Source organism: Anastrepha obliqua, chromosome 6 (assembly GCF_027943255.1).
Source record: "Anastrepha obliqua isolate idAnaObli1 chromosome 6, idAnaObli1_1.0, whole genome shotgun sequence".
Taxonomy (NCBI): domain Eukaryota; kingdom Metazoa; phylum Arthropoda; class Insecta; order Diptera; family Tephritidae; genus Anastrepha; species Anastrepha obliqua.
The window spans coordinates 56,165,141-56,237,229 of NC_072897.1; the positions used below are offsets into that span (position 1 = coordinate 56,165,141).

The 72,089-nt window shown below is 37.3% G+C and overlaps 1 protein-coding gene and 2 pseudogenes across 1 annotated transcript; 1 reads left to right on the forward strand and 2 right to left on the reverse strand.

Moving 5' to 3' along the window:
• The first annotated feature begins 30,341 nt into the window (after positions 1–30,341).
• Positions 30,342–34,245, forward strand: LOC129250553 (uncharacterized; annotated as a pseudogene).
• A 773-nt stretch (positions 34,246–35,018) lies between these two features.
• Positions 35,019–45,652, reverse strand: LOC129250554 (uncharacterized; annotated as a pseudogene).
• A 2,005-nt stretch (positions 45,653–47,657) lies between these two features.
• On the reverse strand, positions 47,658–50,290 carry LOC129249885 (uncharacterized). The gene is made up of 4 exons (XM_054889558.1): positions 50,042–50,290; positions 49,804–49,920; positions 49,449–49,732; positions 47,658–49,389 (listed from the first exon to the last, which is right to left on the reverse strand). Coding segments are annotated over exons 1-4 (546 nt in total). The 5' UTR covers positions 50,186–50,290; the 3' UTR covers positions 47,658–49,388.
• Positions 50,291–72,089: the final 21,799 nt, after the last annotated feature.

Genomic DNA, 72,089 nt, shown 5'->3' on the forward strand with positions numbered 1-72,089 from the left:
AAGATAAATCAGCACTTATTTTATATTGTATGTCAATTTATAGTTTATGTATACGACAGCATTTACATATGTATGTATGTATATACCTACATTTGTATTTGAAAAACAATAATGCACAAGCGCAAGAACATCATATCACATATGCAAGTATGCCCAAATAACCTTGACTTATGTATGTATGTACACATGTCACAGCACATCACATTCTTACAAGAAATCAAATACACATACGCACTAGTGAACGAGTTTCTTCCTAACAAGTGCAAAAACAGTTCTGCTCTATGTATGTATATATACCCACTTTATGTCCTAGCATATATACATACATATACGAGTATACCTACTTGCCTTCTAAACTTCCTACAAAATAATTGTATTCATATGTTACTACATCCATGCACGTTCATACATTCATGCATATATGCGCGAGCACAGCGCTCCCTTCACACATTCTAAAATGTTCTAGAACACAACAAAAACACATACCTCACATGCGCATGTCGCCCGAAGCTAAAATCTAAGCCTAGCGACTACAAAAACAAAATACATTCGTAGACGCAGTCGCAGCGGCCATGATTCTATCAGCGACGGCGCTGAACAATTTAGAACAAAAACAAAAAGTTCATTCATAAGTTCGAGCTCATATTTCAATTTCATTCATAAAACGAGCCGCCCATATGCCAATTTTCGCGACCATTCGAAAATAGTCAATATTGGAATATTTCGCGTGGAATTATTTGCCAATATTTGATAAATCTTAATTTTTTGTCATGTCGAGTGGCCGCGGCTCCGTATGTATGTATGCACTCTTATATGTATGTAAATATGTCTTCTAACTGTGCGACAGTCGCGAGTTAATGCGACTTCCAGCGAATCACACATTGCTGTCCGCAAAGCCGCATATATGTATTTTATGATCAGAAAGTACCGGAAATGTGTAAATTAAACAAAACAGAGATAAATTTAAGGCAAATTTATATTATCTCCTTCAAAGTATGACCCGTCTGAAGCAACACACATGTGCCAACGTTTAACCCAGTCCTCCAAACACCCCCGGCAGGCCGATTTGTATTCTCTTTGATCAGTGCGATGGCGCGTTATCATCATACAAAATCTGAGAATTGTTTGCTCACATTTCCGGCGGTTTGCAACACACAGCATCTCTCTAAGGTTTCAAAACGGATAAATAATATTCTCTATTGACTGTCTGGCCCGATGGAAGGTACTCATGGTGGACTATGCCTTGGCAATCGAAGAAAACAGTCAACATCACCTTACCGTTTCTTTTTGCTCACAGGGTATACATATCCCATCTTTTCACTGACGGACAAGAAGACGGTCGCAGTTGTTGTTTTTTATATGCATACATTTTGCGTTCGTTGAAGGTTTGTATATATTTGTATACATATGCGTGTATGCGCGTTTGACTTTCTGGATGCATTCATGGATATTACAATATTTTCTCATCAATATGTGTATGTAAATAGTTCAGATTTGACTGAAGAGATTAAATATAGGAATGCATATTCATATGATTGCCTTTATGGCTGTTTTACATATAAATTAATTCAAAAGAAGTATGAATAATGTTATAAAGAAAATAAATTTCTAAATAACAGGTATTAGAAAAACCTGAATACACTATTTTAAATCAATTCTAATTAAACCAAATATAAAAATGAAATAAAAATATCGAACAAAAAACTGTGTACAGGAATTGAACCTGAGTCAAATATGGGACGATGTACTGCACACATGACACGTCTTTCACGATTGCGCTAAACTACAATTAATAATGAAATTTTCTAAATCACTCATTTATTCGATTCGCAGTTTTATATGCACATATTCTGCGTTAGTTGAAAGTTTGTATGCGTAATTATATGCATATGTATGTGTGTTTGCGCGTTTGGCTTTCTGGACGGATATTAGAATGATATTTTCTCATCAATATAATTTGGATTTGATGAAATAGATTATAGACATATGTACATATTTTCTGTTTTGATTGATTTATATAAAAATCAGGTCATATCCAGTATGAACTATTTTATACCGAAAAGAAATTTCCATTTATAAAATACAAAAAAAACAGTATTTTAAAGAAATTTTAATTAAAATAAACTCAAAAATTTTACCAAACTTTCCTGGTTTGAATTGTAAAAAAAAATGTGCGAGAAAAAAAATATAACTCAGGATTTGAACCTGAATTAAATACGTGCCAAAAAACGAAACGAATAATTCCGCCGACTTTTCCTTCTGCACCACAAATTAACTGCCACGCGGCCTTCTTAATCGCAAATTTATTCGCTTCGCTGTGGGCATGAAATAAGTCGATTTCCTTAGTAGTGTGCCGAAAAATCTTATGAAATTCCTCAGTAGTTTGGTAAACGCAGAAAAAATCTGAATTGCTGTCCTAGCGTGGTAAGTAAATATAGAAACCCTCCACTCGCGTGGTAAATATCTGCAATTCCGCACTCGTGAGGAAAGTTGAATTTGAAATTACCTTATTAAGAATCTACAAATTAGAACTCGAAAAAAGCTCATTTAACATTTGCTCCTTCTCATTGCATTAACATTCTCTGGTGCTACATCGTTCCGAATTTCACTCAGGTTCAAGTCATGTACACACTTTTATTTGTTCGATATATTTATTTAATTTTTTGTATTTGCTTTAATTACAATTGATTCAAAATAGTGTATTAAGGTTTTTCTAATACCTGTCTTTTAAAAATTTATTTTCTATATTATATAAAATTATTCATACTGCTTTTGAGCTGATTTATATGTAAAACATCCATAAAGGCAATGTATTTTGTTTTTGTAGTCGCTAGGCTTAAATTTTAGCTTTGGGCGACATGCGCATGTGAGGTATGTGTTTTTTTTTTTTGTGTTCTAGAACATTTTAGAATGTGTGGTGGCAAAGCGGCCATCGCGTTGCGCTTGCTGTTGCTTTTGCGTCTATCAAAGTATTGTGTTTTTGTAAGTACAAAATTAGGAATATCGACTGGTGAAAGACAAAAGTACACGGAAGCAAGAAGGGAGCGCTGTGCTCACGCATATATGTATGCATGAATGTATGAACGTGCATGGATGTAGTAACATATGAATACAATTATTTTGTAGGAAGTTTAGAAAGCAAGTAGGTATATATGAATGTATATATGCTAGGACATAAAGTGCAGAATTGTTTTGTGTACATACATAAGTCAAGGTTATCTGGGCATACATGCATATGTACATATGTATGAAAGGAAGATGATGTTCTTGCGCTTGTGCATTATTGTTTTTCATTGTACATACATATGTATGTAAATGCTGTCGAATACATAAACTATAAATTGACATACAATATAAAATAAGTCTTGATTTATCTTAAACCGTTTTTTTTCTGAATGCAAATACCTCCTATTGACATGTACATACATATTATGTATATTGTCATATACCATCATATATAATATGTACATATAAAGTATACGTTCATTTATGCATGTATGTAATGAAGAACTTCATGAATTACTTTCAGAACTTTATTAAAATTAATTCGCGTCGTGACGCCCATGTGACTCGGCATCAATTCTCGGCGGCAAAATTATTTTTTTCTTTTCTAAGTGTGTTTTTTTAATGTAATCGTAAAAAAATTAATAATTAGTAGTAAATTTTATGTATCCGCTTATCATTTCAAAAGTAACAAAATGCTACAATAAAAAAATAAGCAGTCGAAGAAATAAACGCACCGCCTATTTTTCCTCGCCACATGTTAGACGCGATGTCAATTCCCGGCGCCAACTTTTTTTTTATTAATTTTTTTTTTTGAAGTGAAAACTTCTTTAGAATCGTTGGGAGTGATTTGAGAAAAAGTGAAACGAAAAAAGCGGCACTCTTGGCTACGAATATTACATATAAACGTAGCGACGAACTAAATAACTTTTAGGCCAGTACCGACAGCATGGCGCGATAGCCGAGCGGCTAGCAATGTGAGCTTCCGATCCAAAATTCTTGGTTCGAATCACAAGAAAAAAAAATTTTTTAGACAGTTATTTTATTTTATTTTATGATATGTTTATGAGGAGCTTTTTTTCATGGCAGAAATACACTCGGTGTTTTGCCATTGCCTGCTGAGGGGTGAGCGCTATTAGAAAAATAGTTTTCCTTAATTTTGGTGTTCTCTCTGTGAATTCTGAATAGTAGTCACGCACCAACTTATTCGGCTACGGCGTTTGTTTAATTTTACTGATGCAAAAATGAGGAAAAATATATGAATAAAGTTTGCTTACTGTTTACACATTTTCCAAAGGTGACGGAGAACCAAAAAAAAAGTCGATTTTCAAACAAATACGAGTGCATATGTGTAATTGTGTTAGAGTTTCGGTCACGCCCCAGCAAAACCTGCGTGCATATGTGTTTGTAACATTCAAAAAAATGTAATTGTGTTAGAGTTTCGGTCACGCAGGTTTTGCTGGGGACACTCATAATAGCAACCGCGTGTGTATTTTTATATTCGTAAATATTTTCATTTTTAAATATTTACCGCAATTATGCCGAAAAATAATACAGAAAAGTGTCGTGAGTATCGACAGAAAAAAAAATCAATAAATAGCATCACGGAATTCATTCACGAAAATTTAATAAAGTATACACCAGAAGTATCGCGGATACTTAGAAAAGATTACAATAAAGTTCCAATGATTTTAAGTGGCGATTTCAACGTAAATTTTGCATTGGACACAGCGGTTCCTTTAATTGACGTTCTCAATACAACATTCAATTTAAAAATGTGTCACAATCGCACTGAATCGACAACACGATCAAAAACAACCATTGACGCGGTATTTCAAAGATATGTTGACAACATCGAAACCAAAGCATTTGTATCATATTTTATCTATCATAAGCCACTCGTATCATTTGTTGAAATTGAAAACATTGAGGATGAATAATAATAAAATGAAGAAAATAAAATATGAACTTTATAGCAATATTATAATGAACCTATAATTATCCCGCTCCTAATGCTGCTTTCGTCTTATTCTCTCTCAGTTTGTTTTACGGAAGGTTTCACTTCTATCGCGTCTAACCGTTAGACTGGTATTTTTTAATAGGTTTTTTTTAATGTAATTAAAAAAAAATTATGTAATAAATTTTACCTTTTCGCTTATAATTCCAAAAATTCGGAAATAGTAAACATTTAATTGGTTTAATGTCGAGGTGAGAAATGTGTTGTGTGTTGAGGTGAAAGGTGTGTGGTGTTTTCAATTTTTGTGTGGGCGAAACTCAGTGTGATGTCTATAAAGTCGATGTTCTAAAATCCCTTACTACAAATCTTTCAAATATCAATTGTACTAAAAAAGTTAACAGTAACATTTGCTCCTTCTCATTCCATTAACCTTCTCTGATCAAGGTGTTTTAAGATGCTGGGGAAATGTTAGTTGGCAACACTGAGTAAATTTAATTTATGCAGAGGCACAAAAAGCTTGCACATTTTTAGGTCGAGCTTATTGCAGCTGACTGCGTTCGATTTTTGTTTTATTGTTTTGACGCCTTTGTTTGGTGTTTTTGTTATTGTTTTATTTTTCACTTTGCTCAAGCTCTGAGCGCCAAGTTTTTAATAAGCAAAATTTACGTTTATTGTACACTATTTGTATGATATTTTATACACCACCGATTAAGAAAATCGGGTTTGCACAAATTTATATTTTTTTCGACTTTATACTCAGGTAATTTTTCACATAAAAAAATTCACTGATGGATTCACTTTCGGATGGGTTAAGGGTTGCCAACCATCAGAGTTTTAAGCAATAACGAAATAAAAATACAAGCAAAAGAACCGACTAACTACTCTTCAATCATAAAGTTACTAAAGGAGAAAAATACGCAACACTATACCTTCAAACCAAAGAAACAAAGAAGTTTCAAAGTTATTTTACGAAACATGCATCATTCAATTGAGCTAAAACTAAACAAAAATAATAAAGATATATATTCCGTAACATCTTTGCTTCATTGTAAAATATATTTTAAACTCCACATCAAAAAACGACGCTACCACAATGCACAAATTGTCAAAATTATGGCCATATAAAACAATTATGGACTAAGATGCCAGTTTGGATATGATGGAACAACCAATAGCACAAATGTCCAACATGATGTCCATAATCCTACTCCTTGCTACAAAATAAAATGAACAGACAAAATAAATTAAAAATCGCACTATGGAACGCAAACGGCCGATGCGACCATATTCACTCCAATCTTTCCTACTTGGCTACAAAATAGATATCCTACTAGTGGCCGAAACTCACTTGACAAGTAAGAGCTACGTTAAAATTCCTGACTATAAATTATTTCACACCAATCATCCAAGCAACAAGGCGCATGGTGGCACAGCCATAATTATACGACAAACCATCAAATGCATCGAAAAGGACGCCCGCAAAAGAGACAACATTCAAGCTACGACGATTCAAATTGCCGGAGGTTGTAAGGCTGACAAATAAAAAAGGCAACGAATTACTCGACGCGATTAAATGAAACAAAAGCGACCATATAAGCACTGGTGAGCCCACCTACTGGCCCACTGACATGAAAAAGAAGCCAGACCTGGTTGAATACTATTATCTATCATCCGACCATTCGCCAATATTCCTGACATTTCTCCCTACACCTGACAACGAAATGAACCACGGAAAACTATATAAGAAAGTCACCGACTGGAATGCTTTCCGCGAAATACTCCGACATGCTCTTAACCACAATGTTCCACTTAAAACTGAAAAGAAGATTGATTCCGGACTTAATTATGGATGCGGTGTCTAAGTCGACGACATTAATCAAGACTAAAAATAAGAAAAATAACAGCACAAACTCCATAAAACAGGCAATACAATCGAAAAGGAGACTAAGGAAAGACCATTCATGTTGGTCTCCTCGCCGCGAGAATGGAGCTTAAATGGAGGTTAAATTCTATTTAGGAATTTAACCCACCATGAACTAAGAGGGAAGCTCCGTATAGGGATTGGCGAACAACTCATTCGCGAAGCGACTCGTGGGCTGTTCGTCCAATCATCTATACGGAGAGTACCGTACCAACACATTACCAAGTCAAGGTGTTCTTGGAATCGTGCCGAGGGCTGAATGGTGCAGGGAATTGAAGCATGTGCACCGCGAACGGAGTTTCGCTCTCGAATACCTAGCCGCCTTCGAGAGTAACTGTGACCTTACCGCGGTAAGGGCGCTGCCGCGGGGGACCCCATTACTTCCCCTCGAAACTCGTAGGTTGTGGAGTCAGGTGAAGCAATCGTAAGAAACAGATGATGACTACAAATATAAAAAACAAAAGCAAAAAATTCGTGCCGCGCTGCGACACCATACCCTATTCCGAGGAGGACAACCTGCTGGCTTCCAGCCAAGATACGACGGAGTTACCAAAGAGTAAGGGAAGGGCCAGCCACAACACTCCTTTACCAAGCAAGCAACAACAACAAACAGACCTACCAACAACATCGCAAAAGGCGGTAGGCGGCACTCAGAGAGAAAGTTAGGCCGTAAGAAAACCTAATTCGGAGGGTGCCCTCATGAAGTCTCGCTATACGAAGGCGAGGTTCATTCTCAGCAAGACTGCTAAGAATGAGCTCGCTGGAGGGACTGACGAGCGTGACGTGGCCGATAAAGTAAAATACCAACAGGTGGTCAAGGAGTATGAGGACTTCTTATCCAGGAAACCTAAAACAGACAACAACAGAAAAGGCGATGCTACGAAGAGGAACAGGTCGCAGGACGTGATCGATCAGACACCGAACATACCTAAGGTGTCCAACAGCATCGAAGATACGACAAAACAAAAACCATTCAATGAGGTGGTTAAGGATAACCTCCTCTATGCACTGATCGACGAAACCACTAACGGCGGCAAAGTAGTCCTGCAAAAGCTTGGGCAGGTAGAAGCGAAACTGTCCACGCCCGTGCTCCACAAGCATGTGGTTGGAGCACAGGGCAGAACTCTCCCTTCCTTCGATTCTGCAGGAGTACTTAGATGCTGTAGGGTAATCAAGTGCGGCGACGACTAGTCAAGAGTTGTCCTAGAGAGGTGCGATGCTGAGATCAGCAGCTCACTGGAAGGCTTAAGGTTCAAGCTTTTCCTGCCAGGGACATACCTTACCCTCCACGCGCCCGCATCTGGCTGCCAGTGGTGGACTTAAGCGGAGCAGGTGTACCAAAGGACCGAAAGTCACACAACCCTGCGGTGCCGATGGACGACTGGCCAATCGTGGAGGCAGAAAAGCCGCAAAAGAGTAGCATGTCATTCGTTCTACAGATTAACGATGAGTGCCTACCAGTACCCAGAAAATCTGACAATAAAATACAAGCAGACAGCAATGAAAATGAGGACGACCCAGATGAGATCGACAGCAGCATACAGCTAGAAAAGCTCTACCTAGCTGAAGACGACAATCAACCCGATGCCTAAAGCCATACAGGTGAATCTGCAGCTCTCGAAATGTGCCACAGAGAACTGGGAAGTTTTCCTCAGGGAGGGGGACATCGAGATCGGATTCATGCGAGAACCTTGGGCCAGGGACAATCAGATAAAAGGGATTAAAGACAACAACAACATCAAAATATTCTACACTAAATCAGACGGTATGCCCCGATCATGCATACTCATTAAAAAACCCTTAACAGCTTTTCTGTGTTCTAATTTTAGTATATGCCACATGATAAACCGGCGCCGCCCCAACCATTACTTTCCCGAGCTCGAAAAACTTTCCAGGCTGGGAATAGGTCTTAGACATTACTTTATGCACAAACAATAACTCTCAAATAGTCACAAATTGGAGGGTATCCGACAAGAAATCCTTTTCGGTCCATAGTTGGATTCTCTTCGATATCAATCTCAAGCTTGAGAAACGGATCCCATATAGAAACCCTAGAAGAACAAACTGGCACACTTTCCGTGGAGTAACCTAGTCTAAACTTCAACATATAAATAAAACCATAACGTCAAGTAAAGACTTAGATGAGAAAGTAAGAGCTTTCGAAGATTCGTTGACGAAAGGGCTTACAGTTTCATGTCCTACCACATATGGCAAAACAACTTATCCCACCTGGTGGAATGAATATTTAAGTCAACTCAGAGAGAAATCTTCAACATCTGCTACAAACACAAGTACTTCAAACCATACAAAGATTACCTTAGGGAATACATAATACACATAATAAGAGATTTTCTAGCTCTATCGAAAGAAGACGGAGAATGGACAAAATCCTCGGCCGATACTCTAGAGTATCTTATAAACACACACTTTCCAGGTAACACAGAATATATTGAGAACAATAGTAACAGTGTTCAAACGACCAACCTCTCATCCAATACAATCAATCACATCATATCCCAAGATAGAATTCTATGGAATATTCCCTGCCATGCTGTGGAACACTCGAGAAACGACGATTCCGTGGATGGAGGTCTTTTTCAAAAAAAGCTTTATGCTAGGGCATATTCCAAAACGCTGGAGGAGGGTTAAGGTGATTTTTATCCCCAAAGCTGCTAGATGCGGTCAAGATAAAGCGAAAGACTTTAGACCCATCAGCTTATCCTCCTTTATTCTTGTCCCCCCTGATGTGGTTATTAGTTGTCAATAATATCCTTACCAAATTCAACCGAAAGGGAATTAAAGTAGAACTGATGCTATTCACTAAGAAAACCAACATACCAATCTTTAATCCCCCAAAACTAAACGGCATCAGTCTTAAGTTAACCCAACAGGCCAAATACCTAGGTGCTATCTTAAATCCCAAACTCAGCTGCAGGTCCAACGTAGAGTACAGGGTAAAGAAAATATAGCACTTTACACGTGTAAGAGAATGTTGGGTAAAAAATGGGGCCTCTAACCAAAACTTTCCAATTGGTCTTACACAGCCATTGTTAGGCCAATACTAACATATGCGGCACTAGTATGGTGGCCCGCAACAGAAAAGAAATACAACCAAATCAAGCTGAACAAGATACAAAGAACAGCGTGTATCTTAACTAAAGGAGCGCTTAGCACCAGTCCAACTGAAGCGCTCAATGTACTAACTCATCTGCTAACATTAGATTTACATATAAAAACAATCGTCGTCTGGCAAACAATTACTCACTCTGGCATACAACATCAAAAATCAAGAAAACAAAACCTCAGCAACGTGCTAGTGTGCTTGCCACTCAAAATTATAAGCTGCCTGCTGCATCTGACACAGCCAACAAACCAATCGAAAGAGTAACTCCGGACGAAATTCGACGCAAAATCAAGGCCATAATCAACAAAAAATCTCCTGGATACGACAAAATCAATGGGCAAATATTAAAAGAACTACATGACGATGGAATACTTTACTTAAGAAACATCTTTAACTCATCCACTTAACTAAAACATTTTCCCCTTTCATGGAAAGTTTCCGAAATAATAGCATAGCCGAAACCAAATAAAGACGCCAGTAAACCGTCATCATATCGACCTATAAGCCTCTTACCAATTTTTTCAAAACTATTGGAAAACTTCATCCATGAACGTCTAGATCCCATCATACAAGCGAAGAACATAATTCCCTCCCATCAGTTTGGATTCCGACATAAACATTCGACCATTCAACAAATGCACCGTGTAACTAACAAAATCATAAACTGAAATTGACAAGAAAAACTACTGTGTCGCAGCTTATTTCGACGTGGAGAAGGCTTTTGCACCCTGCACCCAGCGTATGGCAGTAAGTTAAAACAAATATTCCCACTTGACTACTATCTATTACTGTGAAGTTACCTAAGCGACCGGTAATTTTTTGGTTAACGTCAGGACGAATACTCGAAGGTATTAAAAATTGATGCCGGTGTATCACAAGGCAGCGTATTGGGACCATTGTTGTATATAATTTACACATATGACATACCCTATACAAATGACGACAGGCTATAAAAATTACTAAGTGTCCATAGACATATGTAATACAATTGGGATGTAAAAAAGCAAACAAAAGACTACTCGCAATTTCCCTCTTATTAGTATAGCACCATCATCTGCGTAGGCCACCACGTGTATCCTCCTTTCCTCTAGAGCCTTTAGCAATCTATTCATAGCAGAGGTTAAAGTACTTCGCCCTGAGGGGTACCGCTAATGAGGCATCTGCGTATCGTCGAGGGACCCAACGTCGAAATTACGAACCAGCCAAAGGCAACTGCTCGATAAATTTCACAAGTCCCTCGGCGGCACCCAAATCAGTCATCACGTTTGTTATGACCCCCGGTAAGATGTTGTTGAAAGCGCTCTCCATGTCTAAGAAGACTACCAGAGAATACTCTTTATTTTCTATTAATTTCTTTATCTCCGTAACTAGTGAATTTAGTGCTGCCCTGTGGACTTGCCTTCAGTGTATGCATGCTGTGATCTCGGGAGTAACGACGGTGTCAAGCTTTCTCTCATAAAGGTGTCCATTAATCGCTCTAACGTTTTTAATAGAAATGTCGGAGGAATGGTTATGCCAATGGGTCTTAAGTATTTAGCTCTCGCATGCGAGTTTCTACCGGCCTTAGGTATAAAAACGACGCTGACTTCTCTCCACCATCTCTTCTTCTTAATTAGCGCGATAACCGCTTACGCGATTTTGGCCGAGTTTAGCAAAGCACGCCAGTCGTTTCTTTTTCGTGCTAACCGGCTCCAGTGGCACATACCAAGTGAAACCAAGTCCTTCTCCACCTGATCTTTCCAGCGCAGAGGAAGTATCGTTCTTTCCTCTTCCTCTGCTACCACCAGCTGGTACCGCATCGAATAATTTCAGAGTCGGAGCGTTTGTACCCTTTCGGGCGACATGACCCAGCCAACGGAGCCGCTGCATCTTAATTCGCTGCGCTATGTCTATGTCGTCGTAAAGTTCATGCAGCTCATCCCTCCATTGCCTGCGATATTCGCCGTCACCAAATTGCAAAGTGTTCTTTTCAAATACTCCAACGCTTCATTTGATATTGTCATCGTCCTCGCTTCTGCACCATTCGTAAGGACGGTCATGATGAGAACCATGTAGAATGTTAGTTTTGTATGTCGAGAGAGGACTTAACTACTCAATTACCTCCTTAGTCCAAGGTAGCACTTGTTGGCAAGAGAGATTCTACGTTGGATTTTCAGGCTGACATTGTTATCGGTGTTAATGCTGGTTCCTAAATAAACGAAGTCTTTTACAGCCTCGAAATCATAACTGTCAATCCAGTTTCGAGAAAAAGTAGAACTAACTAACTAGCAGCGCGATTGTTAAGGCTGATGATGTCAATATCATCAGCAGACGCCAGCAATTGTACGCTGTTATGAAAAATTGTGCCTGAGCGATTGAGTTCTGCGGCTACTATGATCCTTTTCAACATCAGGTTAAAGAAGTCACACACACAGCGAGTCACCCTGTCTGAAACCTCGTTTGGTATCAAATGGCTCGGAGAAGTCCTTCCCAATTCTGACGGCGCTGCTGGTGTTGACCAACGTCATCTTACATAGCCGTAATAGCTTTGCGGTAACTCCTTTTCGTACTGTCGAATGCACCTTTGAAGTCCGCGAAAATATGGTGTGCGTCGATTCTCCTTTCATCTTTTCCAATACTTTGCGTATTACGAATATCTGATGAATGGTGGACTTTCCAGGTTTAAGGCCACATTGATAAGGTCGAATTAGTTGGTTGATGGTGGGCTTCAGCATTTCACATAAACCCCTCACCAGAACCTTATAGGCGATATTTAGAAGACTAATCCGCCGATATTTGGCACAGATTGCATGATCACCCTTCTTATGGATTGGGCAGAGCACACTTAAACTCCAATAGGCATGCATGCATTCAACCGACCATATTTGGCATAGAAGCTGATGCAAGCGCCTTACAAGCTCCTCGTCGCCATGTTTGAATGGCATGGCTCTATTAGCAGCCTTTTTTTTTGTGTGGCAGCTCACTGAAATCCGATTTCTTCTTCGGCGACGGTACGTACAGAACGAAAAATGTTGCTCCATTGCTCGTGCTTGCCTGTTTGTTGGGCAGTACTCTCTGACAGCAGGAGTGAGAGTCGAGTGGCGAATCTGCTGGCTGTCTGTTGTGATTGTAGGTTTTCGATGTGGAACATTTTTTGCGTAGGTAGGTGTGCATTTTTTGCTGCACAGAGGAGTGTGCGCAGTTTGGCTGGAACAAGGTCATGATCAGAGTCGATGTTGGGTCCTCGGATCGTACGTACATTTAAAACACTAGAAACGTGTCTTCCATCTATCACAGCATGAGCGTTCTGGTTTCTCCTTTTTCGATCAGGACACAGCCACGTTGCGTGCTGTATTTTCTCATGCTGGATTCTGGTGCTACAGACTACCATGTTTCGAGCACCGACGAAGTCGATCAGCCTCTGTCTGTTACCAGATGTTTCGTGTGCAGGCTGGATTTTCCGACTGTGGGTCCGAAAATTCCCTCCTTGCCCACCCTGGCTTTGAAGTCGCCAAGCACGTCTTTTATGGCGTGGCGGGGACAACGCTCATTGGAACGTGCCAGGCGCTCATAGAAGGAATCTTTGGTCGCCTCGTCCTGCTTTTCCGTCGGGCGTGGCCGCAAATGAGCGAGACATTGAAAAATCGCAATTTGATGCGCGATGCTGGTCCGCCGGAGTGAACGATAGTGAATTTGAATTTGAAAATGTCGAGCCAAGGAGCACCAGGAGATTTGGTGGCTCCTAAAACACTCAGGCTAAAGAACCCATTGTATTTAAAACTCTGGAAAGGGGGTAGATAGTCAAGGAGGGAAGGAGAAAAGTATCAGAGAAAGAGATAGGAAAGAATAGAGACAGAGATAGAGATAGTTAGTCCTGTGAGAATTTTCCAGATTCTTTGGCAAATCTGAAAATATCCTCCAGTTTTAGATAACGAATATTACTCATTCTCATGACATCGGAACCCAATACTCGTAGCCGTGCTCTAGCAAAGGCAGGACACTCCGCCTCCTCCAAGCATGACAGGCATACCGGGTTCTCGATGATTCCAATGGTGGTCATATGCAGACCCCATGGGTTGTGTCCTGTAATGATGCCGATTATCAACCGAATATCTTTCCTTCTAAGTTTTAGTAGAAAGTTTGACAGTTTTCTGTTCGGACTTGTCACAAAACACTTTGCAGTTCTGCAGCGTTCCAGACCGGACCATCGCTCTTTATGTAGATTGCCTACATAATCGCTGATCCAATTCTTGATTCCTGCGGGACTGATTCCAATTATTGGCTCTCTCCCCTGTGGGGGCACCGCTGATCCACGGTTGGCCTATTCATTGGCAATTTCGTTTCCTTGAACAACGGGGTGTCTCGGAACCCATATAAGTACAAGCCTGTTTTGTCTTGCGACAGAATTAAGCTTCTTCTTACGTTCTTGAACAATCTTAGAGGTTTGCTTCGCGTTCTCCAGGGCCTTCAATACAGCCTGACTGTCACTGAAGACTCCAATCTGTTTCCCGCTCCATCTCCTCTCTATTATCCATTTTGCTACTTTTAGGATGGCAAAAACATTTGTTTGGAAAACAGTTGCCATTCCCCCCATAGCATACTGGTACTTATTACTATCGTTTAAGTACCATCCGGCTCGAGACCCTATTTCATTCTTGGAACCATCGGTAAAGAAAATATCCGTCAAACCTCCCTGAATGCATTCTGGATTGCTCCATTGCTCACGCAATGGAAATCTGACATCAAATTTCCTTCCAAATGAAACTGTGGGTATCAGGTCATCTTTAGGTGCCAAAACAGTGGATACTGCTCCGACAGCAACTTAAAGATTTCTCTGTGTCCCTAAGTTCCCTATTCGTGCCAGAAACCGTATTTATGAAGTCTACACATTGCTTTTATTGCTTCCTGTTGTATAATATCTTAAGATCCAGGGGGAGCAAATCAAGCATAGCATTTAAGGCATCTCCAGAGGTTGTACTCATGGCACCCGTGTTGCATAAACATACACTTCTTTGCAGCCTGTATAGTTCCCGGATTGTGGACTTAACCATGCTCCGTCGCCACCAGACCATAGAAGCGTAAGTGATGATTGGTCTGATAAGTGCTGTGCATATCCATAGGACCACAGCAGGTTTCAGACCCCAGGTTTTGCCAAAGGCTCTACGGCATTGCTAAAAAATCTTCAATGCACGATTCACCTTCAGTGAAACGTGTGTCTCCCAAGTCAGCTTCTTATTCAAGATTACTCCTAGATATTTAACTTCGTTGGAAAGACCAAGTGTCACACCTTTCAGTGTTGGAAGACTGAGTCCATCCAATTTCCGTTTTCTCGTAAACAAGACAATGGTTGTTTTGTTCGGATTAACGGAAAGACCTTGTCTCATGCACCAGTCATCGATTTTGTCAAGAATCCTCTGCACTTTCGATAGTACTTGGCGTCGAAGTCTCGCTCCAGTGCAGTGATGCCAGCCTTTACTTTCACGTGGACCAGCCGCGCAGGGGCACCTTCCCCGTCAAGGGACCAGACATTCCAGGTGTATGCCCTCAAACCGTAGGCCTAAGTTCATTTGCAGGGGTCGTCATCAGTATAGGGAGTTCTCATCCGAGGCATTGTTTGTGTTTTCGTTGAGGGGGATTTTTAAGTGGCGGGTCCCAAACTCAGGGCACAGCAAGCTAATCTAGAATGCTTCGCCTTCTTACGTTAGCTCATTCCAGAACAGGTGTTCGGAAGCTACCCAGAGGATATTTGGGCTAATCCCTGAAGTTGTGCGCTGCTTGAACCACATGTAAAAGAATCGTCCTGGCCACTCCAGTAACTTTCCCTACTTGCGAGGACCTCTACATATGGAACCATCGTCCACCTAAGGGGGACGTAATTCAATCGTAACGTTGACCTCTGCTGCAGAACCCCGCACCCGCCCCTGTAACGTGGCCGCCCACCACCATCAGGCCGCAACAACAACAGTGAAACGCAGCAGGCCCAACGTAGACAACCACACGCGTTTCTCACACCCCGAGTTTCAACAGTTTTAACGAGAAGCTTCAAACTTCTACAATTTAATTTCGACGGACTAGCGAGCAAGGTAGATGAGATAGTCGACTTTATGAACTGACACGGAATCCTAATAGCTGCGGCCCAAGAAACCAAGCTGCACGCTAGTTCTTCTCTGATAACCAGAGATGGCTATAACGTGCACAGAAAAGATCGCGATCGAGACAACGGTGGTGGCCTAGCGTTCATAGTCCACCACACAGTGTAGTATCTTCTGATCGACGAAGGCATCGAACGCAGGGACAGCACCTTAGAATGTCAAGGCATAGCTGTCCGGAAAGGCGATTCTGATCTCGAAATTTTTAATTTTTATATCCCCCTGTCACCTGCTGCCCGGCAGGATATCAGCCTGATATAGGTGCGCTCATCAGAGGTGAAAACCGAATGGTTGTAGGTGACTTTAACGCCCATAACCATCTTTGGCATTCAAGCCTGCCAAATGATCGTAGGGGACAGCAATTGGCAGAGCAAATAGGCGATTCGACATTCAGCACTGTGAACGACGAAGCTCCCATCAGGGTAGTGGGCAATTGCAGCAGCTCGCCTGATATAACATTAGCTAGCGCTGGTGTGATAAATAGCATAACCTTGCGACCTATGCTATCGCTTTCATCAGATCACTTGCCCCTTATCGTTTCGATTGAGAGACCCGCCGACTTTGTTTCCGCGAATCACCAGTCTTATACTAACTTTAACAAAGCCGGCCCATCCAGGCTTGGCGGAATTCACCGTATCGGGCAATCACATTGATGGTCTGCGCGCCGAATTGAACGTCTACCCCACCGAGCTTTCTCGCTTTTTCACTGCAAGGAATCTCAAACTTTCCCGCACAAAGTCGACGGCGACCCTCTTTATTACCGACAGTTTTGGGGCAAAGACAAAGAATTGTTGCTTTCGACATTTAAGACAATTGGCCGGTCGGTTGTAAACAATGCTGCGCCTGTCTAATCGCAGGGAACTAGTGACACGCAGCGCATGAAGCTCCAGACTTGCCAAACCACTGCTAGTCGGTCAGCGACGGGTTGCCTTCTGATGTCCATTCTTTAATAAAGTTCACAACGAGGCACAGATGCTCCCAGTAAAAGAGTCCAATAAACAACTCAGCAAACAGTTTCTGCTTGGGTGCTACCGCCGGTTTACTTGAGCCAGAGCCGCCTCTCAGGCACGTCAGGAGACACCTCCTCAATTACGCTGACGAGATCCAGGACAAAACGAACAGACATCTACTGGGCCAGACAGTGTTTAGACAGATAATAAACGATACTCACAGAGAGACCATCACCACCTTCTTAAGCTCCCGACCACCGAATACCGTAATCGGAGTCAAACCACCACCTAGAGCAGATGAAGAGCTCCAGCTTCCTCGTGAGACACGTGTAACACTAGCACAATTACGTTCTGGATACTGCAGCAGGTTAAACTCCTAATTATCCAGAATTGACCCCGACAAACAATTATCCTGCATGTGAAGACACCACGCACGACACAAACCACTTGTTCACATTCCCCTCAAAACCCACTCATTTAACACTTCTCTCCGTCTGGACGCAACCTGTCCAAACAGCATGCTTCCTGGGCCTACCTTTAGATGAGTTAGACAAAGACGACCGGTGATATACACTACACTGACAGAGCTTGTATTACTGCTACAACAACAGCAACCATGTTATCTAATGTTTCCATGGGCAAACGCTTTGCTAATTCCTGCGTATACGCTAGCCAGTTTGTTTTCTTATGGTTCCTTTAAGTGATTTAAAATGAATGACCTTTTCCTAGGGCGTACACTGGAAGGAATATATCACATATATGTATATGATCAGAGAATGCATTTGCATGGAGTACCTACCCTCCAACTCACTACTCTACCTATAATTGTGTCTGATACTAACGTAATGCCAAGAATCTCTTGACGATTTCTTACAATGAAGGTAGGCTCATTACCGCGATTAAAATAAAATAAATAATTGGCGCGTACACTTCTGTTAGGTGTTTGGCCGAGCTCCTCCTCCTATTTGTGGTGTGCGTCTTGATGTTGTTCCACAAATGGAGGGACCTACAGTTTCAAGCCGACTCCGAACGGCAGATATATTTATGAGGAGCTTTTTCATGGCAGAAATACACTCGGAGGTTTGCCATTGCCTGCCGAGGGGCGACCGCTATTATAAAAATGTTTTTATTAATTTTGCTTTCACCGAGATTCGAACCAACGACCTCTCTGTGAATTCCGAATGGAAATCACGCACCAACCCATTCGGCTACGGCGGCCGCGATTGCAGAGCAATAATCTTATTCTTACAATAAAATAAAAGAGTTACCCACCTCGCTTGTTTATATGTATTTATTTGAACTACTCCAGATAGTGTGGTCACCTCCCATTTTAACTTGTTGCCGCAGGCTTCGCTGTCCAGTATCAGCTCTTTTAGCAGCTTAGACAGTACTGGATCTTCATATGCCATGTAAAAAGACGATAGCCGGTACCTGTTTCCATCTGTCTCCCAACTTATCGTTGTTGTGCCTATGTTGCTATATTTATAGATCATAAATGTGGTTAGTTGTGTTTTTGCCATACAAGGCTATGTTTTAAGTTCACAATCCACCGTGTATAGCTTGTAGTTAGGTGTCCTTAACCCGCAGATACGCCCTCCATTGATCCATGGCTCCTGAACGAGGACAAAATCACGGTTGTCTACTGCCATGCGATCGATTATGGCTTGTGAAGCTAGTTTGCTATGGTGAAGATTTATTTGAAGAAGACGCATTAGTTATGGTGGTATTCACATCTTCTTCCGAGTTAGTCAAAAGCTTTCTTCCTGAGTATGTTGTAACGAACAGTATCCTTCTAAGTCGATGCTCTCAACGTCGCTCGAAGACTCCATAGGATCTTCCTCAGCGGCATTGGCTTCAATCTCTGAGGCTAGTTGGTCGATAGCATCAGCAACTGCCTTATAGGCTCTGATTCTCACCTTGCCAAAACCGTAGTTTATAAAACCTTCGCTTTTAGCCAAAGGTTCTACCGAGTCATTAGTGACTAGCGGCATAACCTGCGTCGTGGCACGTTTCGTCAGCCCACCGTCCACTGTTATTGTTTTGTCAAAAACCTTGACAAATCCCAATCTGCCATTGGTAGGCTTGGATTGCATGTACTTAAAATATACATTTTCTGTTTTGGGTCGGAGGGTGCCCTCGACTGAGACGGGATTTCCTTTTTGTTGACTACCACGAGCTTCGCTCCAGAGTAGACTTCACCGACCTTAGCAAATGTGGCCTTACATATCTCTACAGACCTTTCGTCGTCACACTATGATTTTGATTTGGCCTTAATACCAGCCAGCAACAGTGCATGATGGCGGAGGACCCGGAGTGCTTAACAGCACTTTCAGCATCACATTTGTAAGAGTGGCCTGCACCCATTCCCATTGGGCCCTGGGGATTCTCCCTTCGGGATCACCCGCATCCAGGACACTGATTATTATGCGATTGCGGACTACTTCGACAAAAGTCTTGTTAGGCGCTATGCCTCGATTTTCCGGTATTTTCGCAGACGGTTTGACCTCTTAAGTTGGTCTTTGTCTTTTGGTGGCAGCTGACTAAAATTAGCTGAAAAACTACGCTGGAAATTGTCACAATACAAAGAATCCACACATTTCCCCAGTTCGTTGAAGATTTAGTACGTACCATATATGTGAATTGGAAGTGCTTGTAGATATGAAAAAATCAGATATACAATACATATACGTTTGGGGTATTTTAATTATTAATACATATTTCGGTATCTGCCGCGGACATTAAAAAGGTAAAAAGGAATGTAGAGAATGACGCAACGCAAAAACACTTCCAAACAGGATTAAAATTAAAGTCTCCCTGCGTACAGAAAGTAATGTGTGTAATAATAAGGATTTAAGCTCATTTATGTTTCATTCTTAATTTGCAATTTTTACTTGGGTAATTCTCTATGGCTACGGCTATGGCGGCCGAATGGGTTGGTGCGTAACCACCGTTTGGAATTCAGAGAGAACGTAGATTCAAATCTCTGTAAAAGACCAAAATGAAGAAAACGTGGTTTCTAAAAGCGGTCGCCGCTCGGCAGGCAATTGCAAAACTCCGAGTGTATTTCTGCCATACAAAAGCTCCTCACTAAAAGATATCTGGTAATTGGAGTCGGCTTGAAACTGTGGGTCCCTCCATTTGGTGAACAACATCAGGACGCACGCCACAAATAGGAGGAGGAGCTCGGCCAAACCCCCAAAGAGGGTGTACGCGCCCTTATATATATATATATATATATATATATAATTCTCTATTCTCATAGGATATTAATGGTTATTAGATGACTGTGATGACTTCATGTAAATACTGCTGAAATGCTTCATGTTTTTTTTGTTAAAAATTTAGATATAATAAAGGGGTTTCGAATAAGAGGTGTTATTTTGATAAAAGATCAATGGTTTAGTTGCTTGTGTGACACGTAGTACCGGCTTGTTGAAAATAAACGTTGTCCAGATCAATACCATCCAATTCTTGCCATAAAAAATCGTTAATAATCTCTCGATAGCGCAATCCATTCACCGTAACTGTTGCTCCAGCTTCATTTTCGAAAAAATAAGGTCCAATGACTCCGCCGGACCATAAACCGCACCAAACAGTCACACGTTGAGGATTGAGAGGCTATTCAACGATAACTCTTGGATTTTTTGAGCCCCAGATCCGAGAACTTTGCTTGTTGACAAACCGAGGTGGAAATGGGCCTCATCACTCAAGATGATTTCTCGATGGAATTCCGGATCATTTTCATGCATTTCAACGACCCAATCATCAAAGACACAACATTGTTGATGATCGGCCGGCTTGAGTTCTTGTGTTGATTGGACTTTATGAGCCTTAAGACCCAAATCTTTATTCAAAATACGGTGTAATGACGTTTGTGGAATGCCTAATTCCAAAGAACGACGAGGAATGGACAAACCTGGGTTTTCTTCAACACTTTCGGCCACAACAGGAATATTTTCGGCTAACCTTGAGCGACGTGCACGGGTTTTATTCTTGACATCACTAACTTGTCCCAACAGCTCGAATTTTTTCACCAATTTCTGTATTGCGGTCCGACAAGGTGCCTCACGATAACCCAAAAATGTTCGAGTTTTACGAACCGTATCTGCCAAATGTTCACCTTTTTATAGTGAATTTTAATAGTTTCAATGCGTTGTTTAAGCGTGTATCGTTCCAATTTTATTAATGGTGTAGTTTCTTCTTGTCAAATATCAAAAAATGACAGCTTCAAAAGTGGCATCTACCGAAATAGCGGGTTATTCATAATATCACCTATTATTGGAAAACCCTTTATACACAAATAGATTGCTATGGCCTACATCAAAACTATACACTTAAAAATTGTGGATAAAAAATTTCTAACATGCTTGTGAATTCATTTTACTTAACATTATTTAATATGAAACAGTTTAAAATTCACTAAAAACATCATAGGAGTATTACCAGAGAATGTTAATGGAATGAGAAGGTGCAAATGTTACAGTCAACTTTTTTTAGTACAATTGAGATTTGAAAGATTTGTAGTAAGGGATTTTAGAACATCGACTTTATAGACACCACACTGAGTTTTGCCCACACAAAAATTGAAAACACCACACATCTTTCACCTCAACACACAACACATCTCTCACCTCGACATTAGACCAATTAAATTTTTACTATTTTCGTAATTTTGAATAATAATAAGCGAATACGTAAAATTTATAACACAAAATTTTTTTTTCAATTACATTAAAAAAGAAACTAATTAAAAAAAAAATTAATAAAAAAACAGTTGGCGCCGGGAATTGATATCGAGTCTAACATGTGGCGAGGAAAAAAAATAGGCGGTGCGTTTATTTCTTCGACTGCTTATTTTTTTACCATTTTGTTACTTTTGAAATGATAAGCGGATACATAAAATTTATTACAAATTTTTTTACGATTACATTAAAAAAACACACATTTTAAAAAGAAAAAAAAAAAATCGACGCCGAGAATTGATGCCGAGTCACATGGGAAGGATAAATACGCAGTGCGTTTATTTCTGCGCCTGCGTTGTGAACCAAGGTTTTGTTCATGCGCGCGACGCGAATTAATTTAAAAAAGTTCTGAAAGTAATTCATGAAGTTTTTCATTACATACATACATAAATGAACGTATACTTTATATGTACATAAATGATGGTATATGACAATAAAGGTACATAATATGTATATACATGTCAATAGGAGGTATTTGCATTCAGAAAAAGAAACGGTTTAACCCTAGAACACACACCCGGGTACAAATGTATCCACTTCAATTTTGAAGTGTTGTAACTTTTGAACCGCTATACCTCTATACCGCTAACTTCGGATCTAGGAAGATTATTTAGTTTTGAGTTCAAATTCAAAATTTGAACCAGATCGGACCATTGGTTCAGGAGCTACAGCCTTCCAAACACATTATATACGTAAACACACACCCGGGATACGTTTGTACCCCAATAGTAAAAATCCTCATAATAATCAAAAAAAACATTTTTTATATTATTTTTTTATTTGAAAAATTAAAAATATTCATTTCACACATTATATTATTGACTTTTATTATAAAAATGCATCTTATATCTAAGGAAAATCATGGCAAATAGAGCAATTTGTTGATGTGACCGAATGTTCAAGACACATTGGCTTCTTACATTTGGCGCACAGCTTTCTGGTTTTTCTACGGCGTTTTTCCTCTTGTGCGTAACATAAATAGCAAGATCCGGACACAGGTTCTGGTGTGCGCGCTGCGGCAGATGTTGATGCTGCTGTTGACACCATTGATTCCAGCGGTCGGTTGAAATATGCTTCAATAGCAATTTTAGTCGAAAAATTTCGCGTCACTTGACGATTTATGACTCTGGCTTCAATAATGGGCATACACAATGCTTCAGCCAAGCTGCGCAGGATCTGCTTACGCTTGTTGTTTGTTCTCCAAGGCAACATAGGGTTATTCAAATCGTAGACAATGTAGGCTGCAAGAGCTGTAATGTCCAACATGTTGAAGAACATCGCTAGTGGCCATCGTTTTGTTTGTCTTTGTGTTGGATATTCCGCAAACATTTGGTCCATTCGATCAACACCACCTTTGGTACGATTATAATATTCAATTATTTCAGGTTTCCCACTGTCAGCTATTTCAGCATCATTATGCATGGTCGAAAGCAAAATTACTGCTTTATTTTTTTTTTTGGGAACATAAGAGCACATTGTCACATTATTTTTGAAGCCAAATGTCGTTGAACCAATTGTCCTGTTTTTGTTCTGCTTCATTTCTTGAGGAATATATAATTTGTTTTTGCGCAATGTTCGAACGATCGTGAGTTTCCAGGTGAGAAGCAGTTCTGCAACTGGCAAGGTCGTAAAAAAATTGTCCATTGTAATGTTTCGGCCACTTCCTTGGTATTTGGCAGACAAATCCTTCACCACTCGTTCGCCTTGGTTCGTTTCCCTACCAGTTTCTGCTTGACCAGTATATATTTGTCCATGCAGTGGATATGCATTTGTGGCATCGCAAGTCCACCAAACCTTGACACCATATTTAGCAGGTTTTGACGGTATGTGCTGCGTAAACCGTGTGCGTCCACGGTAAGGAAATAATTGTTCATCAATCGTCAAGCATGAGCTGGGCTTGTAATGTGCAGCAAGATTATTGTTCATCATCGTCCACAACTCACTGATCGGTGCTGCTTTATCAATTAGTAAGCGTGTTGCACGAGTGTTTTTATCGTCAAATCTTAGGAACCGCAATATCGAACAGAAACGGTTGACTACCATTGTGGCGCGATATAAAGGATAGTTTTTGACGCTCCATAAATCTCGAACATGTTCTCCATTGCTATGGTTCGCACCAGTCATAATAAGTATGCCAAAAAATGCATACAGCTCTGTTATTGACAAAGGCGTCCATGACTTAGGAGTTGTGTTTGGATGCGCATTGTTGTAAGCATTATAAGTTTCTTTTGCTAACTTATTTGTGTGGCGCATAATTATATCAGCCATTTCAACGTTCATGAAACATTTGAATGTTTGCTCTATTGACAACATTTCAGTGCATCTAGCTGGTCCAGAACGTTCTCTTATAATATTTTGTCTGAGTACCTGACGACTTACATTTGGTTCTTTCATCCACTCAGTACCATCACGTGCAACAAATTTTTCGCCACTAGCAGGTAATTCATTATTTTCTTCTACTTCTTCTTCTTCATCATCCTCATAGTCCGCATAATCAGGTAATACTTCTGCGGCACTTTGCGAAACTTCAGCATCGTCATCAGCAATTTCAATGTCATTGAATTGAATTTCTTCTTCATCTTCTGAGTCAAAGTCATAGGGATCGTCATCGTCACAAATTTCATCAAATAAAGATTGTATATATGATTCTCGCTGTTCCTCAGTTAGCCTGCATAATAAAAAAAATTAGTATATGTTTACATTGTTGCTTATTTTAAATTTTTTACCTTCTATATGCTGCACTTGATAAATATTCGTTTCTTCTTGAAGTCATTTCGTATCCAGTTATTTATAGTTTCAGTTATATTTATTTTCACTTATATTTTCACTTCTTACACTTTTGAGCACCAAAACAATAATGAAAATATCAACAGGCAGCATTTATAACAACAACTCGTGTGAAAACAACCCTTGCAGCTGCATATAAAATACAAAAACCAGTTATACCAGTGTATTTGCTACCTATGTACGTACCCATACCTTGCGCGACCTTTTTGCACATATCTTTTGAACCAGGTAGAATATTTCAATGAAATAAAAACCAAAATGTGTATTCGTTGTTACTCTACAAGTATATTATTATAAATTATATTATTTTGTTTTGCATTTATCAGGACAACAACAAAAACAAAAATCCACTGTTGCATGTCCTGACTTTATTTGCCCATATCGCTGGAACCAGTAGGAATATTCGAATGAAACAAAAGACAAAATACTTGTTATATATTAAAGTTTACATTTCAAAAAAAAAATCATAGAAATCGGTTGAATAAGCATTAATAAGGTCCCGGGTACAAACGTATCCCGGGTGTGTGTTTACGTGGTATTTTCTGAGTGTGTGTTCTAGGGTTAAGATAAATCAAGACTTATTTTATATTGTATGTCAATTTATAGTTTATGTATACGACAGCATTTACATATGTATGTATGTACATTTGTGTATGAAAAACAATAATGCACAAGCGCAAGAACATCATCTTCCTTTCATACATATGTACATATGCATGTATGCCCAAATAACCTTGACTTATGTATGTACACATGTCACAGCACATCACATTCTTACAAGAAATCAAGTACACATGCGCACTAGTGAACGAGTTTCTTCCTAACAAGTGCAAAAACAATTCTGCTCTATGTATGTATATATATCCACTTTATGTCCTAGCATATATATATTCATACATATTTATCTACTTGCCTTCTAAAATTCCTACAAAATAATTGTATTCATATGTTACTGCATCCATGCACGTTCATACATTCATACATATATGCGCGAGCACAGCGCTCCCTTCTTGCTTCCGAGTACTTTTGTCCTTCACCAGTCGATATTCCTAATATTGTACTTACAAAAACACAATACTTTGATCGACCCAAAAGCAACAGCAAGCGCAACGCGATGTTCGCTTTGCCACCACACATTCTAAAATGTTCTAGAACACAACAAAAACACATACCTCACATGCGCATGTCGCCCAAAGCTAAAATCTAAGCCTAGCGGCTACAAAAACAAAATACATTCGTAGACGCAGTCGCAGCGGCCATGATTCTATCAGCGACGGCGCTGAACAATTTAGAACAAAAACAAAAAATTCATTCATAAGTTGGAGATCATATTTCAATTTCATTCGTTTTCGCGACCATCCGAAAATAGTCAATATTGGAATATTTCGCGTCGAATTGAAATTATTTGCCAATATTTTGTAAGTCTTGAATTTTTGTCATGTCCAGTGGCCGCGGCTCCGTACATATGTATGCACGCTTCTATGTATGTAAATATGCCTTCTAACTGTTCGACAGTCGCGAATAAATGCGACTTAGATTCCTTGAACAATTTCAGCGAATCACACATTTCTGTCCGCAAGGCCGCATACAGCTTCTACTCAAATATGAACGAGACGTTATCAATAAAACGGTCCGCGGATGACATATGGCATAAATACATTTTTTGTTTTTTGGTAGGACTGTTATAAGCTTACATGGCAAATTTCAGCGTGGTATGTCACATAGTTTGTTTTCTGTGCTACTGTAAACAAATCAAGCTCGAGTGTGTTCTTCGAATTTAACGATGGAAATTCAAAGAATTTGTTTGAAATTTTATTATTCCAACAAAATTTCGGCTTCAGACGCCTTAAAAATGTTGCAGACAACCTATGGGGACTCTGCTCTATCGTTCAAAGAGGGCCGTACATCAACCCAAAAAACCACACCAAAGTCGCTCAAAAATTAAGGTTATGCTGACTGTTTTTTTTCGATTACGAAGGTGTGGTGCACTTGGAGTTCCTTCCGCAAGGCCGATCGGTTAACGCTGAATATTATTTAGATGTTTTAAAGCGTTTGCGCGAGAACATTCGTCTTAAAAGGAAGGAATTGTGGGACAATAAGTCATGGTTCTTGCATCACGATAATGCACCAGCTCACACATCACGTCTTGTTCGCGATTATTTGAACAAAAATAATGTTAATATTGTTCCGCAAGCACCGTATTCGCCTGATATGGCTCCATGTAACTTTTTCCTGTTTCCCAAGCTCAAGTTGCCGCTCCGTGAGACAATTGAAGTCATAAAAGAGAATTCGAAGAACACACTCGAGCTTGACTTGTTTACAGTAGCACAGAAAACAAACTATGTGACATATCACGCCGAAATTTGCCATGTAGGCTTATAACAGTCCTACCAAAAAGCAAACAATTTATTTTTGCCATATGTCATCCGCGGACCGTTTTATTCATAACGTCTCGTTCATATTTGAGCAGAAACTATGTACCCTATGATCAAAAAGTACTGGGAATGTTTAAATAAAACATAATAGAGTTAAATTTCAGGCAAATTTATATTATCCCCTTCAAAATATGACCCGTCTGAAGCAACAAACATGTGCCAACGTTTAACGCAGTCCTCCAAACACCCCCGGTAGGCCGACATGGCCTTCAGCTCCTTCGTCGTATTCTATTTGATCTTTTTGATCGGTGCGATGGCGCGTTATCATCACGCAAAATCCAAGAATTGTTTGCTCACATTTCCGGCCGTTTGCAACATACAGCATCTCTCAAAGGCTTCAAAACGGATAAATAATATTCTTTATTGACTGCCTGGCCCGATGGAAGGTACTCATGGTGGACCATGCCTTGGCAATCGAAGAAAACAGTCAAGTAAATAGTTCAGATTTGACTGAAGAGATTAAATATAGGAATGCATATTCATATGATTGCCTCTATGGCTGTTTTACATATAAATCAATTCAAAAGAAGTATGAATAATGTTATATAGAAAATAAATTTCTAAATAACAGGTATTAGAAAAACCTGAATACACTATCTTAAATCAATTCTAATTAAACCAAATACAAAAAATTAAATAAAAATATCGAACAAAGAAAAGTGGGTACAGGACTTGAACCTGAGTCAAATACAGAACGATGTAGTACGCCTAGACATGTCTTTCATGCTTGCGCTAATATATAATGGTTAATTTACCTTTCTAAATCGGTGATTTATTCGATTTGCTGTTTTATATGCATACATTTTGCGTTCGTTGAAAGTTTGTATGCGTATTTATATTATATATGTACATGTGTATGTGTGTATGCGCGTTTGGCTTTCTGGACGGATATTAGAATAATATTTTCTCATCAATATAGCTTAGACTTGATTAAAGAGATTAAATATATGCATGTTTATATCTACATATTTCCCTTTTGATTTATATAAAATCAGTTCATATCCAGTATAAACTATTTTACACAGAAAAGAAATTTTCTAAATATCAAATTCAAAAAAACCTAAAACAGTATTTCAAAGCAACTATCCTTAAATTAAACTCAACAATTTTACCAAACTGAATTGTAAAAAAGAAATAGTGCAAGGAAAAACGTATGACTATTCAGGACTTTAACCTGGACTAACTAAATACGCGCATCATCATACAAACAATACCGCCGACTTTAGCAACTGCGCCATGAATTGACTGCTTACGCATCTTTCCCAATCGCAAATTCATTCGCTTCGCTGTGGACATGAAATAAGTCGAATCCCTTAGTAGTGTGATAAAAAATCTTATGAAATCCCTTACTAGTGTGGTAAACGCAGAAAAAATCTGAATTCCTGTACCAGCGTGGTAAGTAAATATAGAAACCCTCCACTAGCGTGGTAAATATCTGCAATCCCCCACTAGTGTGGTAAGTTGAATTTGAAAATCCCTTAGTATTAATCTACAAATTAGTACTCGAAAAAAAGTTATTTAACACTTGATCCTTCTCATTCCATTGACATTCTCTGATTGTAATGAGTCAAATCTAAATTATAGGAAACATCGTATAGCAAAGAAAATTTTTGTATAGAAATTATTATTCTCACTAGCCAAGTAATTTTCTAGTAGCCACGCCCATGCTTCATTAACGCCTTCCTTGATAATGCGCATATATGCTGCGACTAAACTTTCCCCATATGGGAAGAGGTGATAATTCGAAGCCAGTAACTAGTTTCAATGCAGCGGTATATGTATGTATAGACCACAGGGAGATAAAACTATCGTCGATTCTTTTACACCTGCGTTGATAACTGTTTCTACGTATTTTCAATGGTTAGCGGGTTCAACTAGCACTTTATATGATTCAACGCAATGATACAGCCAGAATACATTGCCTTAAAATTTACTCAATAATGCTCAATAAATTAATTGCTCAGCAAACGTACATAAACTTGAGTTTTAATATGCTGGCAGGTGCCATATTTACAACTATTCACCAAAACAAATATGTAAACCTTAATACGTAGAAGAATTTGCAAACACACAAATGTAAACACACGAATATAAACAAAACAAGTCCATCACTTGTATTAAATCCACCTATGGACAATCTTATTTTTTATTTAGAAAGAAAAAAATATTTGGCTGGGTCATATCGTCCGAATAGATACAAACGCTCCGGCTCTTAAAGTATTTGATGCGGTACCAGCTGGTGGTAGTAGAGGAAGAGGAAGGCTTCCATTATTTCGATTACTGAAATGCTTCAGAAAAAACATTTTTAACCCTCATTTTAGACTTAAATTCATCGAAAATATAAAAGCTACGAAAGTTCAAAACAACAAACTGGAATATAAGAGATACGGCGTAGTCTAGCCCTCTAAGGAACAAATTTGCATATAATTTCATTCTTTTTTGCCCACTGTTTATATTGAGCGTTTACTCTGTGTTTACGAGCAATGTTATCATTGGTCGCCTTTATTAATCGACACGATTGATTTGCGTATCTTTATGGAAAAAAGAGACGGGCAGTATATTTGAGTGGAAATAGGATGTACCCGACACACAAAATAATTTTTGTTATTGTTTTGCCACGCCACCGGGTTCTCGGCAGCAGAATTTTATCCACTCATTCCACACTCATTCAATCAGTCGCTGTTCCGTCGGCAACGAATAAAATGAGGAGACACTGAGTTGACTTGTTTCGTATATAACTAACACAATCTCAGTTCTTTGTAAACCTACGTTATCATCAGTTACATCAGCCAATCAGCTTATTCTTTCAAATTGCTTAAAGCTGGTTAACGGTCTGATCTTGCCCAGTATTTGATGTTAGTCAACAATCAAGAACATAGCGATGTTCGAGAAAAAGGTGTTGACAGAGCACGAGCATCACAAATAAAGCAACAAATGTTTCCCTATATAAACGCGGTCTTACTAACACTCATTAAGTGCTTTCAAACAAATGTAATTTTTGGCAGCTTTTTTCAGTGCTACCAACATATTGCTACGGATTTATTAAGTTCTTATCCTAATAAAATGTCTTCAAAAATTCCTCTGAGTTCGATCACTAGATTGCTAAATAAAAGTCACTAATTAGTGGCAACAAAACTTGCATCTTGTAGTGAATCACTTTATTACTTTTCGTTTACTTATGCTGAAAACAGTGACCGACGTAAACGCAGTCCCCAGTAACATATAGTCACAGTCTTGAACAAGCATCATTTTGTATGGGGGGTGCCACTACTGGCACCCCTTTTCCACTCAAACATGTTGCGTGACTCCTTTTTGCGAAGTATAAGAATAATTCGGTATCATGTGGAATGAACAGGGACTGTGGTTCAAATACAGCATGTGTTTTATAGTGCGCACACTGATGCTGCAAACAGTCCCCGACGTAAACACATTCCCCTGTCAGCTGTTACGATCAAACTGAGGGGAACCCCATGTAAATGAAAAATTACTTCCCTTCTGTATTGGAGTATCGTAAATTTATGGCATGATTTTTGAAAATTCCTCTCAGGATTGCTCTCTCACCACACAACGTTGCCAAACAGTACATTTCGAAATCATTTACAAAATAAATTTTAATTTTTGTTAAAATAACTTAGAAACAATATTGAATATTGATAATTGTAGATAAATGAACTATTTGCATTTGTTGGTTTTTGACTTTGGTTTATTAAACAATGAAAAATTGTAACTGATAACGCGGATGTGTGAAAAAGTGTGTAAGCAAAAATATCAATGGCAACATTGTGTAGATACAACCAAACACATACGCACACAAACCGATGTATTGTGTAAATATGTAACTAAAAGAACGCAGTTGCTCTCTACGGGATGAGTTTTGCTCAATTTTGTGCTCTCTAGGGGCTGCGGTAAGGGACTACGTACGTCGGTGACTGTTTTCAGCATGACCGACGTATCGTATGCTGAAAACAGTGAACGATTTAAACGCAGTCCCCTGTCAGCTGTTACGATCGAACTTATAAGAACCCCATGTAAATGAAAAATTCCTTCCTTCCGTATCGTGGTACCGTAGATTTTATTTCCCAATATTTGAAAATTCCCGTAGAACCCTGTCAGCTGATTGCTCTCTCACAACACAGTGTTGCCAAGCATTACATTTCGAAATCCTTTACAAAGTAAACTTAGAAAAATTATAATTTTTATTAAAATAACTTAAAAACACTGTTGAATAGTGTTAATAATAGATAAATGAGCTATTTGCATTTGTTGGTTTTGGCTTTGGTTTATTAAACATCGAAAAATTGTAACTGATAACGCAGATGTGTGAAAAAGTGATTAAGCAAAAATATCAATGGCAACTGTATTTTTTCAGTTAGTTTCAGTGTTTGGTTGTATCGACACAATGTTGCCGTTGATATTATACTTTTTCACGCATCCGCATTGTCAGTTACAATTTTTTATTGTTTAATAAACCAAAGTCAAAAACCAACAGATGCAAATAGTTTATTTATATATTATATCATTAACATTATTCAACATTGTTTTTAAGTTATTTTAATACAAATTAAAATTTTCCTACCTAAGTTTATTTTGTAAATGATTTCGAAATGTACTGTTGGGCAACGAAATGTACTGTACGGCATATCCGTACATTCACTTTTTATTTTTTATTTAAATTTTAATAAAATATACGCATTCAGATAGATCACATACATATGTACGCACATATATATTGCTAACTTCGCAATATCCCTACAAGACAGCTGACTATCATATAAGCATTCACATTATCATCATCACTATTCTCATCCAACTACACATAAGCATTATCACAACACACATATTTCGGCAAGATAGCAAGAAAAGCAATGACACTGAAAGGCAATGAAAAACAATTCAATTCAAACAAGTGAATTGTGTCAAATGTGGATTATTTACTTACATGAATTCCTGATATTTTAAAATCAAATAGGCAGTTAATGTTTGGTATGATGGTTTTGTAGAATAAAAATTAAATTTTGATTAATATTTGAATGTAACTTACACTTTGCCTGCAAATATTCTTCTGCGCACTTTATTGGATTTTAAATTTACTAAAAGCTGTCTTATTTCATAACTTCAATAGCTTTAAAAATTATTCATCGAAAGTTTACCGTTATTTATTAATATTCTCCCCTTAATATGCAAAAGTGCGCGGGGAGCGCAGAAATGTGTATGTTTGCAATTTTCATACATCTCGAAGGTGTGCTAATACACACTACGTACATACATACATATGACACCAATTCCCATATTGTACTTGATGTCTTTCGGCAAAGCTTGTATGAGAATGTTTTTCTACCATTGCCATGTAAGCATATAAGCAGCGTCGTGCAATTCGTGCACTGTCGATAGAGCCGAAGTAGTATTGCTTGTTGAAGACAGTTTTTCTTCGTTGCTGTTCAAGTTGTGTGCCTACATTGTTTTTGTCTTCACAAACAGTGTCACATGCAATGTGTGACTTGTTGCTTTGTAATAAGCAAGTCATTTGTGCACCACTTTATTATGCTGCTACAACAAAAACAACAAGGACGTGTGAAGTTGGAGTTTTGTGGCTGCTCTGAACAAATTGTGATATTTTGTTCAAAATAGTGAAAATTGCGATAAAATAATATTTTCATAAAAAGTAAAAATAATAAATATAAAAATAATAATAATAATGAAATAATAATATAGAAATAATAAAAATTTTCTTTTTTTTTCAGAAGATTATACATTGAATAAAAGCGGCAAGTTGTCATCAATGAAAATATAACGTGAACTTTAAATAAGGTATTGTAAATTACTAACATAAACTTAAGTAGTTAAATACTAACTAACAATAATTTTCTTTTTTTAGATCATACACGAAATAAATTTGTCTACAATCAAAATTTAAGTTGCAACAACAGAAGTGCATTGACTGACTTACTGCAAACATTGAAGAAGGTTGGGGTTAAAGGAATACCTTTATCCGCTAAAACTCTTTTAGGTACCAGTCGAGAAACAGTAGATATTGTAACAATAGCAGGAGGTGAGTTATTTTTTTTGGGAATTCAGTTTTTTTTTTTAAATCAAATAATTTTGAATATTTGAAAGATGTAGATAAGGTTTATATAGACGTTGGAATTGATGGTCTGAAAGTATTTAAAAGTTGGAATCGGACATTATGGCCAATTTTAGGTTCTGTTGTAGGTTTTCCTAAAGAGGACCCTTTCATCATTGGATGCTTTTCAGGCATGGGTAAACCCCATAATATTGATGAATTTTTGAAGCAATTTTGTGAGAAATAATATTTTTAAGAGAGAATGGATTGAAGGTAGGCCCTAATGAAACATTAAAACAATTTGAAATTAGGGTTTTCACCTGCGACTCTCCAGCTCGTGCTTTTGTAACGAGCGTTAAATCGCATACCGGCAGAAATAGTTGTCCAAAGTGCATATGCGAAAATCAGTATAGCCAAAGAAGAGTTAGCTTTTCTAAAACAGTAGGCCAACTAAGAACAGATGACTCTTTTAAAAATAGATAAGATGTAGGTTATCATCGTTTAGAGTATAGGCAACATTCAAGTTTGTGTAAATATCGATATGGTTTCACAATTTCCCTTGGATCCAATGCATTTGGTAGATGTAGGTATAGTGAAGAAAATACTCCAATTGCTTATTAAAAGGGGCAATGTACAAAAATGAATGCGAAATTGGATTATCTCTCAAGTTTTGTTCCTTCGGAGTTTTGCAGAATATCCAGGAATCTTGATGAAATAGGCAATTGGAAGTCTACGGAATTTATACAATTTTTATTATACACGGGAATATTTGTTTTAAAAGATTGCATATCAGACGATTTGTACTACCATTTTACTTTATTGCATGCTGGATTTCGACTTCTTTCTTATGAAAAGTCTTATAAGGTAGAATTGAATGTCGCAAATTAAATTTTGAAAGAATCTGTAAAGTTGTTTGGGGATTTATATGGCGACTATTTAATAAGCTTTAAAGTACACAATTTGCTGCACTTGCCAGATTGCGTAAAACAGTATGGTTCTTTAGATAGTTTTTCTGCTTATAAATTTGAAAATTATATGCAGCATTTAAAAAAATCTATTCACAGATGACGCCATGTACAGCTTTAAGCTTTACAGCAGGAAAGATTCCACTTCTTAGACTTAAGGCGGTGGAACTTATATTTGGTAAGTACATAGCAAAAAGAAGAGTGATGATAATGTGAATGCTTATATGATAGTCAGCTGTCTTGTAGGGATATTGCGAAGTTAGCAATATATATGTGCGTACATATGTATGTGATCTATCTGAATGCGTATATTTTATTAAAATTTAAATAAAAAATAAAAAGTGAATGTACGGCATATCCGTAACGCGTGTACGCACATATATATTGCTAACTTCGCAATATCCCTACAAGACAGCTGACTATCATATAAGCATTCACATTATCATCATCACTATTCTCATCCAACTACACATTTTTGTTCTAGCCATGGGAAAGTTCTGATAGTTTCCCCTTGTCGGTGTGATATTCTATCTCTCTTTTACCAATAGCAATTGCTTATAACTGAAAAATATATCTGCGCTACTCTAAAGGCATACTGAACTCCTCATTGTTGTCATCACAAACTGATCAGCACAAATGGCCTAAACTCCTCATTGTTGTCATCACAAACTTATCAGCACAAATGGCCTAAACTCTTCATTGTTGTCATCATAAACTCATCAGCACAAATGGCCTAAACTCCTCATTGTTGTCGTCACAAACTCATCAGCACAAATGGCCTAAACTCCTCATTGTTGTCATCACAAACTCATCAGCACAAACGAAATTACATTTATATTATTATATTCATTTATTGTTTACAAACTAAGTATTTTAAAATTTTATATTACATATTTACATATTTAAATTTATTCCAATAACATATATTTTTTTTCATTCCTTGTTTACAAACTAAGAATTTTCAAATTTTATATTACATATTTGCAGCTTTAAAGATTTAAAGTTTTTCTATTAATATATTTTTTTTGTTTACATCTATTGTGGCTTAAACTAACATACTTTCTAATAGCGCCTTGTATATCTTCTTTCGTTTTTTCTGAAAAGAGGTCTAATAAATGAAATAATTGTTAGCAACTCGTAGGCACTCTTCTTTTTGCTATGTACTTACCAAATATAAGTTCCACCGCCTTAAGTGTAAGAAGTGGAATCTTTCCTGCTGTAAAGCTTAAAGCTGTACATGGCGTCATCTGTGAATAGATTTTTTTAAATGCTGCATATAATTTTCAAATTTATAAGCAGAAAAACTATCTAAAGAACCATACTGTTTTACGCAATCTGGCAAGTGCAGCAAATTGTGTACTTTAAAGCTTATTAAATAGTCGCCATATAAATCCCCAAACAACTTTACAGATTCTTTCAAAATTTAATTTGCGACATTCAATTCTACCTTATAAGACTTTTCACAAGAAAGAAGTCGAAATCCAGCATGCAATAAAGTAAAATGGTAGTACAAATCGTCTGATATGCAATCTTTTAAAACAAATATTCCCGTATATAATAAAAATTGTATAAATTCCGTAGACTTCCAATTGCCTATTTCATCAAGATTCCTGGATATTCTGCAAAACTCCGAAGGAACAAAAATTGAGAGATAATCCAATTTCGCATTCATTTTTGTACATTGCCCCTTTTAATAAGCAATTGGAGTATTTTCTTCACTATACCTACATCTACCAAATGCATTGGATCCAAGGGAAATTGTGAAACCATATCGATATTTACACAAACTTGAATGTTGCCTATACTCTAAACTATGATAACCTACATCTAATCTATTTTTAAAAGAGTCATCTGTTCTTAGTTGGCCTACTGTTTTAGAAAAGCTAACTCTTCTTTGGCTATACTGATTTTCGCATATGCACTTTGGACAACTATTTCTGCCGGTATGCGATTTAACGCTCGTTACAAAAGCACGAGCTGGAGAGTCGCAGGTGAAAACCCTAATTTCAAATTGTTTTAATGTTTCATTAGGGCCTACCTTCAATCCATTCTCTCTTAAAAATATTATTTCTCACAAAATTGCTTCAAAAATTCATCAATATTATGGGGTTTACCCATGCCTGAAAAGCATCCAATGATGAAAGGGTCCTCTTTAGGAAAACCTACAACAGAACCTAAAATTGGCCATAATGTCCGATTCCAACTTTTAAATACTTTCAGACCATCAATTCCAACGTCTATATAAACCTTATCTACATCTTTCAAATATTCAAAATTATTTGATTTAAAAAAAAAACTGAATTCCCAAAAAAAGTAACTCACCTCCTGCTATTGTTACAATATCTACTGTTTCTCGACTGGTACCTAAAAGAGTTTTAGCGGATAAAGGTATTCCTTCAACCCCAACCTTCTTCAATGTTTGCAGTAAGTCAGTCAATGCACTTCTGTTGTTGCAACTTAAATTTTGATTGTAGACAAATTTATTTCGTGTATGATCTAAAAAAAGAAAATTTTTGTTAGTTAGTATTTAACTACTTAAGTTTATGTTAGTAATTTACAATACCTTATTTAAAGTTCACGTTATATTTTCATTGATGACAACTTGCCGCTTTTATTCAATGTATAATCTTCTGAAAAAAAAAAGAAAATTTTTATTATTTCTATATTATTATTTCATTATTATTATTATTTTTATATTTATTATTTTTACTTTTTATGAAAATATTATTTTATCGCAATTTTCACTATTTTGAACAAAATGTCACAATTTGTTCAGAGCAGCCACAAAACTGCAACTTCACACTTTGTTCTTGTTTTTGTTGTAGCAGCATAAGCATTCTCCATACATATACGGAGAATACTGCTGAAGTGGCAGTCCATGGCCGGATATAAATCCGGTAACGTAAAACGTTAAAAATGCTTATTTTACCAAAATGTTTATGAAACCACGATAAAATCACATTTGGTTAGAATTTGAATACGCATACCTGATTTACACTCGATTTATTCACAATCCACTTTTCACTGCGGCAATATTTTAAATAATATCCTAATAAGCACAACCGCCTTCCACGAGGAAAATTTTTACAATTATGGATAACTAGATGCGCTTTTTGTTAGAAAGCGCGCCTAGAAATTCCTTTCAATACTTCTTAGTATTGCCAATTCCTGGGAACAACTAATAGTCGGAATGGCGTGCTGCCAGAAATAGAGCACAAAAAATAATTGACGAAAACAGTTGGTTTTTACGTTAAAGGAAAAATTTCCCGATTTAAATGTAATACATATAATTAATTGTTTAAAAATATTATATAATATGTTTTTTGGGTAATGATATAATTTTTATGAGACCACTGTCAAATTCAATCACACTTTCCTGAATACATTTTGAATACATGTAATTCTATTGAAAACTGAGTGTTGGTTTTTGTATGTAAATATGTATGTGTTTTTAATTTTTTGCTTATTTATGTATTTTATACTGAGTGTGCTTATTTTTTTATACTTATATGTATCTACATCAATGAAAATAAGTAAACTGTAAATTCCCAATTTTTGCTTTAAAAATACCCAATCAATATTTCTCCCGTTGTGGTATTACTGACGAATAGTATAAAAAAGGAGCATTTCAACAGCGCCTTCACGAGAAAAAAAGTCTCACATTTAGTTATCTCTTTTGCTCATTCGACAATATTTTTCAATTTGTCAATGCGCATGTATTAGAGACTAATAAAATATTTGTCAATGTGTTGGAATTTTTGGCGAAAGTACTCAGCACTGTCTTGTAGGGATATAATTGTTCCGAATTTGGCAAATGGTGATATTTTTGCTGTGGCGAGTGCGTGTCGGTACTTTGTACATATGTATGTATGCGGCCTTATATGTACGTGCATATGTTTGGATTAGGGATAGGTAAATTTTGTCGAAGGGAATAGTATATGCTTTTTTGTATGCGTGGTTGTTTTTCTACGTTCACATAAGAGTGATATTTGGTATACACGTACATATGTACATACATACATACATATCTATTTATAAGGACAAAAATGTGAAAATTATTAAATTTATTTAAATATGAACCAAAAGAACTTGGAGTTAAGAGACTGCTAACACCGGATTTACACTCGCAGACATCTGGAAGGGAGACACCTAAAATTTTCTTTTGATGTTTCATTCGCGGTCACACGGGCAAAAATGTTTTCCGCAACATTCGTTGGCATCTTTTCAAATTTCTCTCATTTGTCTAGCCGTTATTTTTTTTAATTTTATATTGCGTAGAAATATATTAGTTTATTGCGAGTAAATATGGATTACAAACAAAAATGTGAACTAATTAAAAGCATATGGCAATGCATTGGGGAGGCTGCGGAATTAGACTCCGATGATAAAGAAGAAATACTTTTAGGTAAGTATCTACATGCTTGTAAAATGTGCACATTAAATTGTTAAATTATACTCCAATGATATATGTATAGAACCTCGATGTTCTATATTTCGTTTATTCAAATCAAAGTAATTATAACAGACAAATATTTTGTTGTGTACTCGCGTGAGTTTTTACATCGAATGAATAGGCAGTTGCAATTCAATTTTCTTCAGCGAACTTAGATACGGTTCCTAATAATTAGCCGTTTCAATGTTGCCACCTCCTGTTATACTTGTAGTTAGGGTACTCACTACATATGTATATATAATTGGCGCGTACACCCTTTTTGGGTGTTTGGCCGAGCTCCTCCTCCTATTTGTGGTGTGCGCCTTGATGTTGTTCCACAAATGGAGGGATGTTGTTCCAATTAGGATTAGCAAATTTGGGCGAGAAACCTTCATCCTTGCCTATCAAGATGTCCAAGCGGCAATGGATAAAGGAATGGCGAAAGACCAAATGCGATCAGGATAGCAGGATAGTTCCCGAGGTGTGCAGTGTTTTGTTTAACACATTAAAATAGTCATATTTAAAGATATGCATACATTTTAGAATATCTATACTAATATTATAAAGAGGAAAACTTTGTTTGTTTGTTTGTTACGAATAGGCTCAAAAACTACTGGACCGATTTTAAAAATTCTTTCACCATTCGAAAGCTACATTATCCACGAGTAACATGGATTATATTTTATTTTCTAAATAGGGCTCGAGATATAGGTCAAAACGTGGACCCGGGTAACCTTCGGACGTGTATGTACAATATGGGTATCAAATGAAAGCTGTTGGTGAATGCTTTAGTACAGAGTATTTTTCATGCCGCTCCGTGACTGGGGTCTCGAGATATAGGTCAAAACGTGGACCCGGGTAACCTTTGGTTGTGTATGTACAATATGGGTATCAAATGAAAGCTGTTGATAAGTGCTTTAATACGGGCTAATTTTCATACCTAATGATGACTAGGGTCTGGAAATATATGCCAAAACGTGGACCCGCCGTGTCTTTGCACCGAATTAAACCAAACTTACCCACATTGTTAAGGAGGTATTGAAGATGGTTTCCGTATAGTTTGGATACTTATTGGTAGATAGGGTCTCGAGATATAGGTCAAAACGTGGACCCGAGTAACCTTCGGATGTGTATGTACAATATGGGTATCAAATGGAAGCTGTTGGTGAATGCTTTAGTTCAGAGTATTTTTCATGCCGCTCCGTGACTAGGGTCTTGAGATAGAGACCAAAACGTGGACCCTAGAATGTCTTTGTACAATATGGATATCAAATTGAAGCTGTTGGTGAATGCTTTAGTACGGAGTATTTTTCATGCCGCTCCGTGACTGGGGTCTCGAGATATAGGTCAAAACGTGGACCCGGGTAACCTTTGGTTGTGTATGTACAATATGGGTATCAAATGAAAGCTGTTGATAAGTGCTTTAATACGGGGTAATTTTCATACCTATTGATGACTAGGGTCTGGAAATATATGCCAAAACGTGGACCCGCCGTGTCTTTGCACCGAATTAAACAAAACTTACACACATTGTTAAGTAGGTATTGAAGAATGATTTCCGTATTGTTTGGATACCTATTGGTAGATAGGGTCTCGAGATATAGGTCAAAACGTGGACCCGGGTAACCTTCGGACGTGTATCTACACTTCTACACTAATATTATAAAGAGGAAAACTTTGTTTGTTTGGTTGTAATGAATAGGCTCAAAAACTACTGGGCCGATTTTAAAAATTCTTTCACAATTCGAAAGCTACATTATCCACGAGTAACACAGACTATATTTTATTTTGGAAAAAATAGGGTTCCGTAAGATATTTGAATTTTTTGGATACAAACTGGAAAAAATCAACCAAAGAAGTTTCTTATTTTGCGTACGCTGCCTAAACTACAAAAGACAGAACCATAAAACGTTATAATTAATAGTAGATCTTATAAATATCTACAAAAAAGTCCGTGACACACTATACCTATCTATGTCGAGTGAGGCACAAGAACCACATTTTTATTTAAAAATCTTGAATTTTTTTTGGACTACATTTAAACGCGTTTATTTTACTCATGCTATTAATACTTATCAAAAGAAATTATTTCATCAATAAGTACAGTTTATGTTGATAATATTTGGTCTTTGAATGATTAAAATTGGACGTTTGGTTTTGAAGTTGTGGTGAAATTAAAATATTACGATTTCTGCTGCACGGCCCATTGCGAAGTGGGCGTCACCAAGGCCAGTGGTGCGCGTGCGGGAGAGGGGTGTTTAGATCTATGAGTAAGGTACCCGCGCGGCTCAGACGCGAGATCGGCTCCCTACGCAGCGGTCGAGCGCGAAGTCTAATAATTTTCATGAGATTTTTTTTAGATTTTGTTCTTAAAACTACACCTACGCAAAAGTTCTTCTCAGAGCTAAACAACAGTCCTTCTCATAGCTATACAATAGTTATTTTCAGGGCTAACAAACAGTTCTTTTCAGGGCTAACCAACAGTTCTTTTCAGGGCTAAACAACAGTTTTTTTCAGAGCTAGAATATTACACGCTATATCCATTTTCTTAAACATTTGAAAATGCCTAAGAGAACCAGGTCTCAACTTTCTAAACATAGTTCTCAAGCACGAGCAGCAAAAATACGTCGTATAGGAGAATCTTCACCTGAACATTCACAACGCCTTGCTGAACAAAATCAGAGAAACTCTCAGGTACGCCTACGAGAGTCGAGTGTCGAGGCCGGCTCCCTATGCAGCGGTCGTGCGCGAAGTCTAATAATTTTCATGAGATTTTTTTTAGATTTTGTTCTTAAAACTACACCTACGCAAAAGTTCTTCTCAGAACACTCGGCACTCGCACAGTGAACAGTTGTCTACACGCGATAAACCCACCGGTAATTGCCCGCACAACGATAATTGTTTTTCCCACAATAGAAATTACGCGGAACAAGCACGCGCAATTATAGCGTTCCTCGCTACCCGCACAACGATAATTGTTTTTCCCACGCAACACGTGTTACACCGAACGGTTCCGCGCAATTATACCGGCGCCCACTTAACGGGAAGAATCCGCCGACAATTACACGCGCAGTTTAACAATAGTCTTTCGCACACTCAGTTACGCCGATCAGGCACGCACAATTATAGCGATCTTCGCTACCCGCACAACGACAATTGTTTTTCCCACACAACACGTGTTACAGCGAACACGTGCGCGCAATTTTAGCGGCGCCAACTTAGCGGGAAGAACCCGACAGCAATTACACGCACAGCACTACGCAGCGGTCGTGCGCGAAGTCTAATAATTTTCATGAGATTTTTTTTAGATTTTGTTCTTAAAACTACACCTACGCAAATGTTCTTCTCAGAGCACTCGGCACTCGCGCAGTGAACAGTTGTCTACACACGATAAACTATACAATAGTTATTTTCAGGGCTAACAAACAGTTCTTTTCAGGGCTAACCAACAGTTCTTTTCAGGGCTAAACAACAGTTTTTTTCAGAGCTAGAATATTACACGCTATATCCATTTTCTTAAACATTTGAAAATGCCTAGGGGAGCCAGGTCTCAACTTTCTAAACATAGTTCTCGAGCACGAGCAGCAAAAATACGTCGTATAGGAGAATCTTCACCTGAACGTTCACAACGCCTTGCTGAACAAAATCAGAGAACCTCTGAGTTACGTGCACGAGAGTCGAGGCTGGAGCGTTCCCAACGTCTTCATGAACAAAATGTAAGGACCTCTGAGTTACGTGCACGAGAGTCGAGGCTGGAGCGTTCCCAACGTCTTCATGAACAAAATATACGGACCTCTCAGTTGCGCGAAAGAGAGTCGAGTGTCGAGCGTTTGCAGCGACTTAGAGCTCAAGCAGAGAGGCAGCAGTTGTCCACAAATAGAGTGCGCAATCGAATTTTAGCTAACAGGAACAGACTGGCTTTCAGATATGATCCGCAGCTTGATTATTCACAACAAGCGTCCGTCCAAATCGGAGTCATGAATAAGATCTGCTCTAACTGCTCTGCCAAGAAATGGGAGGACGAACCTAATGGTATGTGTTGTGCTTCAGGTAAAGTGTGTCTTCCTAACCTTCAGGAGCCGCCACAACCAATAAAAAATCTTTTAACTAATAACCATCCATTATCTGGTCATTTTTTAACAAACATACGTAAATACAATAGTATTTTTCAAATGACTTCGTTTGGCGCAAAAGAAATCAGGGAAGGAAATTTTATGCCCACTTTTAAAATTGAAGGACAGGTGTATCATCTCATTGGTAGCCTTTTACCATCATCAGGCCAAAACCCACAGTTCCTGCAAATATATTTTATTTCGGATGCAGACCAGTTATCATTGCGATCAAGCATCGCACCAACCTTAAAAATGGATTTAATTCGCGAATTACAGACCACTTTGAATAATCATAACGTGTATTTACGAAGTTTTAAACAAAACTTAGAACTTAACTCATTACATAATTTAAAGCTAATTATTCATTCTGATCGCACTCCACAGACAGCACACAGAGGCAGATACAATGCTCCTACTGTAAACGAGGTAGCCGTTCTCTTGGTCGATGAAGACAAAGGTCCGACAAAGGTTTCTGAGCTACATCGGTCCTATGATCCACTACAGTATCCTGTAATGTTTGTGACAGGTGAAGACGGTTATTATTTGACTATTCCTCAGCAGGGTTCTGCGCGTAATAAAACTGTGTCGTGTATGCAATTTTATGCATTTAGATTAATGTTTAGAACTAACTCTTTTAATCCGTTACATTATTACAGAGACTTATTTAGTCAATATTGTGTTGACATGATGGCGAAAATGATATCGGAAAGATTAAATTATATTTCGCGGAATCAACAAAGACTGAGGGCTGATGACTACATCCATCTCAGAGATGCCTTAAATCAAGACGCAAATGTTGACCCATCAAATATCGGTCAACATGTCATATTGCCATCATCATTTACGGGTTCTCCACGTTTCATGCACGAGAAAACGCAGGACGCGATGACGTACGTCCGAAATTATGGTAGACCTGACTTATTTGTCACTTTTACATGCAACCCCGAATGGCCTGAAATTAAAGCAGAGCTGCTACCAGGACAACGGTCTTTCGACCGTCATGACATAATTTCACGTGTGTTTCATTTAAAAATGAAGAAATTCATCAAATTATTTGTCAAAGAACAGATATTCGGTAAAGTAAAATGTTATATGGCAAGTGTAGAGTGGCAGAAGCGCGGTTTACCTCATTGTCATTTGCTGTTCTGGCTAGAAACTAAAATACAACCAGATGAGATCGACAGTGTCATAGTTGCGGAGCTACCCGATCAACAAATTGATCCGGTACTACACGACATTATAACTAAAAATATGGTACATGGACCCTGCGGAGAACATAATTTAGCTGCACCATGCATGAAGAACGGTGTCTGCACAAAAAAATACCCTCGGCGTTTCATTAACGACACCCAGACCGGAGAGGATGGGTATCCAGTTTATCGTAGGCGCGATACAGAAAATGGCGGCCGGAGCACTACGTTACAACTCAGGGGCAACATGGTGACGATAGATAATAGGTGGATTGTTCCATACTCCCCGCTACTATGTAAGACTTTTAATGCTCATATAAACGTGGAGTATTGCCACACTGTCCAAGCGATTAAATATATATGTAAATATATAAATAAAGGTTCGGATCAGGCAACTTTTAGCCTTAGAAACCCACACGATGAGGTCGAAAACTATTTAAATGGAAGGTACATAAGCACATCTGAAGCTGTCTGGCGCTTATTTGAATTTCCTATTCACGAGCGGCATCCTACTGTAGTGCATTTGGCCGTTCATCTAGAGAACGGTCAAAGGGTGTATTTTACACCAGGGACAGCTCATCGAATTGTCCAAAACCCACGCAATACCACATTACTGGCATTTTTTTCTCTCTGTAATGAAGATGAATTTGCGAAAACGCTTCTGTATCATGAAGTCCCGCAATACTATACATGGGCAAATAATAAATTCACTAGAAGGAGGCGTGGTGAAGATGTAGTTGGACATCCGGGGATAAAAAAAGATGCCGCTTTAGGTAGAGTCTACGGGATACATCCATCCCAATCAGAGTGTTTTTATCTTAGGATTCTACTGCACCACGTACGCGGTCCGACCTCATTTGCATACCTTAAAACTGTAAATGGTATTGTCAAAGAGACGTATCAAGCAGCATGCCGTGACCGAGGTTTACTTGAAAACGATGACCATTGGGGAAATACTTTAAGCGAAGCTTCGTTGTCACAGTGTCCAAAAAAACTAAGGGAGTTGTTTGTAGTCATACTTTTATTTTGTCAACCATCGGAACCATTGAAGTTATGGGATACTTTCAAAGATCAGTTCTGTGAAGATATTAGATATCGGATCAGACAACAGAATCAGGATAACACTTTACCCTTCACTGAAGTTTATAATGAAGGATTAATTGAAATTGAAAACAAACTTATAAAATTAAACGACAAAAATTTAAGTGATTTTGGATTACCTTCTCCCGTTCGTACCCAGAATAATACTATTGACACAATGGTACAACAGTATAACAGAAATGATCTAACAGCGTTTGTTAATGACAATGTGCCCAAATTAGTACCGGATCAAAGACATGCTTATGATACTATTGTGGACAGCGTGATCAATAACATGGGGAGATTATTTTTTTTTGGACGCACCAGGAGGCACTGGAAAGACTTTTCTCGCAAATTTGATACTTGCTAAGATACGGCAATCAGGGAAGATAGCGATTGCAGTTGCTTCGTCAGGAATTGCTGCAACTCTCTTGAACGAAGGAAAAACTGCTCACTCTACGTTTAAACTCCCGCTATCCGTATCTTTAGATCAACGGTCTACATGCTCTATTCGGAAAAATGGGTCTCTTGGTAAGTTGCTGCAAGACGCGTCGTTGGTAATATGGGATGAATGCACCATGAGTCATAGAGCTCATGTGGAGACCGTGGACCGTACTTTAAGAGACCTCCGAAGCTCTGCTAATGTCATGGGTGGTATCACTTTTGTATTTGCTGGAGATTTCCGACAAACGCTTCCAGTCGTCAACAGAGGTACGCGAGCAGATATTATGAAAGCATGTTTAAAATCATCTCACCTTTGGACATCTGTACAACATTTGAATTTGCGCACCAATATGAGAGCTCATCTACATGGAAATATGCATAGCAACTTTCCACAACAGCTTCTGAAACTTGGAGAAGGAATTTTTCCATCTTTAAATTTGGGCACCGATTATGCGGTTACTTTGGATGAGTCTCTAGGCCAAATAGTCCATAATTTAGATAGTCTGATAGATGCTATATATCCTGACATCGAAAACTTAGATCAAAATGATTTTCGTTGGCTGTGTGGTAGAGCAATAGTTTCTCCCAGGAATGAAACAGTCAACGAAATAAACAATTTAATTATGCAGAAAGTACCGGGTGAAGTTAAGTGCTATAAATCCATAGACACCGTCACTAACATCGAGGACGCAGTGCACTACCCCCAGGAATTTTTAAATTCCCTGAACCCCGCTGGGCTACCACCTCATGAACTATCGTTAAAAGTTGGCACGCCGATAATGCTTCTCAGAAATTTGAGCCCCCCCAACATGTGCAATGGTACGAGACTTCTTATCAAGGAGCTAAAAGATAATTTAATAGTAGCGAAGATTATCACCGGCCCTGCAGCTGGTGAATTAGCTCATATACCAAGAATACCCATGATCCCTACTGATTTGCCAATACCTTTCAAAAGGCTCCAATTTCCAGTAAAAATTTCTTTCGCACTAACGATAAACAAATCACAAGGCCAAACATTCAAATTAGTAGGAATTGATTTACGAAAAGAATGTTTTACGCATGGGCAACTTTACGTTGCCCTATCACGGGTCGGGGCTCCCGACCATCAGTATATTTTGTTAGCTGAAAATAATTTAACGTCAAATGTTGTTTATAGAGAAGCTCTACAATAATTTAGTTATGTATCCTAAAACAACAGGTTGCACTGCGGCACTGCAGGCAGAAGTGAACACTTTTGCCGGGAGCAAGACTTAGTTAGCACTTTGCGGGCGGTCCTTTAGTTAGTTCTAATAGAGATATATTTAGTATCGGCTGTGCACCCGTGCGAAGACGGGGCGGGTCGCTAGTAATAAATATTTCGGAATTAATAACAAGTTTTTTCGTAGTTTCCGAGCAGCAAATCCGAATGGGAGGCTATAGCAACCGAATTTGCGGTTAAGTGGCAATTCCCTAATTGCATTGGCGCATGAGATGGAAAGCATATAACTTTCCGTCCCTCACTCGCTGACGGAGCTTTTTACTATAATTACAAAGGCACTAACTGCATCATTTTATTAGCCCTGATGGATGCTAATTGTAAATTTATTTTCGTTGACGTGGGTTGCAACGGTCGCAGTAATGATGCTGGAGTTTTTCTACAAAGCAAGTTAAGTACTGTTCTTCAAGAAAGCAAAAGCAGCTTTAATTGGAAACAATCGAAGCGTTCCGTATGTTGTAGCTGGAGACGATGCATTTCCTCTGCAGGTGCATTTAATGAAGCCATATCCTTACTACACGCAATGTCAAGAAAAACAAGTTTTCAATCGAAGACTCTCCCGGGTAAGGCATGTAGTGGAACATGCATTTGGAATTTTTTCGAACCGATTTTGCATTTTTCTTGCTCCTAAAAATCTATATGTGGTCACTGTAGAGGAAATCGTATTAAGGTGCTGTACTTTACATAATTATCTGATTGAAAATGGCGAAACATACACTGATGGTAGCGGAAATGTAGAAACTGTAAACAATAACTGCCCAACTGGTTCGAATATATTATATAATCCAAGAAAAGGTGAAGCGGTGACTGTTCGTCAAGAGTTTCTTAAATATTTCAATGAAGAAGGCAAACTGGATTATTTAAATAATAAATAATTTGTTTAATTTTTATTAACGTAAATGTACAGGGCCCGCCATCTATCGTTACGGATTTGAACTAGGTATTATTTGAAGAATGGTAACACTTAGCTGTCACCTGATTTGACAGAAAATTAGTTTTGTTCTTTCGCTGAACGAAAATGGTTGTCTATACGCTGGGAAATATTGCGACATTACTTTGAAAATCATGGTAATGTTGCAGAATGTGTACGAAAATTACGTACGGCAATGGGAAGAAGAAAAGCACCGAATGAAGCATATGTGCATTACTTTGGGAAAAAAGTAAGAGAAACTGGGTTGCTTATTGACAAACCAACGCGTGACCGACCAAAAACCGTGCGTACACCCGAAAATAAACCAGCAACAATTGGTGAACTGAAGACCAACATACGCGATGTCATAGCTGAAATACAGCCACATACAATCGAAAATGTGTTGAAAAATTGGACCGATCGTATGGGATGGTGCATGGCTAGCCGAGGCAGTCATATGAATTAAGTTGTGTTCCATCATTAACCGGAAGGATTGTACTTCAAAATAAAAAAAACAGTTTGGAAAAATATTAAGTAGTTTATTTTTTATAGCATTTTTAGTTCCGTAAAGTTATATGGCGGACCCTATATATATGTAAAGGGTGGTTAAGTTCAAGGGCCGGTGTTGATTTTGAATAAAATACATTTTGTTTTTTGGAAATTATTGTCATTTCTCCTTATTATGATAATATTGGTATAGCTCAATTACGTATGGAACAAAATATCGGCCAAATGGCCGCCGCGGCCTCGACGGCACATCTCCATCCGATGGTCCAAATTTTCGATGACGCTGAAGCATAATTGAGGTTCTATGCCGTTAATGTGCGGAATTATCTCATCCTTTAGCTCTTGAATTGTTGCTGTCTTATCGACGTACATCTTCTCTTTCAAATAACCCCAAAGAAAGAAGTCCAACGGTGTCGTTGACGTTTAGGTGTGGTTCACATTCAACATCGACCCTTGAAATTTAACCACCCTTTATATAAACTTTTGTATTTGAATAAATAAAATTAAATTATATATACTTCATGTATAAATACTTAACTTCAAATACATGGAAATTATGACTTAAAACACAGTCTCATATTTTTTAGATCCTTTGGTTTTTGAATTTCTTCGACTTAACTTAAATATTATAGGAATTATGGCTTGAAACACAGTCTTATATTTCCTAGGCACTTTGGTTTTCAGATTTCTTCGACTTAACTTAATATTATAGGACTATTATAGGAATTATGGCTTTAAACACAGTTTGTTTGTTTGTTTGTTAACAGTAATACAAGCCCCGCCAGTGTAGGGCATATCATTGGTCATCTGCGTCTAGCTCATCTAAAGGAAGGCCCAGGAAACATGCTGTTTCGACGGGTTGGGTCCAGAGGGAGAGGGGTGTTAGATGAGTCGGTTTTAGAGGGCATGTGAAAAGGTGGTTAGTGTCGCGAGGGGTGCCTTCACATGCCGGACATATGTTTGGTATGTCGGGGTCGATTCTGGATAAGTAGGAGTTTAACCTGCTACAGTATCCAGAACGTAATTGTGCCAGTGTTACACGTGTCTCATGAGGAAGCTGGTGCTCTTCGTCTGCTGATTGCGGCATTCACAGGATGATAGCTTAAGAAAGTGGTGACGGTCTCCCGGTGAATGTCGTTTACTGACTGTCTAAAGATTGTCACCCCACACCCCTTTTCACATGCCCCATCAAACACACTCATCTAACACCTCTTTCCCTCTGGACCCAACCCGTCGAAACAGCTAGTTTCCTGGGCCTACCGTAAAATAAGCTAGACGAAGACGACCGGTGAATTCACTACACTGACAGGGCAAAGGTACTGCTACAACAACATCATGGAATTGGTGGCTTTACACGCAGTATCACTTTTTTTGGCGCTTAAGTATCTAGAAACGGCAAAAAGTGGAAGTCAACATAAACATGTCTCATAGGTTTTTTAAATTACTAGCAAAAATCATCCTGGTAAAGCACTCCATCCATGGACAGCTGCAGTAAGTCCTTGTCTGATGATGATGATGTTGTTAATGACGCAAGAGTGCCATGATTGGATTCATCAACATATCTTTTTATTACCGACTGTGTTTCCCAAGCAGCGCTCTGTTGTTCGTCATGGTCTATTTCCTCCATTTGATTGGCAACCAAAGCTCCCAACCAAGCGGATTTTCGGGAGTTTTTCTTTTTTTGAATCATTGTCTTAAATAAAGAGAATTCCCGTTGCATTTGTCCAAACTGGTTACGTTTATATAAAAAAAAACCAAATTATATAATATATATTTTTTATTAATCGTAATGTTATGTACCTTTTTTCGTATTTTCGATGGTTCATCGTTAACGCTCGAGCTATTGCTTTCTGTACTCATAAAGTTGCTATTTTCTGTATTCGTATAAGTTGAGCTACTCGAAGAAGAAGAAGGCATCTGAAAAAAAAAACTGTGTCCTATGTTAATTATTCTTTCATATCAGTTATATAGTATACGTCTTACGATACCACAATTTATATTTTCTTAAAATTTGTAACATATTGCATTTTAATATTACCTCAGTATTGTATTGGCGCTGTCTGGTTGCTACATGGCCTTCTAGAAACGAGAGCTGATCAAAACACCAAAGCTTTGTTTCGTATACATCATTTACACCGCTTCCACTTTTCTTGGGGTTTTTTAATAAACGAAGCTCCCTCATATATTGACGACGGAGGTTTTTCCATTTTTTTTATGTCGTCTTGTGTGATCCCAACCATTTCTGTTTCCATTTTTTTTTTGTATTTCCGCAAATGGTTTTTTCGCTCGGTTCATATACTCACTTGATTTAATGCTGTACAAACAAGCATTTTCTTGAATATACATTATTAATTTTTCAATGTTTCTTCGATCCCACTTGTATTCCATTTTCAAAATTGGTTGATTACAGTAATTTTTCACACAAAAGAAGAAAACGAATGAAGCAACTGTCATAGATGATAAGATGTGAAACTTCTTCATTTTGAGAGAGAGCGCGCCCATGAGGACGTTTAAAAACTTGGCAGCACTCACACATTATGGGATTTTGAACAGCTGATAGGCGAAATTGTAGAATGCCAGAAGAAACGCGCCAAAAACAACAGACGAAAACAGTTCGTTTTTGCTTAATGGAGAAATGACGTGTTGAAATGTTTATAATTACTTGTCTTAAAATTAATTCAATTGAAATGTAATAATTTGAATTGAAGTGAGTTTGTAGAATCCAAAGCTCGTTATATCCTTTTCGACTTCTACTTTTAATTAGTCTTATGTACATAATGTAATTTTATTGAAAACTGTGTATTGGTTTATGTTAATTTGTATATACGTAAATATTCTATTATGGAAAAGCGTAGGTAAGGGAACTGAATTTGTGTTTGAGATATTTTACAAAAATTAAACGTAATCTGCTTTAACTTATTCTGTTCGCTGTTTGAGAATTTTTTTTGTGTTACCCACTTTCTGTGTTATATCAAAATATCGCAATAAGTCATGTTTTAATTAAAACTTATGTTTTTCGGGTTCATAACTTTATTATTATTAAATTACTTATGTATATCAGTTTTAAATAATTTCATTTACATAAAAATTTTTAATTTTTTGGCTTATGTATGTACGTATTTCATACGGATTGTGCTTATTTTTAGTATATGTAGGTGTTTACGAGTGATATAAGGCTATTGGGCAACCGCACACTAAATACTAACCTCAATGGTGGTGTGGAAACTAAAAATTCCAGACCTTTGGTTCAAAAATACCCAATTGATGTTTCTACCGGTGTGGCAATATTGGAAAATGTTATAAAAAATGCACATTTTTCAGCGCTCTCACGAGAAAAAGAGTTTCACATCTAGTCATCTATGGCAACTGTCAAAATTGTTTTGCAGCCAACTTCACAATTGGAAATACGAATAAGAAGCACAAAGCGTGTCGCCAGTACGGGAGACAAACTCCCTTCTCTCTTCCGCCGCCGTCCTTCACCACCGAGCAAAATGTTTCCCTTCCAAATGTTTCCGTGTGTAAATGGGCACTAACTGATAAATGTGTTTTATCTACAACTAGCTGGTTTACTGGTGATACAGGTAACATAGGATGCAATTATTAGACTTTTTCCTCCTAGTGCTTCTGCGAAAGCACTGCTCATGGGCCGTTGACAAAGTTCGATGGACCAAGTAATGTTTTCGTGCTAGATCGTATTTAATTTCAATAATTTCGCAGCATGTTGTTTCGACTAGGTATTACCAGAGAATGCTAATGCAATGAGAAGGAGCAAATGTTAAATGAGCTTTTTTCGAGTATGTACTAATTTGTAGATTCATACCAGAGAATGTTAATGCAATGAGAAGGTGCAAATGTTACTGTGAGCTTTTTTTAGTACAATTGAGATTTGAAAGATTTGTAGTAAGGGATTTTAGAACATCGACTTTATAGACATCACACTGAGTTTTGCCCACACAAAAATCAAAACACCACACATCTTTCACCTCAACACACAACACATTTCTCACCTCGACATTAAACCAATTAAATTTTTACTATTTTCGTATTTTTGAAATAATAAGCGAATACATAAAATTTATTACATATTTTTTTCAATTGCTTGAAACAAAAAAAAAACAAATTAAAAAAAAAAAATAATAAAAAAAAGTCTGCGCCGGGAATTGAAATCGAGTCTAACATGTGGCGAGGAAAAATAGGCGGTGCGTTTATTTCTTCGACTGCTTATTTTTTTACCATTTGGTTACTTTTGAAATGATAAGCGGATACATAAAATTTATTACACATTTTTTTACGATTACATTACAAAGAAAAAAAAAATTTGCGCCGAGAATTGATGCCGAGTCACGTGGGGAGGATAAATACGCAGAGCGTTTATTTCTGCGCCTGCGTTGTGAACAAAAGGTTTGTGATGTCTACGTAGATATGTATGCGCGCGACGCGATTAAGTTTTAATAAATTCTGAGAGTAATTCATGAAGTTTTTCATTACATATGTACATTCATAAAGGAACGTATACTTTATATGTACATAAATGATGGTATATGACAATATACATAATATGTATGTACATGTCAATAGGAGGTATTTGCGTTCAGAAAATAAAACGGTTTAAGATAAATCAACTCTTATTTTATATTGTATGTCAATTTATAGTTTATGTATTCGACAGCATTTAAATACATGTGTATGTATGTACATTTGTATATGAAAAACAATAATGCACAAGCGTAAGAACATCATCTTCCTTTCATACATATGTACATATGCATGTATGCCGAAATAACCTTGACTTATGTACATATGTACACATGTCACAGCACATCACATTCTTACAAGAAATCAAATACACATACGCACTAGTGAACGAGTTTCTTCCTAACAAGTGCAAAAACAATTCTGCTCTATGTATGTATATATACCCACTTTATGTCCTAGCATATATACATACATATACGAGTATACCTACTTGCCTTCTAAACTTCCTACAAAATAATTGTATTCATGTGTTACTACATCCATGCACGTTCATACATTCATGCATATATGCGCGAGCACAGCGCTCCCTTCTTGCTTCCGTGTACTTTTGTCTTTCACCAGTCGATATTCCTAATATTGTACTTACAAAAACACAATACTTTGATAGACGCAAAAGCAACAGCAAGCACAACGCGATGTCCGCTTTGCCACCACACATTCTAAAATGTTCTAGAACACAACAAAAACACATACCTCACATGCGCATGTCGCCCAAAGCTAAAATCTAAGCCTAGCGACTACAAAAACAAAATACATTCGTAGACGCAATCGCAGCGGCCATGACTCTATCAGCGACGGCGCTGATCAATTTAGAACAAAAACAAAAATTTCATTCATAAGTTCGAGCTCGTATTTCAATTTCATTCATAAAACGGAGCCGCCCATATGCCAATTTTCGCGACCATTCGAAAATAGTCAATATTGGAATATTTCGCATGAAATTGTTTGCCAATATTTTATAAATCTTACAATACTTTTCGACACACAACCCTATGTTTTCGGTGTTATCGAAAATTATTATTACGAATGTAAGGAGATACATCAAAATAACAACTCATTTAGTGGATGCCGGCAAAGAAAACAGGTCTGTAAACATAGTTCTAATAAAATTGTTATTAAATATTATTAATTAAGGACTCATTTTACAAAAAAAAGCGTGTGCCCATAAACGATTTGTCCTCTTCTTACTTATTATAAAATGTAATATAGAATATCCCATGCGCATTGCTGCCATAATTTTTTGCAGCTTCAGTAAACGTCGCATACGCATTTCCTCCAACTCTTTATTATTAGCAGCCAAATAACTGCGCAATTAAATTAGCTATTCCTTCTTTAATAATAATAATTAAAATACCATAAACAGCGAAATATTCCGCCAAAATAATTTTTATGAAGAAAAACCTGTCAAAGCAGTATTGACAGCTGATTGTCAATTTTGCAGTAATTTGGCATTTGTGAACGGGTAGATTAATTTGGTGGATTTATAGGTGATTAATGCATATGTGAACGTATTATAACGGTGGCTTTTTTTTGCATCATTATGGTGCTCACAGTCACCAACGTAAACGCTGGTTCACCAACGTGAACATTGACGGTTCACCAAATATTTTTGTCTTGCTCAAGAAAAGTAGGCTCAGGACAGTTAAGGCGCGTTAGGAAAGATGATCGAGCCTCGCTTTGAGAAATATGCGAAATATGGAATTAAATAGTTTTTGTTGTATTAAGAGACATTTTAGAATGCTGCTTCTGCGCCTATGAAGGTATTTTGTTTTTGTTACTATAATACAATATTTTGAATATCGACTAGGGGACGGCAAATTTCATAAAGTATATAAAGAACATATGTTTTTTAGCCTTTACAGATAAATTCGTGTATGTATGTAAAGAGTTTTCCAATAACAGGTGTTATTTTGGAATAGATTGCGATATCGAGAGATGATTAACAATTTTTTATGCCCAGCATTGGATGGTATTGATCTGGACAACATTTATTTTCAACAAGACGCCGCTACGTGCCACACAAGCAACGAACCCATTAATCTTTTAAGCGAAAATTTTCCGGACCGTGTTTTCTCTCGAAGAGGTGATCACAATTGGCCACCGAGATCTTTTGATTTATCGAGGACATAGGGCAGCCACTTTGCAATTTGGTTATAGAAAATTTCATGAAAAGGATATTGTCCTGTAAGCGTGGTCGTGGTGATCATTTGCCTGATGTTATTTTCCACTATTAATGGCATACCTTCCTAATGAAATAAAAATCCGATAACTTATATCAAAAAATAGCATATTTCTTTGAATATTAAAATAACACCTCTTATTGGAAAACCCTATATAAATATAAGTCAGTATTAAGTCGAATTTTTTATCTCTTGATATGCATATACAAGTAATCGTTCACATACTTACGTTCACATACATATCTATAAGTATTTGATCTACTTTGTCGTGCTTAACTCCCAATCCGTAATTAAAAAGCGAGATTTCCCCTACAAAACTGCTCTCCCAAAATCTGAGATTATAAAATAATCCTAGATAATATTCATACTTTTTGACATACAACCCTGTGTATCCTGTGTAATAGATCATTATTTTTACGAGGGTAAAGAAAAACGTCTAAGTAAAAACTAAATAAAATAGATGCCGGCAAAGAAAACAGGTTTGGAGACATAATTCCAATAAAATGTGTTTTAGGTATTATTAACTATGCATTCATATTACAGAAAAAAGGGTGTATCCATAAACGTGTGTCCACTTTACTTATTAGAAAATGTAATACCGAATTTCGAATGCATATTGCTGCCATAATTTTTTAAATCCTCAGTAAACGTCGTTTATGGATTTCCTCCAACTGGTTTTTAATAGTAGCCAACTAGTAGCGCAATTAAATTAGCTATTCCTTCCCCTTGTATTTCATATCGTTAGTAATAATTAAACAAACCAAAAACACCGAAATATTCCACCAAAATAATTTCTATGAAGAAAAACCATTCACCATGACAGCTGATTGTCAATTTCGTAAGTGATCTGCCATATGTGAACGGGTAGATTAATTTTTTAACTAAAATTGGTCGTAACTTTGGGTCTACTGAAGGACAAGTGCTGCCATTTACCAGCATTAGAAGGTAAGGAGTTATCATCACACCAAGCTTCCAATCTTGTTAAGCCTTCTTGAAGTCTTATGCATTCGCTACGTACGACTGTAAATTTTCAAGTCATCTCCCTAGATCAGACAATGCGATGTCACAAAAACGTCTGAAATATTATTAACAAAGATTAAGAACAATAGTGGTCCGAGATGGCTACCTTGAGGCACACCTAAGATAGCTTCGATAACATCAGATTTAATATTTTTTACACGAACGAATTGAGTTCTTGTTAAGTAGGATACTATGGCTGACTCTATCGAACGCTTTCGAAAATACGGTGAATATGACATGGTATTGGTGGCCTGTTTCAAAATGGTATGGGACAAAATTTGCGAATAAACTCAAATTCGTAACAGTAGATCTACCCTTAACACATCCGTGCTGATAAGTCGATATGAAATCTGAAATTTGGACGAGAATCAAATCATGAACTAGTTTTTCGAAGAGTTTAGGTATACTAGAAATTTTGCAGATCGTACGATAATTTTGGACATCCGACTTACTTCCAGACTTATGTGTCGGTATGATAAACGATTTTTTCCAATTATGTAAAAATTCAGCGATGTATCAAGGATAATTGTTAACTGTTGGGCTAACGATGTAGCAGTTTTTTAATAATATGGGAGAGAAGCCATCTTCTCCAGGAGCTGGGTGATTTGTTAAGGCGGAAACGCTCCCTAGCACATTATTAAATGAGAGCTGGAAACTTTTAAATGGGCGTGAGCTGCTCAAAGAGGTATTTTCCATACCGGTATCAAATTGACAAACATAAACAGAACAAAAAATCTGCGATCAAAATTCTGAAATCAACGATTCCCACAAATAATGTATTTCACCCGGAATTCCGGTGGTTTTCTTTTTACCGTTAATAAAAATTTACTATTTTCTCTTATACCACTGACATATTGAAGAAATTTGTTCAAAACATCGGAACTTTTTGTACGCTTCATAAAGTTCTGCGTTATTTTTAGACTTTCGGCATAGTTTATATGCCTTGGTTTTTTTATTATTAAGATTAATGGGCCTAGCATTGCACCAGTCCGGTTTGGACCAATTTTTTACAGACACTATAGGAACACTTCCAGCCTTTCTGCGAAATCATCGTATACCTGTGATAATTCAGGTTTGTTTAAAACAGATTCCCAATCTACCAAATCCAATGACTGCGACATGTGAGCGAAATTGGATTTACAGAACTTATAATTTTTGAAATTATTAATTACTGATTTGAAATAGCTTATACAAGTAAAGCGTACACATAATGCTTTGTGGTGTATTGAGTTAGGAAGAGGAGTTGAAGGGAAGGGCTCGACATCAGATTTTAGATCATTGCTTATCAATACGAAATCAAGTAAGCGATTGATGTATGTAAATACTTGTATATGTTAACTTTGTGGATCTGGTAGAGGTTGTATTCGGCAAAAGTGACAAGTGTCTCACGTTCACTTTCGCTTGATACTGTGTAGGCTCGAACTTACAGCAGCAAGTACGCCACCGCCTTTAGAGAGAACAGTAATGCGAGAGCATCTGTTTTTACGAAATACATTATACAGTTAACAGTCAAATAATTCTGTAGTATATTGGCATTCAGAAACGAAGATTCTGTTAAAACTATGATATCATAGAGAGATGAGAAGAGAACAACAACAGTGGTAGCATTGTAGTTCTTATGCCGCTAACATTCTGATAATACAGTAGAAAATCTACCGTATTTGTTAAGTTCAGTGTTGCCAACGCCAATAAATCTGAGTCGCTAGGGCCAATATCAAAAGTCGCTAGATAGTCGCTAACTCCATCAGGAGCGGATGCTAAATTTCATTCTGAGAGGTGCACAAGAGGCCAGCTGCGGACTTAAAATTTTTAGATGAATAATAATTAAACCAGTAATACCAATTCTACTGAAATTTGAGATCAACGGAAGTTAGTTTCAATCTCCTGAAATACTGCTTTTTTTCAGAGGTAAATCCATCATTTATGCAATCTCGAGATAGATTTAAATATTTTATATTTACTTAAAATGAATTAAAAAATAAGTAAGCTAGAGGATAGCAAACAATCAACTGAGCCGATATCAATTCAATTGTTTCACGTAAGGAACATAATAAAATCCGGGGATTCCCCGAACGCATTGCTCTTATGTGAACAGTGGTAAAAATAATTTGGTTACTCATTACAATTGTGTGAAACAAGGTGTAATTGAATTGGAATATATTTTATTATTTCTTAATACAACGTATGATTTTTGTTAATTTCATAAAAAATTTTAAGGTAAAAATAAATTTAAAATTTCAATTATAGATCGATAATTTATCGACGATAACACACCAATAGGTAGTGCGTTATTTTATCTATAGCCAGTAAATTGTTATTTTAGAGTATGGAAGGTAAAGGGCATTCACGGGTAATCAAGTTGACAGAAAAGTATCTATTGCCTAAAACTCTTTGGTTTGCTCTCCAAAAGTCGCTAAATCATTTTTGGCGTCAAAACTTTTTTATGTCACCAAGACTCAAGCAAAAGTCGTCAAATCTAGCGACAAGGTCGCTAAATTGGCAACACTGGTTAAGTTATTAACAGCGTTGGTACACGTTAAGAGTGCGGCGAATTCGCCTCTTCTTTCTGAAAATTCTTAAAAGGACGTTCTTTTTCGTTCTCTTGCCAAACTTGCCAAAGAGAAGCGTCGTAGATTTTATTAAAATGTTTTTCAGACACACCTAGCTTAAACGATACTCTCTTCAGGACACAATTCCCAGCGGTTTGCCTAGTTCGTAGCACACACCCTGTACACAAATCCATAAGCCATCATTTCATTGCGATCGTCGTACTGTTAACATGCGAAACAAAAAGCGGATAACGCGAATTACAGTTGTTATTATTTCTTTTGCTAAAACTTATCTAAATCACAATTTCTTTTTTGTTTTCCTTAAATACTATATTTCTTATCTTAATTAATATTTTCTCAGACAACATATTTGTGTTAGTGAAAATTCTATTTTGGGGTTTCCCCATAATGTCTATATAAAATCAGAAACATATTTACTGTTTTATTCTAAACTGATTATTTATATATTTAGTAGTTTTAATCACTATCCCTTTTTTCATAAATGTCTAAATCTCTATTTTCCTAGGTAAATATATTCGTGTTTTAAATACAAAGTTTGTTTTTGTGTTCTTGTTTGCATCTAACATGTGTCTCTTTATCAGTGTACTAATTACTTTTCTGCCTGAACCAAATTCAATGTTCTATCTTGGTTTCCCTAATTTGCTTACAATATTTTATCTCTACCTGTTTTATTAATATATTTAAACGGAAGAAAGAAAAAACAGGTTAGAATGAAAAATGGTTGCAAAATAGGAGCAATCTTTTTCATATTAAGTTGTTAAGAAATATGGAAATAAGTACTCCAGAGGAATATATATTTTTTTTATTAACACTCGTCATTTTTTCACCTACTCTTATCTCGACGACGATCAATAAAAAATGAGAAAACCCACAAACTGCGCCTCAAATTCACCCCTTTGCCATACGCGAGGGATTTTAGCAGCATGGTTGTGTACATATTCGATAATGCTTTCAGCGATCATCATAGATGACTAGATGCGAAACTATTTTTCTCGTGAGAGCGCAGAAAAATGTGCATTTTTTATAGCATTCGTGAGTAATGTCACACCGGAAGAAACATTGAAAGGGTATTTTTTAAACAAAAATTGGAAATGTTCGGTTTCCACACCACCATTGAGATTAGTATTTAGTGCGCGATTGCCCAGTAGCCTTATACATCCGTATACACCTACATATAATAAAAGTAAGCACAATAAATAAAAAAAATAAAAAATTTATATTTAAATAAAATTATTCAGAATTAAAATGGTTTTCGTCAGTTATTTTCGGCGGGTTTTATCTGGCAGCCCGCCGTTTTTCCCAGCTGTTCATCATCCCATGAAGTATGAATGCTGCCAAGTTTAGAAACGAGCTCATGGGCGCGCTCTCACTCAAAATCAAAGAGTTTCACATCTTATTATCTATCTATGGCCGTCACTGAGTGGTTGAAATAGGACTCTTCACAACTACAATTACTCCAATTCTCGGTTTACTTTGCAGCCAACAACAATGTTTTTCGTTCTACGTTTTGGTCTTTTGTTCTTAGCATGGACGGTTATAAACATGTCTAACCGATTCCGGCCGCGAATCAGCAAAAGAAAAGTTATCCGACTGCACTGATTGATTGCTTTGTGATAGCAGAGAATGTTAATGGAATGAGAAGGAGCAAACGTTAAATAACTTTTTTTCGAGTACTAATTTGTAGATTCATACTAAGGAATTTTCAAATTCAACTTACCACACTAGTGGGGGATTGCAGATATTTACCACGCTAGTGGAGGGTTTCTATATTTACTTACCACGCTAGTACAGGAATTCAGATTTTTTCTGCGTTTACCACACTGGTAAGGGATTTCATAAGATTTTTTACCACACTACTAAGGGATTCGACTTATTTCATGCCCACAGCGAAGCGAATGAATTTGCGATTGGGAAAGATGCGTAAGCAGTCAATTCATGTCGCAGTTGCTAAAGTCGGCGGTATTGTTTGTATGATGATGCGCGTATTTAGTTAGTCCAGGTTCAAGTCCTGAATAGTCACACGTTTTTCCTTGCACTATTTCTTTTTTACAATTCAGTTTGGTAAAATTGTTCAGTTCAATTTAATTATAATTGCTTTGAAATACTGTTTTAGGTTTTTTTGAATTTGATATTTAGAAAATTTCTTTTCTGTATAAAATAGTTCATACTGGATATGAACTGATTTTATATAAATCAAAAAGGAAATATGTAGATATAAACATGCATATATTTAATCTCTTTAATCAAGTCTAAGCTATATTGATGAGAAAATATCATTCTAATATCCGTCCAGAAAGCCAAACGCGCATACACACATATTGTACATATGTATGTACATATATAAATACGCATAAAAACTTTCAACGAACGCAAAATGTATGCATATAAAACAGCAAATCGAATAAATCACCGATTTAGAAAGGTAAATTAACCATTATAGACTAGCGCAAGCATGAAAGACATGTCTAGGCGTACTACATCGTTCTGTATTTGACTCAGGTTCAAGTCCTGTACACACTTTTCTTTCTTCGATATTTTTATTTAATTTTTTGTATTTGGTTTAATTAGAATTGACTTAAAATAGTGTACTCAGGTTTTTCTAATACCTGTTATTTAGAAATTTATTTTCTATATAACATTATGCATACTTCTTTTGAATTGATTTATATGTAAAACAGCCATAAAGGCAATCATATGAATATGCATTCCTATATTTAATCTCTTCAGTCAAATCTGAACTACTTACATACACATATTGATGAGAAAATATTCTAATATCCATGGATGCATCCAGAAAGCCAAACGCGCATACACGCATATGTACATATATAAATATATATAAATATATACAAACCTTCAACGAACGCAAAATGTATGCATATAAAAAACAACAACTGCGACCGCCTTCTTGTCCGTCATTGAAAATATGGGATATGTATACCCTATGAGCAAAAAGAACCGGGAAGGTGATGTTAACTGTTTTCTTCGATTGCCAAGGCATAGTCCACAATGAGTACCTTCCATCGGGCCAGACAGTCAATAAAGAATATTATTTATCCGTTTTGAAGCCTTTGAGAGACGGGTCATATTTTGAAGGAGATAATATAAATTTGCCTGAAATTTAACTCTGTTATGTTTTATTTAAACATTCCCGGTACTTTTTGATCATAGGCTACATACATGCGGCTTTGCGGACAGAAATGTGTGATTCACTGGAATTGTTCAAGGAATCTAAGTCGCATTAACTCGTGACTGTCGAACAGTTAGAAGACATATTTACATACATATAAGGGTGCATACATACATACGGAGCCGCGGCCACTCGACATGACAAAAATTCAAGATTTATCAAATATTGGCAAATAATTCCACGCGAAATATTCCAATATTGACTATTTTCGAATGGTCGCGAAAATTGGCATATAGGCGGCTGGTTTTATGAATGAAATTGAAATATGAGCTCAAACTTATGAATAAACTTTTTGTTTTTGTTCTAATTGTTCAGCGCCGTCGCTGATAGAATCATGGCCGCTGCGACTGCGTCTACGAATGTATTTTGTTTTTGTAGTCGCTAGGCTTAGATTTTAGCTTTGGGCGACATGCGCATGTGAGGTATGTGTTTTTGTTGTGTTCTAGAACATTTTAGAATGTGTGGTGGCAAAGCGGCCATCGCGTTGTGCTTGCTGTTGCTTTTGCGTCTATCAAAGTATTGTGTTTTTGTAAGTACAATATTAGGAATATCGACTGGTGAAGGACAAAAGTACACGGAAGCAAGAAGGGAGCGCTGTGCTCGCGCATATATGTATGAATGTATGAACGTGCATGGATGTAGTAACATATGAATACAATTATTTTGTAGGAAGTTTAGAAGGCAAGTAGGTATATATGTATGTATATATGTGAAGGGTGGTAACTCTATCGAAAAGACAGTCCCGGCGAACCGGCATAAAAGAGAAAGAAGCGGTCGTCGTCAGTTGTGTGCGCCATCGATATTTATTTTTTCATAAAACTATTTTTAAATTTTAATTAACACTGCATTTGTAGAATATCTTATTCTGAATTAATAAACGTTATGAATTCCAACTGAAAGAAGGAATATCTTCTTTCTTACATGGGGGCTCAACCGCCGAACTTATTATCAATGTAAGAAACCACGTGCGTGATGTAAAGAAAGTGGTCGAGTGAAAAATTGTCGCAAGATAGCTCCACAAAGGCACCTGTATCCGCGGCTATACGTTTACCGAAAATGGAGTTACCCACATTTTCCGTCGTCTCTACAGAATGGATCGGTTTTTTCAACGCATTTTCCTCGTTAGTCGACAGTAAATCTGCTTTATCGAATGAACAAAAGTTGCACTATCTCCGAAGCTGCTTGAAGGGTGACGCGCTGAAAATTATCAGTGGTTTTAAAATATGTGACGCAAATTACGTTAAAGCTTGGGGTTTAGTAACATCGCGGTATAAGGTTATTCGTGTAATTATGGAATCTCATCTTCGTGCCGATATTAAAAGGGCTACGCATTACAATCGCAATCAAATGTGTAATTCATGCGTTCCAACAGCATATTCGCGAACTTAAATCGTTGGGTCGTCCGATTGAGTTTTTGGGATGATTGGTTGGTACAGTGGGAGCTATCGCTCGTTAGTAATGATCCTCCATCTTTTGAGCAACTAATAACATTTTTAGAGATAAGATGTCGATCGCTACGTCGTCGATGCTTTCGTCTTAAACAACATCAGTACCAATTAAGATTAAAACTGCATCAGCAAGCAAGTCGACAAATGTGTTTCACGCGATATAAGAACATAATAACGTGTGTGCATATTGTAGTGGACCTCATAAAATTTACAGCTGTGAAAAATTTCGTAAATTAGATTTGTCAACAAAATCACAGTTCGTGAAGCAAGGTCACGTATGCTTCAACTGCTTAAGTTCACGTCACTATAAAGATCTTTGTAACAGTGCTTTCACTTGCCGCATGTGTAAACAACGTCATCACACCCAGTAGAAAGAATTGTGCTGTTATCCACCGCATTAGTGAAGGTACGCGACTGTTCCGGTAATTGGCAGCCCGCACGTATACTTTTCGATTCTGGATCGCATGATTCCTTTGTGTCCGAGGCGTGTGTTGAACGCTTGGGCCTGTTGAAGTTGGTGTGAAGGGTGCTCCACTGCTGGTCTGAACTCCGCTACCCGCTTTTCGCTTAGACTGACTCTACCAAAACAATGGTGGTTACAAGCTCACCCCAGCAGATGGGTGACATTTATAGCCAACCGCGTCGCTGATATTCAAGAATTCCTGCCTCCCGAATGTTGGAACCACGTCCGTTCTGAACAGAATCCTGCAGATTGCGCTTTAAGAGGTATAACCCCCTCCGAATTATTACGTCATCAATTGTGGTGGGCTGGCCCTATTTTCCTGAAAAGCACTGAACAATTGTGGAAGCAGAAGACATCTAAAGAGCACACTACAGAGCTGGGCATACGAAATAGCATTCGTGCCCATGTGACTAACTCTAGCTTTAATGCTTACCTGGGCTATCGCGAAGACTTTTTTTGGTTCGAAGGTTTTCCAACTCCTTACCTAGTGGATTCTTGTTGGTCGATGGCTGAGGGGAGAGGTCCTGCTGCTTATAAAGTATTTGCAGTTGGTGCTGTAGCTGGTGAACCTGCTCCTATACGCCTGGTTTTATATTATTTTGGGTTATTTGAGAGTTTTGGATTGAGTTAGAGGTAGGAGCAAGGCATTTGGTGCTCTATGTGTTTGAGGGAGGTATGGAGCTCGCATGTTGTTGCTTCTGTTGTGCAATTTGTTGCTGTTGTGCTATTTTCTTTTAATATTTGTTGCAAGTTTTGCCCAAAATGAGTGTTTTTTTTGGGTTGTTATTGGTTCTCCATCCGTTGTAGATTTAGGTTTACGTGAAATATCCTTTGGCAACCCGAACGAAATATTTTTTCGGCGTAAAATAATGCACTATTTTTTTTGTTTGTTCAGCTTTGAGTCAGGTTTTTGTTTTATTTTGCAAAGTTGCAGTTTTTCTTTTTGTTTTTTGGCTGCTTATATGCAGCTATAGGAAAGGTTAAAATTTTTTTTTATTTTTCAACTATTTTAACGATTTTCAGCGATTGCGGCAATGGCATACAATTGCACATGGGATAATTTGCAATATTTCATACTTTTTCAATTTTTAATATTTATTTTACGCACTAATTTAATTATAATTCGCGGAAGCTTTAGGAATACGAATTTCCTTGTCTTCACTTCATTAGAGTTGCCAAACATCCTTTTCCGAAAGCATGTATTTCTGATTGAAATACATATGTCCTTCCACTGAGACTTTTTGCAATCCAATACGTGTACCATCAGCACAATCAATGATTGGAAGACAACTATTACAATAAATAATTTCAAACTTGAACTAAGTAAAATTTTAATTCATCTCCATGCATAATATTTTATGTTTGTCCGAAAACCACGCTTTATCTGGATGAATCTTCTGACGCAGATCTTATAAACTGTGAACATAACTTGTTTTTCGAGACAGTGCCCTGATACATACCAACTAACTAGACACTCCCAATATTATGTTGATACCCCCACTTGCCAGAAGAGAAGGTGTGGCACACAACAATTGTAACACTGGAGGCGCAGCTTTTGCATCCAAATATTCTAAATTTATAGTTCCGAGAATTTTCGAGTGTCTAATTCCGGAATCTTTTCAGGGTAGGTATGCATTACCCTCGGGGAGACCTTTTATCCCTAGAGGGCGCGTCCCCACGTGGTGGATAGGATAACACCTCCCAGAAATGGGGGTTAGGAGAATAAATATCTCCCACGAACAAAAAAACTCCCTCACCCAAGGTATAACGCGATCCGTCCCTATTGGGTGGGTTTGACAGTCGGGGGAAGTTGGAAACTCCCTCAGGGGACGATCTCTTGGCCTCCAGTCAAGAGACATTTGACGACAAAGCTGTGGGCCACAATACGCCATCAACTCTAAGTTAGCCTCCAACATCCGCTGATGCCAAGGACCAAAAGTGTCAATACGAAAAAAAGGTCCGTCCAGGTATAAGCTTTATCTCTCGCTATTCTCGGCGCAATAAGCGAAAATGGCCGATAAGGCAAGGTACCAATGGCGAAGGTGGTCAACGAGTACCTGGAAAAAGTATCAGGAATTGTATTGGGCGCTAAACGAGCTTAACTCCTGGGCCACAGTTTGTGGCCTAAGTTTAAACGCGCGTAAAACAGAACTTATGCTACTTACCACCAGATATAAGGTACTAATTGTTATCCTACCAAATATTAATGGACAAACTCTCGCACTTTGAACCAATGCAAAGTACTAAAGGAGTAATACTGGAATCCAAACTTCGCTGGAAATTAAAACATTGAAGAACGGGTAAGGAAAGCAGGAATTGCTTTATGTGCCTGTAAACGTATGCTAGGAAGAAGATAGGTCTTCAACACAAGTATACGTCATGATTGTATAAGCAGAGAATGTTAATGGAATGAGAAGGAGCAAATGTTAAATAACTTTTTTTCGAGTACTAATTTGTAGATTCATCTAAGGGATTTTCAAATTCAACTTACCGCACTAGTGGGGGATTGCAGATGTTTACCACGCTAGTGGAGGGTTTCTATATTTACTTACCATGCTAGTACAGGAATTCAGATTTTTTCTGCGTTTACCACACTAGTAAGGGATTTCATAAGATTTTTTATCACACTACTAAGGGATTCGACTTATTTCATGCCCACAGCGAAGCGAATGAATTTGCGATTGGGAAAGATGCGTAAGCAGTCAATTCATGGCGCAGTTGCTAAAGTCGGCGGTATTGTTTGTATGATGGTGCGCGTATTTAGTCCAGGTTCAAGTCCTGAATAGTCATACGATTTCCTTGCACTATTTCTTTTTTACAATTCAGTTTGGTAAAATTGTTGAGTTTAATTTAATTATAATTGCTTTGAAATACTGTTTTAGGGTTTTTTGAATTTGATATAATATTTAGAAAATTTCTTTTCTGTATAAAATAGTTCATAATGGATATGAACTGATTTTATATAAATCAAAAAGGAAATATGTAGATATAAACAAGTAACGTATGCGAATATAGCATACATATTTTATAAGACAAAACCTAAGCGTGTGAATATGCTGACATGCACATTCACACGCTTAACAAAACGTTCGCTTTGCAATTTTTTGAACAACTGTCATTTTTTGCCGTTTCATCTAACTTAAGTTAGACTAATAAGAAATGTCATGTATGAAAAATATTTCAGTAATAAACTCGCTTCGAACCAAAGATGTTCACTTTATTATTGGCGCAGTCGCTCAAAGGTACCACGCAAAGGTAACCGTCAAACGGAATAATTCCTTTATATTTAACACGACGCATAACATTTAAACGGGCATCGAAGAAAATAAAAGCATAGACCAATTGTTGGAGCAATTATCATTGAGAAGCAGCAAATTAGAGGAAAATATACAACGAAACAACATGACCGAATCCACACGTGCGTTTATTTTTGAAAATTTGAAGATCATCAAACCATTTGATGGAAGTAGAGAGGATCTCATGTTTTTTTTGAACACATTGGAAGCATTGATCACAGAAATTGCCAAACTTCCCCGAAACGAGAGAAGTATTTTTTTCAACTACATACTACAACTAACAAGAGGACCAGCTTTGGAAACAATAAGAAGACACCAACCTACGGATTGGAAATCCTTCAAAGAATGCCTCATACTGGAATGCCTAAGTCCTGAAACTCTTATTATAAGATTAGAATACATCAAACGTAAAGTTAGTGTACAAAATCTATTCAGTGAAATAAGTTCATTATTGATTAGAATTAGAGATATTGTGAAAATGAGAATAACAAGTGATATCGAAGCGAAATTTCTGAATAATGAAGCAGAAAAAATTGCGATTAAAGTGTTTAAGAGAGAATTACCAATTAATTTGACCGCGTTATTGAACGCAAATTTAATAAAAAATGTAAATGAAGCTTCCGTGTTGTTGAGTAAAGAAGAAGTTTTTGAAGACTCCTACAAAGCAAGGGTTAATAATTTTTACGCTAATAGAAAATATGAACAACAAAACCGGTTTTACGTCCCTAGCCATGCTAAAATGGTTGGTAATGAGTTAAGAAAGGTAGCGGTTCCCCATAGGCAAACATAAAATTACCCACAGTTTAATCGTCCATATTTGCAAAATTATAACTCGTTTACCGGTAATCCGATTTTATCACAGTATCGGCCTGCGCAGCCATTTAAAAGACAAAGGGAATTTGATTCAAACCAATCTAGAATAAGGCAGTATGGTGCGCCTCAGCCAATGCAAATAGATGGCGAAAATTTTCTCGTACTAGCCTCGGATCCGAGTTACCATTTATCAGATTCACAATAAACGGTAGCAAACTTAAGTTTTTGGTGGATACAGGGTCTACAATTAGTTTGATTAACGAGAATATTTTAAAGACGCCTGTTATAAAAGTGGAACAAGTGAAAGTTAAAACAATAAAGGGAACTATTATACTGAGCACCGCTCAATATATCTATCAACCTAAAATAACAACAGAATGTTTAAAATTCTACGTATATAATTTTTCTAGCAATTTCGATGGATTAATGGGTAATGACGTGCTCAAAATCCTGAAAGCTAAAATTGATTATAATACAAGTGAAATCGAGCTAAGTAATGCGTTATATCGTCCCCTTAGTATTAAAATAGCCTATAAATTTTTTGATGTTTTGAGAAAATGAATTTCAAACTTTTTGTCGAAAGTAGCTCTCACTCAAATCTCCTTATGTCTGTAAATATTTATTACTTTTTGACTGACGTTTTGACCCACTTTGTGGAACTAGAATTTGACAAAATTTTGACCACATATAAAATCGACGATGGAGAATCCAAAAATTCAAGAAAAAAATAATAGCCTATGAGCACATAGGCTATTGTTATACTAAGGGGACGATATAGTTTTGGTTCAAGAAACAAAAAAGAAAATACGAATGCTAGAAAAAGTGAAATAAATTTATATGGTGAAAAATTAGCAACCAAATATCGAACAGAACACTTAAATAAAGAAGAAAAGAAAGAACTAGATAAGCTCTTATATAAGTATAGTGATGTTTTTTATTCGGACGGAATGAAATTAACACTAACAAATGCCATAAAACATAAAATAATAACCAAGCATGAGGATCCAGTATATACTAAATCTTATAGGTATCCCTAGATGCATAAAGTCGAGGTTAATAAACAAATTGCTGACATGCTAAATCAAGGAATAATACAGCATAGTCATTCTCCGTATTCCGCACCTTTATGGGTAGTCCCAAAAAAAAAAACGGACGCCTCGGGTAAGCCGAAATGGAGAGTGGTTATAGATTATAGGAAGTTGAATGACATCACAGTTGATGATAAATATCCCATCCCTGTAACTGATGAAGTATTGGACAAGTTGGGTCGCTCTTTGTATAGGGTTTTTCAATAGGTGCGCTTCAACTTTTTTCCGATAGGGAGGGCGAACGACGCAATATTTTTTTATTTTTCGCTTGTCATTTGTAAACGTCATTAGTATACATTTGATCATGGAACGCTACACACTTGAGCAACGATGGCAAATCGTGCAAATTTTTTATGAAAATAATCGTTCTGTTGCTGCTACTTTAAGAGCATTACGGCCATTTTACGGTCCATTTAACAAGCCGTCCCGTTTTGGGGTTATGTGAAGTCATTGGTCTACAGTAACAAGCCGGCGACGATTTGTGAGCTCAGAGCCAATATTGAACGCGAAATTGCTGGAATTTCGGCCGATTTATGCAAGAGTGGTCGAAAATTGGGTTCAATGATTGGACTTCGTAAAACGTGCACGTGGTGGTCATGCAAAAGAAATCGAATTTCATACTTAAATGTACATGTTCAAACTCGATAATAAAAAAAAAATTAGTTAAAAAAGTCAAACCGTTTGTGTTTTATTCAAAAAAGTTCAAAAGTTGAAGCGCTCTTGCTGAAAAACCCTATATTTTTCAACCCTTGATTTAGCGAAGGGCTTCCACCAAGTGGAGCTTGATGAAAATAGTCGCCCAAAGACCGCATTCTCAACTCAGGATGGGCATTACGAGTTTACACGAATGCCGTTTGGGTTGAAGAATGCCCCGGTGACATTTCAAAGATTGATGAATTCAGTCTTAGGGAATTTAATAGGAAAAGACTGCATGGTTTATCTTGACGATGTAGTTATATTTAGTACGTCCCTTCAGGAACATGTAGTTTCCCTTGAAAAAGTATTTCAAAAGTTGAGGAAAGCTAACCTCAAAGTACAACCAGACAAATGTGAGTTCATGAGGCGAGAAACAGAATTTTTGGGGCATATCATAACACCAAGTGGTATCAAACGCAACCCCGATAAAATAAAAGCAATAAAAGCAATAAAAGAATTCCCAGTGCCCAAAACTGAGAAAGAAATAAAACAATTTCTTAGGTTAGCGGGATATTATAGAAAATTTATAAGAAATTTTTCACAAATAACCAAACCACTGACTAAGTGTTTAAAAAAGGGTGAAAAAGTTACACCCTTAGATAATGAATATATCAAAGCAGTGGAAACACTCAAAACTCTCATTACTAATCACCCTATTCTGAAATATCCTGATTATAATAAGAAATTCGTTTTGACCACTGACGCTTCCAACTTTGCAATTGGAGCCGTGCTTAGCCAAGACGGCCACCCCATTTGATTCGGTAGTCGTACTCTCAATGAACATGAGACTAATTATTCGACCACCGAAAAGGAACTGCTGGCAATCGTTTGGTCAACGAAATATTTTCGTCCCTACATTTATGGCCGGAAGTTCCTCATAAATAGTGATCACTTCAGTGGCTACACAATTTAAAGGAGCCAAACTCGAAACTTCAACGATGGAAAATCAAACTCAACGAATATGATTTTGATACAAAATATCTGCCAGGCAAAGAAAACCACGTTGCCGATGCTTTATCAAGAGTAAAATCAGCAAATTGTTATAACAATAATGCGGAATCTGATGATGCACCTGCGCATTCTGCGGAAGAGGATAACTCAAATTATATAGGAATTTCAGAAAGACCCCTTAATTCATTTAGACGGCAGTACATTTTTAAAAAATCTGCAACGGGAAATAGGACAGTTTTACAAACAATATTTAAAAAAAATACTCGTAACACTATATTCTATACTACAATGTCGGTAGATTATGCAAACATTTATTTTAGAAAATGTAGCGGGAACAACAGCCGCTATTTTCTTCGAATGTGATGAGGACTTTAGAGTATTTCAAAACGTCTACGCAAAATTGGTGAACCAAACTCAAACAAATAAACTTTTGAGAACCACAAAGATTATAGAAGATGTCACTTCCTACGAGAAATTTAAAGAAATTGTCTTAGAAATTCATTTGGAAGGCTTGCATCAGGGTTTTGACAGAATTCAAACCGAATTTAGGAAAAAATATTACTACCCGAACTACGTTTCAGAAATATCGACTATAATAAACAGTTGCCAACTTTGTAATGAGTGCAAAAACGACCATACTGCGAGAAAAATGCCTTTTAAAGTAACTCCTCCTTCTTACACAACAAGGGAAAAATACGTAATATAATAAATAGAAAAAAATTCATATCTGACATGTATTGATATTTCTTCAAAATTTCCGATGGTAGAAAAAATCGATCATCTAAATAAGTTGGAAGCTAAACGAGCTTTACTCAAAATATTTAATTCAATGGGTCCTCCAAAGAAAATTAAAACAGACCAAGAAGTCTAAATATAGGAATCGAAACTACCACAGGGAAAACAGGATTAGCAGATATTGAAAGGCCACACAAAAGCCTTAACGAAAAACTTCGTATTATTAATACCTCAGAAGATAAAGAACTCCAACACCATGAAATCGAGCAAACTATTTTCATTTATAATCATATAATAAATCATTCAACAACAGGCCAAACCCCTTATACCATTTTTTTTAATAAAGAACTTCCGTCAAGGGATGTGCAAGCAGAGAAAGAACGAAGAACTGCGAATTTAAACAGGAATAGAAAAGAATACCAAATCGATACCAGATTTGTATCAGCGGAGAATTCCAGGAAAAGACTGGAGAAAGAATCCAATTTTTTCAAAAAAGTCAAAGTAATGCCACAAGATGTAGGGGAAGATCACCATGTGGTGAAATTCCGGACAAGGCTTTCAAAAAAATATAAATCTCAATTCAAGCGAAAGAAGAAAAGTAATACTGACAATATTTCTAGGAACCAAATTTCCACGTAACAAAACCGGGAAAATTCACCATTGTCTGGTGAAAATCTGCCTCATTCTGATGTTAACGATGCAAATACCAATTTCGACCAATCAAATGATGCAGGTCAGCAAAGTTGAAAACGAGCATGGATACGTAATTACTGAACAAGGAAAATTTTATCAATCAACTAACTTCACTAACAAAATTCTAACCGTAAATCGGACCGAAATTGAGCTAGCATACCAGAAACTTAAACATGAGTTCGATGAAAACAAATTATTACAAACGAATATAATTACAAGATACATAAAATTAGCTGAAAAAGAAAAAGAAATGTTTCACATTAGGCATAAAAGAGGGCTTTTTAATGCAATAGGCAGCAGTTTAAAATTTCTGTTCGGAACACTTGATGAAGAGGATAGAGCAACAATGCAAAGGGCGTTAGAAAATATTCAGAAAAACCAAATAAATACAGAAGAATTAAATTCAA

Coding starts and splice junctions, on each gene's coding strand:
- LOC129249885 (XM_054889558.1), bottom strand. CDS start 50,185: ATGAGGGAGCTTCGTTTATTAAAAAACCCCAAGAAAAGTGGAAGCGGT. Junction 49,921..50,041: donor AGCGCCAATACAATACTGAG/GTAATATTAAAA, acceptor TTTTTTTTTCAG/ATGCCTTCTTCTTCTTCGAG. Junction 49,733..49,803: donor CATCGAAAATACGAAAAAAG/GTACATAACATT, acceptor AAACGTAACCAG/TTTGGACAAATGCAACGGGA.